Source organism: Marmota monax, unplaced genomic scaffold (genome assembly GCF_021218885.2).
Source record: "Marmota monax isolate L192 unplaced genomic scaffold, Marmota_monax_Labrador192_F-V1.1 WCK01_AAM20220418_F8-fsc00016, whole genome shotgun sequence".
Lineage (NCBI taxonomy): Eukaryota > Metazoa > Chordata > Mammalia > Rodentia > Sciuridae > Marmota > Marmota monax.
This window is the reverse complement of record NW_026695209.1, coordinates 2,402,078-2,474,166: the sequence shown is the minus strand read 5'-3', so window position 1 is coordinate 2,474,166 and position 72,089 is coordinate 2,402,078. Positions and strand designations below refer to the sequence as shown.

At 37.8% G+C, this 72,089-nt stretch overlaps 1 protein-coding gene across 1 annotated transcript; it reads right to left on the bottom strand.

Moving 5' to 3' along the window:
* Positions 1-17,894: 17,894 nt before the first annotated feature.
* Positions 17,895-65,669, bottom strand: Adamts5 (ADAM metallopeptidase with thrombospondin type 1 motif 5). The gene is made up of 9 exons (XM_046430489.2): positions 65,291-65,669; positions 63,111-64,949; positions 52,108-52,240; positions 41,725-41,892; positions 33,463-33,746; positions 31,941-32,124; positions 31,393-31,568; positions 29,404-29,579; positions 17,895-24,681 (listed from the first exon to the last, which is right to left on the bottom strand). Exons 2-9 carry the CDS (start codon positions 64,212-64,214, stop codon positions 24,114-24,116), a joined length of 2,793 nt encoding a protein of 930 aa, XP_046286445.1. The 5' UTR covers positions 64,215-64,949; positions 65,291-65,669; the 3' UTR covers positions 17,895-24,113.
* Positions 65,670-72,089: the final 6,420 nt, after the last annotated feature.

Below are 72,089 nucleotides of genomic sequence, written 5' to 3'. Positions count from 1 at the left end.
AGATGTTTAGCACAAACATGGCTGGTTTACTTCAGGGAAGCCCATTAACCAAAGGTGGAAAGAATTAAAAAAAAAAATCTGTTTGCTGGAAAATTTGCTAACAAACTTTTGGTTACTCAGAGGCTTGCTCACAACATGGGATTTGAGAGTGGGGGCCTCTATGGGCGGACAGAAGACAAAATGTAATAAACACAACAGACTCTCCCTGGCATCCAGTTGATTGGAGTACATTAGGAAAGCAGGTTACAGGAACTATGAGAAGCTTTGTACTTTGTAAAGTGGACAGTTCAGATGCCAATTGGAAAGACGGAAATGAATAGTGATGCCCCAAATGGAGGTTTCTGCCTCGCGCCTACGTGTACACACATCTTATTCTTCATTCACAAAGAGATCTTAGTATGCAAACAGGATGTGTTCCATACTCCTCCAGATCTAAGAATGTCATTGCATAAAGAATTAATGTAAACACAGGCCCTTTTTTAAAGTGAAAAAAGGATAAGCTAAAATGAAACAAATGACATTTGACTTATCTACTTTTTTAAAAGCAGAAAAAAATATACGAATGAATATTATTATTATTATTATTATTATTATTATTATTTTAATTTAGAACATGTTTTGGAATGTTTCATTTTTTTTTCCAGGAGTATTTAGTTTCTTCCGTTTGTTGACTTCACCATGAATTTTAAAAATTCTTGGTGTGTTCTTGGTTTATTTGACTTTTGATTTTAAAAAGCAGGGGATGAATTTCAGTCTCTAATTTGGAAGAATATCTTTGGAGTGAGGCTGTCCTAACTTCCTGAAGGAAGTGGCAATTTAATCAGCCCTTGGAGAAAGGACAGGATTGTGACAACACAAAGACAAGGGAGAGTCCCCTCACAGAGGGAAGGGGATCTTCCCAAGTTAAGGATGTGGATGAGAGCCAAGTCCAGCTGGATGAGAGGGTGACCTTGTGGCACAGGACACAGGCAAGATCAGGGAGAGCAGAGAAGATAGGCTTGGACTCAGCCTAGAGTGCCAGGACTGAGTTTTAAATCAATAATTGGAACTTGGTTAGATAGGGACTGCTTGAGTGGAACTCCAGCCAGAGAATGATCAAGATAGGCAAGAGCAATGATGAAACTTTGCCCTCTGTTCATGTAGTGTAGGCATGCTGCATTCCTCATCAGCAGATAATGAGACTAATGCTCAGAGATGTTGAAATTTTTTTATCTATAGATTGAGCACTTGGGTCCTGGTTTATTGAATTAATGAAGTATTAGCTTAGAGAGCAAAAGGATGCAAGAGATGCTTCAAGATGGAAGATCTGTCCTAAGCATAGAGATTGGGTGCAGGGACACTAGATGGGGCTTCTGGTTTCACCCAGAGGCACTTATAGACCATGTCTACTGTGGAAGAACATAGGGCACACACCAGAAATTGAGTTTTATTAGTATTTAATTATAAAAGTATATAGGATTCCTGAATTAGCACACTAGGCAAACTTAATACTTTACTTCCTCTTAACTTCCCATTAAAATAGTTATAATGATGCAATAACATGGTATGTTAAACATGAGAGGAGAGCTAATTGCATCTCTGGTGTGACCTTTGAAAAGCATATTCTTGGACTCTAAACTAGGATTCAAGTTCTGAACTCAGAAAACAAAGAAACCATTAATGCAAGGAAGCAGACTCTCCATGATAGTTCTGAATATTATTTTTAAGGAGTTGATCTCCTCTGAACATAGGCATCTACTCCTGAGACATATCTACTTCTGTACATTTACTAAAATCAGAACTATTTAAATCAATAGTCTTTTACTTTCTTGACGTTCTTTCAGAGATTACAAGTCTCAACATGAAAAAGATCAGAAAATAAAGGAAGCTAGAAACTAGTAGAGATGGGAAAATGCTTTTAGTAGCATACTGAAGATCCAAAGAACTTTGAAGTCATTTAATTCTAGCATTTGCATAACACCCTGCTGTTATTGTGGAAAAGACCTAAGCTTAGTTCACCAGGGGCCCTCCAGATAAATTTCTGCCATGTTCTGCAAGAAGAGAAAGGGAATATACAATTCTTTGTGTGTGTTTTAGAGCTAATTCCCTGCCCCTAATTCAAATGGCTCTTGAAGGGGGCAAGTCACACTCTTTGTTGCAAAAATCATATCCAGTTAGAAGTTTTCTCATTCAAAGATGAACAACTAAGAACCAAACCAACAACATATGTAATCTACGGAAAAAACACATAGAATAAAAAATGAAGGCCTTTGCTAAAAAAACAACAACAACAACAACAAAAAAAAAAACAACAAAAAAAAAAACATGCAGAAATACTTTGCTTACTTGGCTACATGTTGAAGTCTCCTGAGATTTAAAACAACAACAACAACAACAAAATAACCCCAGAGCTTTAGATTTAATTGGTCTAGAGTTAAGACCTTGGCATTATTTTCTTTCAATGGATTTGTTTTAAATCAGTTTTAAGTTCAAAATTGAAAAGTAAAAGCAAAATAGAGAGGAAGGTACAATGATTTCTCGGGCCTAACACATGCACTACCTCCCCAGTCATCAACATCCCCTCCAGAGTGGTATCTTTGTTAAAACTGAAGTGTCTTCACTGATGCATCATCACCTGAGATCTATGGATTACATTAGGGTTCAGTCTTGATTGCTGGAACTATGGCAAGAGTATGAGTAATGACAAGTGTTGCGGTTTAGATATGACATGTGACCCCAAAATTCCTGTTAATGCAAAGATATTCAGAGGTAAAATGATTATATTTTTGAGAGTTATAACCTAATTAGTCCATCCTAGTTTGAATGAATGAACTGGGTGGTAACTGAAAGCAGATGGGGCATGGCTAGAGTAGGTGGGCCACTGGGGGCATCCCCTGGATGAATGTGTCTGCCCCGTGGCCTCTTTTCCCCTCTCTCTCTCTCTCTCTCTCTCTCTCTCTCTCTCTTTGCGTGTCTCTCTGCTTCCTAACCCCCAGAGGTAACTTGCTTTCCTCTCCTGGATCATTCCCCTTTGATGTGCTACATTCACCTTGGACTCATATCAATGAAGTCCACCATCTATGGACTAAGACTTCTGAAGCTGTGATCCCCAAATAAACCTTTCTTCCTTAAAGTTGTTCTTCTCAGGTCATAGCAATGCAAAAACTTACTAAAACAATACATCTGTATAATGTATGGATAAGAACATACATGTATCATGACATTCTTCCACCATTATATTTCATACAGAGTATTTTTATTGCACTGAAAAATCCTCTGCGCTTCACCTATTCATTCTTCCCTATTCACATATTCTGGCCAACACAGATCTTTTACTGTCTCCATAGTTTTGGCATTCCCAGAATATCATGTAGTTGTTGGAATTACATAGTATGTAGCTTTTTCATATTGGTTTCTTTCACTCAGTAATGTACATTTAATTTTCCTCTATGGCTTTTGTAGACTCTATATCCCTGAGTACTGCATGATGCTCTATTATCTGGATGTGCCAGACTTTTTCTATTCATTGACATTTAGGTTGCTTCCAGGTTTTAACATTTATGAAGAAAGCCACTCTGAAGGTCCTTGTGTGGATACAGAATTTCAAAGCTTTTGAGTAAACACCAAGAAGTGTGATTGCTAGGTCTTATGAGAAGGTATGATTCATTTTTTAAGAATCTGCCAAACTGACTCCAAAGTAACTGTACTTTTTTGCATATCCATTGCAAATGAGAGAGTTTTCTTGTTGTTCCAATATATATGTTTAAAGTTCCCCGGGTGACTAATACAATGAAGATTGAGAACTACTAATTCCAAGTGAAAATAGCGCTCAGCAACTTTCTTCTCACTTAGTCTAAATTTCCTTCTCTGGTAGATACAATGAACCATTGTTTGTCTTCTACTTTCTTTGAAATACTTTTACTTTTCTATAATGTTTCTATTACATAATCTTTCAAGGAAACACAAATCTATTTTAAATGTCAAAGAGCACAGAAATAAAATGAAATTACCTGTAATCTCAGATTACTTCTTTGTCTTCTTTATTTTAGAATGTATTGCTGATGGGGTGCTGCAGCATATGCATGTAATCCTATAAACATGGGAGGCTAAGGGATGAGGATTGCAAGTTTGAGGCCATTGCTCAGAAAATTAGGAGACCCTAAGGGACTTAGTGTGACCCTGTTTCAAAATTTTAAAAAAATAATAAAATAAAATAAATAAAGACAGCTGGCAATCTAGCACAGTGGCAAAATGTTCCTGGGTTCAGTGTTCAGTACCACAAAAACAAACAAATAAATAAATAAATGTATTTTCATCTAAGATAGTTGAGATCATACTGTACAGAAGAGTACTGATGAAGCCAAGGACCTTGAACTGATGCCCATACATGGGAAAGTTCATTGGGTAGTGTTCTGGCCACAGACCCCAAACCTCTACCTGATGAAGGAAAAAAGAAGTAAAAAAGTGCTTGTGAACTATGTTCTCCTAAACTCTGTGACTTTCATGTGCTTGCTTCATCTTTAAAATGAAGACAGTGGATGATATGATTTCTTAGCCTCTATGTTTCTTGAATCGTCACAGTATGTTATTAACATTTAGTAGCACAGTTCCATTAGCACTGGTGGCAACAAATAAAAAAAAAAGAAAGAAAACATGTTCTATTAACCTCTCATCAGCTCCTTTAGATTTGATGGGTAATCCAGTACTGACTTTAAGATAAGGTGGGTGAAGAACTTGTCCCCAGCATCCAGTTTACGAGCAGAAGGGGAGACTTCATAAAGCTCAGCTATCAAGAAAAATAATGTCTTAGTATATTTTTAAAAAATCAAAATTAATGCAAAAATGCATAATAAATAACACAGTCTGAATAAAAATAGATTTCATTTAAAACACTACATTTGCTTGGTATTATGAATTGATGATCATGAATTTTTTTCCCAAGGTAATATTGCAATGTAGTCTTGTGTTATCAGTCACTCGTGCAATAAATAAGAGTTTGAAACCTGAGTTTTACCTTCAAAGAGTTTATAACATGGGGTGGAGAAGTAGTTGAGGAAGAGAAAGAAGCAGACTTATGCAACTAATATTAAGACAAGGCAAAAGTAGAAGTACATAATGCTGTAGGCACCCATAGTGGCTATTCAGAAGTTGGAGCAACTGATGTTGACTAGGAATGAGGAATGTGTATGCTAGTGTGTATGTAGCAGCAACACGGGAGGACAGTCTTCATGGACAACATGAATTTTAATTGCATAGTTTTGCTAGGGATAATTGAAAGGCAACTTCAATTGATAATTGGATAATGCTTCAAAGACACAGAGACTTGGCACATAGAGGAAATCCAGGAAAGAAGGTGGCCTTTGTGGCAGAGCCATAAATATATAATCAGGTATAATTGGTGGACATGTGGCCGGACAAGTTAGTTGGAATCTGAATGCTGTCAGTATTCATCATTGTCTGGATTTCAGAGTCAGGCACAATCTGGGACAAAAAAACAAACAAACAAACAACAACAACAAAAAATGGAGCTGCAAATATTCTTTAAGGTTTGGAATTTCCACAAAGGAGAACCCACTGTGCTTCTAAATATAATGGTGTTTTGGAAGTTTGTAGCTCTGATCTAGTAAACTCACCCAAGAAGATTTGGTTGAACAGTCAGGAAAACATGCTGCCTCCAGACCTTAGCTTTGAACTGGCAAAAGGGATTATTCACTCCTCATGTGATTCATAGTCACAGTGAATCAGAACCCAGGTTGGACAGTGGTACAGATGGCCCCCCTTGCTTTCATGGGTCAGTCACTGCTTCAGGTTTTCAACATTGAGCCAAGATTGATTCTTATGATGGAGAATCATTTTTTTGTGAGAGAAAAACAAAGCACATCAAAGTGCAATAATTTTTTTTTTCAAATTGTACACTTGCTTTTAGAGACATAGTGTCTTTGGCGTTGACTTGAAAGCTGTGGTGTTGAGTCTTTTAGGAGGTGGAAGGTAATGGCTTCAGACAGAAGAAATAAACTAGAACCTCAGGAATCCTTTTGGCTTGGCATGATGGAATCTAGTGGCAAGAACACTGTATATATCTAAAAATAAATAATAACTTCAAGAAAATGTAAGCAGAGTTCACAGTGTGCCCTTTCCTGGTCTTACCTGCTGTAGCTGTCATGCTTGTGGCTTCTTTCTTACCCTCTGTCTCTCCTTTTGCTGGCTCTGTCTCTCTCTCTCTCTCTCTCTCTCTCTCTCTCTCTCTCTCTCTCTCCCTCTCTCAGTCCATCTCTCTGTCACTCATTTCTCTTAATATCTAAGATCTGTTTATTGTTATTTCTTTTGGGGGATTGACCAAAAAATAAGAAAATGTGTTGGAAAAAAGAAAAGGAAAAAAAGCAGCTTCCCTCATTTTTCCACTCTCAGGTCAATTAGAATAGCATTAGGAGTATTCTAAGTGGCCAAGTTTAGGAGTGTATATTTTAGCATAAATCTTCACATAAAAGCAACTTCTCCTCCTCCTCCTCCTCCTCCTCCTTCTTCTTCACAACTCTTATTGTTTAACAAAACTTTAAGAATCCTTAAACAAAAGCTTTTTATTTGAAAGAACCAATATCTAACAGTGAGTGAAACTGCATTGGAAACTGAATTGGGATTATTGTTTGTGGTGGCGAGTTTTTGGACTTCCTTGAATTCCCCAGAAACTGGAACATACTCATGCACAGCAATTACTATTTAAAACTACATGCTATTTGCACCTAAAGTAAGATTTTGAAGGAACAAAACTTTCATTTTTCTCAATTCTTTTCATTTAGCTCTATGGAAAATATTCTACCTAGCTCATTCAGAAAATGTGCAAGCCTGGCTTTGGGGACAACACTAATTTTCTAAAATGGATGGGCCAGAGCCGGTTTCCGTAGATTTCTCGCAATCAATTGCATGTGGTTGGAAATTGGACTTACAGTGATTTATGGCAATGGCCTGTCATCAGTCTATGCCATGCTCACCTGCATAATTCATCAAGTATCCCAATAATGCCCAGGGTCCATAATCTGCCTGAGTTTATTTGGTTCTCAGGAAATACACACCAAAAAAGAAAAATAGAAAAAAAAAAAAGGAAAGGGAAAACAAAGTGCTGTGTTCCAAGAATCAGCTCCCAACCAATTCTGCTGCTCCATCTTCTATGGCAGCAAGAAGAGTCATAGGGGGCTGGGGATGTGGCTCAAGTGGTAGCATGCGTGAGGCACTGGGTTCGATTCTCAGCAATATACAAATAAAATAAAGATATTGTGTCCACCTAAAACTAAAAAATAAATATTAAAAAAAGAAGAGTCCATAGGCATGTTGACTTACATCTACTTAGAAGGTAAGAGGTACTCCCCTGAGAATGTTTACCATACAGGCAGACCAGGACAGGAGTGATGTATTCGGGAAAAGCTTCTCATCCTCAGTATTATTGATGCTCTGGATGGGATAATTCTTAATTGTGGAAGGCTGTTCTGTATATTGCAGCTTCTCTGGATTTTGCCCACTAGGTATAGTACCATTGCTCCCACTATTGTGACAATCAAAACTATCTCTATACTGTATTAAATATCACCCAAGGGGGCAAAATTTCTCGAATGAGATAAACTATACCTAGGTGGTATGATTTGAATATGGTTTGTGTCCCCAAGGCTCCATTGTGTTTCAATATTGGGTCCCCATTTGTTGATAGGGTTGTTTGTTATCTTATTGTTTAATTTTTTGAGTTCTTTGTATATTCTGGATATTAGGGCTCTATCTGAAGTGTGAGGAGTAAAAATTTGTTCCCAGGATGTAGGTTCCCTATTTACCTCTCTTATTGTTTCTCTTGCTGAGAAAAACTTTTTAGTTTAAGTAAGTCCCATTTGTTTATTCTTGTATTTAACTCTTGGGCTATGGGCGTCCTATTAAGGAATTTGGAGCCCGACCCCACAATGTGTAGATCGGAGCCAACTTTTTCTTCTATCAGGTGCAGAGTCTCTGATTTGATATCTAGCTCCTTGATCCATTTTGAATTAACTTTTGTGCATGGCGAGAGAAAGGGGTTCAGCTTCATTTTGTTGCATATGGATTTCCAGTTTTCCCAGCACCATTTGTTGAAGATGCTATCCTTTTCAACAAATGGGCCAAGGACCTGAACAGACACTTCTCAGAGGAGGACATACAATCAATCAATAAGTACATGAAAAAATGCTCACCATCTCTAGCAGTCAGAGAAATGCAAATCAAAACCACCCTAAGATACCATCTCACTCCAGTAAGATTGGCAGCCATTATGAAGTCAAGCAACAATAAGTGCTGGCGAGGATGTGGGGAAAAGGGTACACTTGTACATTGCTGGTGGAACTGCAAACTGGTGCGGCCAATATGGAAAGCAGTATGGAGGTTCCTAGGAAAGCTGGGAATGGAACCACCATTTGACCCAGCTATCGCCCTTCTCGGTCTATTCCCTGAGGACCTTAAAAGAGCATACTATAGGGATACTGCCACATCAATGATCATGGCAGCACAATTCACAATAGCTAGACTTTGGAATCAACCTAGATGCCCTTCAATAGATGAATGGATTAAAAAACTGTGGCATTTATACACAATGGAGTATTACGCAGCACTAAAAAATGACAAAATCATGGAATTTGCAGGGAAATGGATGGCATTAGAGCAGATTATGCTAAGTGAAGCTAGCCAATCCTTAAAAAACAAATGCCAAATGTCTTCTTTGATATAAAGAGAGCAACTAAGATCAGAACAGGGAAGAAGAGCATGAGGAAAAGATTAACATTAAACAGAGACGAGTGGGGGGAGAGAAAGGGAGAGAGAAGGGAAACTATGGAAATGGAAGGAGACCCTCATTATTACACAAAATTACATATAAGAGTTTGTGAGGGGAAAGGGGAAAAAAACAAGGGAGAGAATTAAACAATAGCAGATGGGGTAGAGAGGGAAGATGAGAGGGAAGGGGAGGGGGGATAGTAGGGGATAGGAAAGGTAGCAGAATACAACAGTCATTAATATGGTATTATGTAAAAATGTGGATGTGTAACCGATGTGATTCTGCAACTTGTATTTGGGGTAAAAAATGGGAGTTCATAACCCACTTGAATCAAATGTATGGAAGATGATATGTCATGAGCTTTGTAATGTTTTGAACAACCAATAAAAAAAAAGAAATTTAAAATAATAACAACAAAAAAAAATATTGGTTCCCCAGCATGATGCTGTTGCGGATTGGTAGAACCTTTGGTAGATGGGACCTGGTGGGAGGTCCTTCTACAATTGGGCATGGAGTGTTCCTTGTATGAACCCTCAATACATTTTTGGTGACTGCTTTGGTAGTTCTCCACAGATGGTGGTTCTAGAAGCCAGAGTTTGACTTTGCCCAGTTCTCTGTTCCTGGCTGAAGATGTGTCAGTGTGGTTACTTGTTCAGGCAAGTGGAATGGAAGTTACTGATAGCAATGTCTGCATCATATCTTGTTGCTCCTGTAGTTGCCATCTGTCATTTGCCATGAGAGTCTCAACAGAATTTAAATGACATTGATGCCATGCCTCTAAACCTGCAGTACTATATATACCTTTTATCTATATAAAGTTAGATGCCACAGGTATATTTATAGTGATGAAAACTTGTATACATAAGGGATAATTAAAACTATAAATTTTAATAGGTCAACATCATGTACTAGTGTATGAAGTATAGAGCAGTCTACAAGATGAAAGAAAATATTGTTAATCATACTTAAAAGTAATGTATATAAATACAAAGGATACACTGATACATTGGGGAAACTTTTTATTAGGGAGAGGTATAGTTGAAATTGAACCTCTACTGTTACACTACTTCTGAAGCATGTGTGATTGGAAGAACTTTCAGAACATGAGAATGGTAGAAGTGTTCTTCTCCATTGTTTCTTACTTTGACCAACTCACTGGTTTTTCATTCTATCCTTTCTTTTTGGTTATCCAAACAAAAAAAAAACAAACAATTGGCTTTCCTTCCTCTTTTGTTATGGTTTGGAGATAAAGTATCTCCCAAAGACTTACATGTTGCAGGTTTGGTCCCTAATGAAACAGGGTTCAGAGGTGATTGGGTGATGAGGACAATAGAGTCATCCATGGATTAATCCACTGGTGGATTCTTTTTTTTATATATATGTAAGTTTTTTTTATTGGTTGTTCAAAACATTACAAAGCTCTTGACATATCATATGTCATACATTTGATTCAAGTGGGTTATGAACTCCCATTTTTACCCCAAATACAGATTGCAGAATCACATCGGTTACACATCCACGTTTCCATTGGTGGATTCATAGCTGAATGATCTATTGGGAGGTGGTGGAAACATTAGGAGGCAGAGTCTAGTTGGAGGAAGTGGATAGGTCATCGGGAACTTGTGCTTGAGGGGTTAATCATACCATGTCCCTGCCCACCATCTCCGTCTGTTTCTTTCTTTCTCACTCTTTCTTTCTTTCTCTTCACTTGCTAGCTGCTATGAGGTGAGTCCATACCCTCCCTACCACCACACTCTACCTCACATAGGCCTAAACATGGAGCCAATAAACTATGGACTGAAACCTCTGAAACCATGAGCCAGAATAAATATTTTCTCCTTTAGGCTGTTTTTCTCAGGTATTTTGTCACAGAAATAGAGCTAAGACATTATGTGTTTGCAACTATTCGAAAACACAATCTGTATCATTTTAATATTCTAACTTTTTCCCCCCATACAAAATAGAACATAGTTTTCTTTATCTTTCCAGTCTCTTTTCCCTAGTGTGCCTTCCTTCTGTTTACATTATTACTAAATTTTTTATATCCAGGATTGAGAAATTCAATTCTCATGAGAAGATGAAGCAAAAATACATGTGTCAGAAAGATGCAGAACATCCACTAGTTATCTAAATCTCAAAAAAATATATATATTTTTAATAACAAGGAATCCAAAGGCAGTTGATAGTTGGCATTTAACAGCTTAAAGGCCTAGTCTTGCTGGGCACCTGCCCTACTATGGTTAGTATGAATCAGGGAAGGCAAGTGGAATGAATGAGAAAATTGGAGTCTGTTATATATTTTGTGAAGCAGAACAGGAAGAACATCAATCCATAATTGTATAAATGTGCTTTAAAAGCTAAATTGCTTCTACGGCAACCATATTACATAGTTGATGCTGCATTTTACTAATATCATAGAAGAAATTACCTTGTAATGTAATTTTCTTAGCACTTATATGAACATTATCCCACTGTTGATGCTGGAACTGTGTCTTATATGCTATTGCATCCCAATATTATCAGAGACCATATTACAAGGTACTCAGGAAACATTTTTTTAAAAGATTACCAATGTCTGCAAAATATGTTCTAATCTTACCAGCAACTTTTTCATTTATAAGGAGATATTTACTAGTAAAAAATTTTTTTACAATATATCTCTTTATTCTGTTACATTGAATTTCCCTATTTATCTTTTAGAGGTTTATGAATTCTTTAGAAATTGTGTGCAATATTTTGTGTATATGTTCATTTTTCATTAAGTAAAAAAAAAACATAGTTTTAATTTAATCAGGTTCTTTTTTTTCTTTATAATTGAACTCAGGGGCACTCAATCACTAAACCACATCCTCAGCCTTATTTTATTTCTATTTAGAGACAGAGTCTCACTGAGTTGCTTATTGACTTGCTTTTGCTGAGGCTGGCTTTGAACTCAGGATCCTCCTGTCTCAGCCTCCTGAGCCACTGTCATTATAGGCATGAGCCATGGTGCCCAACTTTAATCGGGTTAAAGAAGTATTCAGTCTCTCAAATTTTAAGTTCCTCTTCAATAAGAATTTTTCAGAAAAATGTAAGTGAAAGATCAGAGGTAAAGAGCCTTGAGAGAAGACTTATTTTCAGTAAAATAACATATCTCTCTAGGGCCAATTGTGCTGTAATTTCTGCTTCTTCTGACGAACCCAAAGTGTTCTACTTGAATCAAAGTGTGAAATATGATATATCAAGAACTATGTAATGTTTTGAACAACCAACAATAAAAAATTAAAAAAAAAAAAGAAAGGGCAAGGCAACAACAACAAAAAAATGTATTTACCATGACAGTTCTGATTCTGTTACTGAGGTCAGTGCCAAAATTCCTGAAAGGATTTGGGAGTCTATCTCTAGTAGATGACAGGAATAGCAACAATGGGCTCTAGAAACATTCTACCAAAGTTTAGTTTCATTTTCTCAATATGAAATGGATGCAATAGAGAAGCTGTCCTTTCAAAGGTCTTCTGTTCAGCTGTAAATGCTTTTGAAAATCAGCCCGATAGTTCACATCATTCATAATCTCTGACCCCAGTAGGACCAAGAGCAGAGAAACTGACAGTATTTAGGAGTAAAGTTTGTCAGTTTAGAGGAGTTGGAACTTGATTTTTTTTCATCAAATTGTTCCAGATTAAAGTGCTATAGACATTTCCTAAATCATGTATTTCCTGTTTTCATCCTTCTAATTAAAGAGGTTTCAATTGCTCTTGAAATGATCTAGCAGATGTCTGAAGATTTCTGTGTACCACTCTGTACATCTGGCTTAGCATATCTAGGGGAATGATGATGTGTTGCTTAACACATTTAACTTTGTGTTGAATAACATCAAATGATAACAGCTTCATTTGCAATCTTAAATCTGGAACCTCAGACATTCCTGGTCTACAGATTTACAAAATCCTTTAGCAATGTTAATTCCTCTCCCACCCCCATACCCCCAGAAAGACATGCAGATTGGTAAAACAAAAGAAAAAATATCAAAATTAAAACAACAACAACAACAAGGAAAAAACAAAAAACCTTCCCATCCAACCAGGAAGATTCCCTACTCTGGGCTGGTGCACCAAGTTAATTACAAGCCTGTATGATTTACTGTCTTCAGCTAGCTTGTTTTGTACTCAAATGAATACAAAGTGTAATGCTTTCCATTTAATTGTTGACTATTATGCTTTTGCAATTCTAAACATGGTTGTTTCTGAAATGAAAGTCTCTTCTTCTTTTGTGTGTGTAAAATGATATGTTAGCAAAGAAAAATGAAGAAGTTGGTAACCAAAGAACAAAGGGTGGCATATTTTATAATTTTTCAACTTCTGGAAGAATCAAGGAGGGATCTTTGAGAGCTGTTGATTCACATAATGGAAAATTTTTACTTAGTGTGATTAAGAGATGGAACTTGAAAGAATGGGATAGAAAAAGCCTGGTAGATTACTCTTGATTCTCTGGAAATACCTGCTCTTGGAAATATAACATGCTGTGTAAGAAGACTGAGAACCCTGCTGGAGAGGACCCTACTTGGAAAGATTACATAAAGACAGAGGGACCCAGCTGGGACTGACCTCCTGGCTGTCCCTGCATCAACACCAGGTGTGTGATAGAGCCTGGCTTGGACATTACAGTCATGTGATGTGTGCAGCAGTCGTATCACTGGGTGGAGCTCTGACTCATGAAATCACTAAATTTGGGGATGGTTGGCTAACAGCACTTTATGAACAAAAATCTTCATTAACTTTTAAATTATGTGACCAACCTTTCAGCAACATTTTTGCTTATCCTCACTGTGGCTACAAAGTCTCGCTCCACACCAAGATTTTAGATAAACCTGTCTTTGAGTCAGAGGGTATATCTGGACCCCTGGAGTGAGTGACTCTATACAAACATTAGATTGGATGGTGGGTGGTCTTACTCCAAGATTTTGTGCCAAATCTAGTAGCTGTGATACTTTGTTTTTCTTATGCTCCTCCCTTGTAGTTTAGCCCCAATATCTGCTCAGGTTACTAACGTGGCAGCCTTCCTTTTGTTCCACTCTAACTTGTGATCTTTACCTGTTTTCATCTATGTAATCACTTTCTATTAGTACCAAAACCAAAGTCAAGCATTCAGCACCTGTTGACAGCACTCCTTCATTATCTCAGGGTTCTGGAGGCTCAGAGTGTCTCAGCCAAGTCTCTGCTCTGGGTTTTACAAGGCTGGCATTAAGATATTTGTAAGGCTGTGTTCTTCTGATCCCTCCAAACGTGAATCTGATTCCATGTTTGGCTTAGTCAGTTTTCTGCTGCTATATTAGAATACTACAGAATAGGATATTTATAAAGAAAAGAAATTAATTTCTCACAATTCTGGAAGATTTGGAAGTCCAAGGTTGAGAAGTTAGCATCTGATGAGGGCCTTCTTGCTGCATCATAACATGGCAGAAGATGCAATGGTGAGAGAGAACCCCGGGGGTTGAAGTCATATTTTTATAAGGAACCAATCTAGAGATAACTAATGTCCTCCCAGAGCAATGGCATTGATCCATGCATGAGGTCAGAGCCCTCATGACCTAATCCCCTCTTAAATGTATCACCTCTCAACACTGTTGCACTGGGTATTGAGTCTGTAATACATGAATTTTGGAGTACACATCCAGTTTCTTGCAGTTGTGAAACTCAAGTCCCTGTTTCCTGCTGGCTGTGGGTCACAGTGGTTCTCAGCTTCTAGATGCACCTAGATTCCATAACGTGTGGCTCCTTTACTCCATCTTCTAAGTCAGCAATGGAACCATGGAATCCTTCTCAGGCTTGGAATTCTCTGACTTCCTCCTTTTTCTTTTCTCTTTTGCTTTTTAGACTTTGTGAGATTACACTGGGCCTTCCCAGTTAACTTGAGATAATCTTCCAATTGTTAAGTAGTAACAATTGAGTGGCACAATACTTTCACAGCAATACTTAGGTTAGTGTTTGATTTAATAATAAAGGGATGGAAATTGTGGATATCTGTAGAAGTCTGCTTTCTAGAAAAGCATCAAAACTGGAACAGAGTCAATCCTGGAGTCAAATCCTGGAGTCAAATAGCTGAGTGTTTGCAACTATTCTGAATCCCTTGATTCCTTAGCCTCGTCCTGACTTGACTTTTTTTTTTTTTTTTTTAACAGTGTTGCCTGTTAAAAATATTTCCATTGTCACATTTGCCTACCTGTTGGGAGAGCATTGACTATTCCTTGAAGCCTTTAATGCTGACTACCTGCTTAGAGTGCCATCAATTCATTCACTCACTCACTCATGTATTCAAAAATACTTCTTAAGCACTTACATGCATTGCATTCCTGGGAGCTGGTGCTATAGCAGTGAAAAATAAAGATTAAGTGCTCAAAATATGAACACTTGCAGATCTGAGTATATTACAGTGTTGATGTGTAGATCTGAGTACATTACAGTGTTGATAAATTTGTATAAATGGATATATAATGAAGTTTCAAGTGATGATAAATTCCATGAAGAAAAATGGAGGAATGTATCTATTCGTGGTTGGAGTTGAGAGATTGCATTTAAGCAGAGGCTTAATGGAATGGGGTGGAGCTAGTACATATCTGGAGAAGAGTGTTCTAGGCATAGGTTTCTAGACATGGCTCATTTTTAATGCAGTGAAGAATAACAGGGAGGCAAAGCAGCTGGAGCAGTGAAGCAAGGGGTAGGAAACAGGAGGGACCATCAGAGAGGTAGCTTGGACCGAATTATGTGGAGCTCTTCAGATCCTGGAAAGGACCTTGTTCTTTATATTGAGAAAAGCAGAAAGGTCCTGGAGTGTTTTTAGCAGAGGAGTTAAATGATCTGATTTACAGATTTTCATGACCAGTCCTGCTGTTGATGAAACAGGAAGCCCCACCAGGAGGTATTTGCAGTTGTTCAGGGTAGAAAGTACTGGTAGCATGACTCGGGTGATAGCAGTGGAGAGGCCAATATCTGGTTGGTTTTAGCATAACCTTAAAGGAAGGAGCATCTGTTGCTTGTTCTCATAGATGAATGTCCTATCTGATCAACTCAGAGCTGGTCATACCTTCAGAAACTTCTATAGGGTTCTCCCTACAAAAGCTCTGCGTCTTTTGTATCTTATGCCTGATCCTGTCCAATTCTGTGTTTCCTGGAAACTGCCTAAAAACATTCTAGGGATATCTAAGGGGCAATAGAAAACATCTTTGAGTAGGCAGAAGGATAATAAAGAAACTTGAGCTGAAGAAGCGATCCAGGCAAATTCTTCACAATGTCTATTAGGTACCAGATATGTTTGGAAGATGAAAAGGTTAATGACTCTAGACACTTTTATAGATGAAACAACTCTTTTTAACCTAAAATGAGTTCAGTTACTGTTTTTAGATTGAGTGTCCTTAAAAATAATTAAGAAATACACTTTTTAGCTTTCCAAGATTTAGATGCAGTCATAAATAATAACAGCAGCAACAGAAGGTCTGTGATTCCAGTTGAAGACAAATCATGAGTTAGGAGGAAACAGGGAGACATTTTTGGTATCTAGAAGAAAGAGACATCTTCTTATGGGTCATTTCCTAGATAGGCATTAAGTGGGGTCCTGAGTTAGCTTGCTTTCCTCCATTCCTGGGAACTACCCCAGATAGTCAGTCATCCTGGAGTCCATGTTTACTCATGTGATAGACATGGACGGAACTAAGAAAGCTAGAACTCTCTACTATAACTCCTCACTTGTGTCTATATAAAAACTTGCAGAGTCAATTGGTTCCAGGACCCTTCACAGATGTCAAAATCTAAGGATGGAGAATCTGTGGATACAAGGGACAGACTATGATCACTGATTCTGTTGTATAAACATGAGTTTGATTGAGCAGAGAAAACACTCAATGATATATCTAGAAAGACAACAGAATTAAAAGCATTAAGAATAATTTGGACTTCACAAACATCTCCAGTTTCATTTTTTAACCATTTCTTTGTTCATTCTCTAATTTAAAAGCTACCCCTCACACCAATTTATACCTCTTTACACTTGCCAGTAATTTACTAGTTTTCCAAGTCAAATTCTCTCTCCTTTCTCCTTAAACAATAATCTTTTGTTCCACTTTGGCTTCTGATTTTATCCATACTGCTTGCCTTATACTCTGTCATTTTCTTGCAATTTTTATTGGAATTTTAAGACTGTTCTTGATTTACTGTTGGGGTCCAAATTTGGGCCTTTAAACAGTAAATTCAGTACATACTTCTGCACTTCCCCAATCTCTCACAGTTCTCCATTCACTCAGTAATCCCTCCCTCAGACACACAGTCCATAAAGATTTAAGATTCTCAGTGATTAAAGCTGTTAGTGATTGATAATAAATATTTAAGGTACTCTCAATTATGCCTGGCACTTGGGTGAATGCTAGATAACCACTGATGGTAATCATATCATGACAGTCATCTGTAATACTGGAATCTTAAGACCAACCTCACAAGACCACAGAGATGGTTTGTGAGATGTTTACTACAGTGTCTGACCCAATGAGATGCTTAACAAATATTAGCCATATTGTGATGACCAAGTTTATATATCATCTTTTTAAAAGTATAGGATTTTTTAATGATTTCTTTGAAATATATATGTCCTACTATGGGTAAAATTTAAAGTATCATTATTCTAAACTACAGTTTGAGATGAGAGGGAAATTCAGTGTTTGCAACATACACTAAAGTATATGATTTCAGGATTTAAAAGAAATTAATATCCTTAGGTAACTTAATGCTATAAATTTGTTAGCAAATATAGAGTTTTCTAATGAATTTCAAACTAAAAAAATATTCTATGCTTGTATTCATATCTCAACTCTTTCTGGAATAAGTTTATGTACAAAAAAATTAAAATGAAGCCACATTTGTTTGCTGTTTAATCTTAATACTAAGAAGACTTTAGAGAGTGATAGTCTGGTAAGAATAGCTTGAAGCAATAGTTCTATAGTAATTTAACTAAGAAAAAATACTGTCTATGACAAAGTGGTTGAAAGATGATAGAATTACAGATCACCTAGGACTTCCTCGAGACCTGTCTATGTGCTACCAAGGTTATGGGAAAATTAAAAATATATGGACAATAGTTTTCACCTCCAAAACATTCAGTACATACTTTAACCTAGTTTACAATTTGTATTTATTATGTCCACTGAAACCACAAGACCAATGCTTAATTTTACAGTTGTTAAGTCACACACAGGGAAGTATTTTACAAAGTAGGATATTGTTCCTCAATGAAAAATATTACAGAATAAGTCCCTGGAGGCTCAGTTCAAGCGGTTTACCTGAATAACAGAGCAATTATGTAATGCAGGGTATAAGACACAGTAATGCTTAGAGTATTGATTCCAATTTGTAGTTTACCAAAGCTGAAGAGACATTTAAAACATGATGGTCTTAGTTTTCAACAATTTTTGGTCTTCTGATTGCATTATACACCATCCCTTCTGGAATACTGAGGATACTAAGAGCTTACATTTTATATTTAATATTTAGTTATGTAAATCTTCATTATTATTGTTTACCATGAAAGTATGTTTCAAAATGAAACCTACGTAGATTTACTACTTGAATTTACTCACAGACACTAATTCAGAATTCAAAAATCTGTGCCTGTGCCACTGCTTACATCAAATGTAACATATTTATGCAATCTACTTAGTTATCTGAAGTTTCTATTCACAAAGCATGTGCATGATTTTCACTGACTGATAAATCATTGATAAAACGTAAGCAGAGTTTGTCAACTGCTAATTGTAGTGAGACGCACCAATAATGTCATGCCTGAGTGCATAATGTGCATACTATTTCAATATTTCTTAATCAAAAGTTTAGCCTTACAAGGTTACACAGAGTATAAACTTCTATTTTAAACATACCCTCAGTTTAGGTAGCAATGCTTCTAGTAGATTGAGTTGTTAAAAGGCTAAGATATGGTCACTAAATATTTAGTGTGGTCATAAAATATTGAGAAGTTTAAAAAATGTTAGGCCAAATATACATGGAAATTTGTATGGAATGTGTAAAACATGATTCATCTACTCATGAATCTGGCCTGACATTCTTCAAGTTTTGAATTTAAACATCCTCAGAGGTACAGAGGGTCTATGCTATTGACCATGGTTGGTCAAAAAATAACCATTGACTGTGCTTATTTATTTAACGTTCAGTATTAAATGATGCTCAAACTTGACAAAAAAGCTTGGAGGCCTTTCTTGGAAATTATAGACTCATGTTAGAAAAAAATAATAACTTAGAAATAGAAAGGAAACCAGGAGAATAGAAGAAGGGGAACAGGGGGATTGATTAAGAGAGGCACAAGGAGGGTTGTAGGGAATGAAACTGACCAGATTCTGTGGTGTGAATATAAGTATATGTAACAATGAATTACACTATGTATAATTATAATGCACCAATAAAAAATTTTTCAAAACGATATAGCACATTTGATAGCTGATTAGGGAAAATGTTAGCACCTCAAAAAGAGTTAAAATTCTTCATTAGATGTGCCAAAGAAAAATTTAAGAAAAACAATTCCCTGTTTAATTTATAAATGAGTTTTTCCTCACAGTGTTGTACCATGGGTTGCTAATGTGGCAGTGCCTTAGAACATGGATTTTTATTTATCTTTTCATTTGACCTACACAGCTCACAAGTAGTTAATGGAGCCACAGAATAAGGATTAGAGACAGCAAAATTATTGCTAAAGTGCTAGTATATTGGTAAGGTGCAATTAACTGAGACAGCTACTGTGTGTGCTAAAATCTTACTCTCTTACAAAACCAACAACATTTAACAACATATTCCTTTATTTTCCCCACAAAACCTGCACTAAAATCATACCAAGTCACCAGACATTTGCTTGATTAAATGCTTTGCTGATCCAAACACCATCTGTATTCCCATTTTTTGGTTGACTAGTGCGTGGTTTCATGTTTCAATATGTTCCTATATTTAATTGAATAGAAAGTATGTGTTTCATAGTGATATAATTCAATATGTTCTTTCTATAATTCATGCTAACAGAGGGCTATTAGGAACAATTTTAGTTTTATAAATTGATCTAAAACTATATGTTTCTGACAAATGAAAAAACAAATAATAGAGAAAACATACAAGTTCCTTTTTGGTGTACCTAAGTGATAAAGCACCTTGAATTTGGTTCTTTTATAGCTCTAGATGTCCACTTCTTTCCTCAGGGTTATTTCATTTATTTTGTGCTTTGAAATGTTAAAAATGTAGGGTATTTGTGTGACCTCAAGTTTAGTTATAAAGGAATCAGTACTGTCACCCATCATGCAATGAGATTTCACATTCAACCTGACTCCTAGTAAAATTCATTTATTATTAAATTCGATCTTATTTTATAAATAGTGACCTCTAAGTCATAGACTCCTGAATCTAGTTGATGTCCTCACCTACACTGTTACAGAGACCTTGTTTGCAAGGAAGGAGTTTGCAGGGAAGCATCAGAACCAGAGATTGACCCCGGATATGGTCAGTGAGTGTAAGGGTGCTTTGCCTCCTGGGATCGGATTGAAGTCACAGTCAGGGACAAGCTGGTCTTAGCAATGGTGTCTGCCTATCCCAGGTACAATCACCATGCTCTGTGACTGAATGGTAATCACAAAATGTCACTCACATTCAGTCAATGGATAGCCCCATTTGAAGAAACAGGACTACCAGCATCTAAACCACACAAATCCAATTCGTGTTCATGTATGGAATCCTACAGACACTAGATATTAACTCACTGATTTTGGGAAATATCTCTAACATCAAAAATCTAAATCATCAAAAGATGATTTCTGGTTTCATTATCATTTTTTCATGTCTCTCAGAGGTGTGCATGCGCAACTTTCAGATCATGCACCAATAACTCCTCATCCATGTTCATCAGTGATGTGAACGAGTCTGTCTTGTTGTTATAGTTTCTATGGGAAGCTCCCAGCTATGTATTGTATTCGAGTTTGGAACTTGCACCTTATTTGACTGAATAAGCATTTTTCTTGTCTGTGACTTGGAAAAAAAGAGTTTTACAGGATATGAAAGACTTATGAACAAAGCTACAGGTAATGAACACCTCTAGTCATGAAAGATTAAAATTTTCCTTACAATGAAAAGTGATAGTGTCAAAGTAAGGGTGCATAAAGAATATATACACATACACATAAGTCTATTTCATGCAGAAAGCTTTCTGTAAAAAAAAAAATACAAAAGCAACCAGTGCTGTATATCATGTAAACTCACAAAGTGTACTTTATACACAAACAAGAAGCATAAATTAAAAAGCAGGACAACAGCAAAACATTTTAAATATAGAAGAATTTGCACATACTTTTGTTAAATAAGAATAAATAATTTTATCACACAAATTCACATACCAGTTGCAAAAACAATAAATTACTTATTTTTCAGTGCTGCAACTTTTTTTAAAAAAAATTTGTGATTCATCCCTTAATTCTTACTTTATGGGATAAAACTGTTTCCACAGGAAGGCAAAGGGAGTTGAATTTGTCAAATAAATTATACCAATGTTATACTTCAAAACAAAAAGTCAAGGGTTAATTAGATCTTTTATGATCTAGAACAAATACATGTTATTTTCTTCTGGCCTCCCTTTGTATCTAATGAAACTTATGCTGAAGCATTTAGTGATATAAGTGAGATTAGATTTTTATAAACCTGAGCATTTTTCAAACAAACTATACATTTTCTTCTTCTTTTTTTTTAACATCCTGAATCCTATACTTTTTAAAAAAAAATCAAGATGCAACAAAGGAAAGGTAAGACAGTACAATATCAAACTGGACTGAATTAGATGGAGTTGAAAAGTACTTTTTCCTTTGTTCATTAGTCTGAACACTCCACATATGAATTTCAGGTTCCAGTCTGTATCACGTTTCTCAGGATTTTAGACATACATTCCTCAGTCAATCTATTAAAACTTATTTTTTTTAAAAAAAGATAAAGAAGCTCCTTATAAACATGGAATAGTGGTTTATTTGTTTTAACCCTATTAAGATTTTTTCAAAGAGAAGTGTAAAACTTCATTATTTGGGGGAAGAATGAATCATGGATAAATCCTATTAAAAATCTATGAATACAGTAAAGAAGAGTAGGAGACAGCCTTGTGTACTCTTTAATTTTTTTAATGTTGTTGGAAGTAGAATCACAAAATATAAAAATGAATCTTGTGATATTTGAGTTAGTTGATTAAAATTATTTTTTAAATTAGGAAAAATATTAAAACTATAAAGTATGTTTGAATTAATGAGATTTTAAATTTTTTTCTTACCCATTTGACTGGCTTTTGTCCCTGCCCTTGTATTTGGTGCTCACCAACAAATGTATGTATCAGTCTTATATAGACTCCATTTTTTTAAAATGATAATTTATTAAGATAAAACTACGATTTCTAAAGCAAACTCAGTCTGTGAAAATCTGAATAGTCATTTGTTTTGTAAAACATTATCTGTTTTACAAAAGGAATTTCCAAAGACAATACTTCAAAGAATGATATCCATATTCCTGATCCACTGAAACAGATGTGATAAAGCCAGATCAACTAGGTAATTCTTTTATGTTATAAAATATTATAATAAAAATAAACTCTCAGAAGTTTAATGAAACTCCAACAACAATTCCCTAAAATTCTTATATGCAAATTTTTTAACAATAGGCACATTTGGTTCTATTATTATAAAATTTTATATAAAACAATTAATTAACTTTGTGATATCTCACAAAGAAGAAAGAAATACCAGTGAAATAAATACCTTTGATTTTCTGAGTTATGAAATGGGAGAATGCAGTTTACAGTATTTATTTAAAAAAAGACTTTTATATGCATGATTGTAAAATATTTTCAATGTCTAACTGTTCAAACTTATAACCTACCTACACAGGCTATGGAACTAAAAGCAACAGACTTCCTGGAAATCATGATATTTTTGTCACTCAAACACTTACTGATACAAGCAAATACTTTCCAGTTGGGAAAAATCTTTAGTAAAGTAGAATTATATTAAAATATTAAGAAATTATTGCCTATTGTGTGGAAACAGCCTTATTCATGTTAAACACTATTTTTTTAGCATTGACCACATTAATGATAATGATCTCTTCTAGATATGACTAATTTCCAAGTGATTTTTAATATTCCTATTAAACCAGGTTGACAAGAAGTACAAAACATTGCAGGTGTTTTGGAACCCATCAAGAAAACAAACAAACAAGCAAAAACAAACACATTTTAAAGGCTTGCTGGTAAGAGGTATACCAGTGTTGAGGGTGTGGGATGTGGTTTCTGCATGTACATTACACATTGTGAGATATCAAATAAGAGCCGTAGAAAGAGAAAGAAGTTGTGAAAATCTAAATTGAAAACTGGATGACATGTGTTTTTATCCTTTAAATTCCAACACGAGGAAAATTAATTTTTAGACTCCTGAATGCTGACCACATACACACACACACACACACACACACACACTACTTCTACATCCTAATCATATATTAAATTTGGCTGGCTGCCTGAAAAAAATACAGGCATTCAATGATTTAAGTAAATGGACCCATGTGTGTATTTAAATGACTAGATACAATGAGATCCTTTTCCTTTTCAGAATTGCTCAAGAGATGCTTGCTGTTAAAATGTTTTTTGAATATGTTTTATCTCCTGTGTTCAGAAAACATACTAAATCTTGTTAAAACAGCAGCAAGTTCTTAATTTCCAGTAAAACATCCACAGCTCTTTCTGGAAACTGGAAAGAGTTGAAATAGCTGCAGACCTACTTTGGTCAAACAATATTTTATAGAAATATATATGTATGTATGTATATATATATATATATATATATTTATATATTTATATACATACATATATATATTTATATATGTATATATATTTTAATAGAACCAAGTGATATAAAGTGACATACCAAGGAAGAAGGTATTTACAAACAGTAAAAATAAGCTACTGTGCATCATGGGTGAAAATGATTACGATGTCTTTGAAGACATTCTGTAAGAGGTAGGTGACAAGGGGGAGACTGTTCTGCCATCTTCAAACGTCCCCTGATTCTAACAGTGTGTTTTCCATTCTTGTAGGTCCAGGGGATGTTCAATAACTAAAAACTTTTCCTATATTCCAAGGTTACCATTGTCACATGAAGCAGTGCATATCTTCTTTTGGTCACAGAGAGCAGATTCTGCCCATAATTCAACTCCTGGTGACAATGACATTGAAGCATGACTTTCTGTGTGTTGGGTAGACCTCATGTTCACCACAGTGATGGATCCTACAGTCATCGTTGTGCCTAAGAGCATACCACAGGCTAACATTTCTTCAGCAGACATTGTTTAAATGCAGAAGGCCTCTGAGAGAGAAGACATCCCTTGGCTAACTTCCGGTTTCCATCCTGGCACTGCACAGTCCTGGTGTGCCAGCCCGTGTCACAGGTCCTAGAGCAGGCAAGCCAGGGGCCTGTCACCCACTGTAGCTGTGGAAGGTGTGATCCCACTTTATTGCTGCCGTGGCTAGTGACAGAGTTTACTTTTTGAGTAGACTTCTTGGGAACAAAAAAACTATAGCGGACGTCTAAAGCTTTTGTTGGGTCTGTTGCAAGAATCTGCACTATTAGGATCTCCTTTGTGGCTGAGTAACCCATACCATGCAAGAAATCATCCCTCTGGCTCCAACCACTGTAGTTCATGACTGTTCCATTGATGTCGATGATTGTCTCGGAAGTGGAGATCATGTACTTTCCATTGATTAGGTACTCACCATTTTTCTTCTTCAGGGCTAAGTAGGCAGTGAATCTAGTCTGGTCTTTGGCTTTGAATTGTCGGACTTTTATGTGGGTTGCCCCTTCAGGGATCCGCACAACGTCAGTGTAGCCTTTACTGGAGAGAGGAATTTCCACAGAGGAGGGGGGCAAAGAGAAAAAAACAGGTAAACTCTCAGCAAATGGATGAACAAAAAGAAACTCACTAAACATCTTCCCAAGAAGTTTCAATATTTTTAAAAGATTAATTTAGATTGACTTTAGAAAGGCATTTTCTAATGACACATTAAAAGTGACCATCTGCATTTGTATTGAGATGTTCAAAATTAGGATGAAGTCAACAACCTACCTTGATTAAAAAATTTATACCAATTTCATTTAAAAATTAATTCAACCATTGCCATTCTTTTCCTACTCTATCATCTTTACAATGTCACTTTACATTCTTTTCTATATAAATGTGACATATGTAAACACAAGATAATAAGAAACATTTGCCCTCATTCAATCTCATAGCAAATTTTACTGTTTCTCAAACTTATTTGCATATTGGAATATCCTGAAGATCTTTTAGAAGTTCCAAAGCTTATGCCATACTCCAGGCCAATTGAATGGCCATCATGTAGAGTGGGGTACCAAGAGCAGCGCTCTCGGGGTTCCCAACACTGCTTCAATGTGGACTGGTTCAAGGGCACAGATTTCGTACTTTGCTGGTCTAAGGTCAGAACAAAAGCTCTGTTTCCATTTCTACTACGACTATTAAGTTATTTAATGTTAAGAGATAGGACACTAAATAGAAGTTAAAATTCTAGTGAGTAATGAAAACTCACTACCAGCATGAAAATAAAAGAAAAAAAAATTAACACCTTATCAAAACTCCCTGAAATTAGTATTCATGGAGATATTATGACAAACCAAATAAAATGTTACAGTGGGTGATAAATAAGATAGGTCCCTAGGCCATCTGCTTAGGAGAAGGGAAAAAAGTCACAGATATCTCTAATACTCATAAATCTGTGCAAATGCTAGGAAACAAATGCTAATTAAGCACCAAGGGACTACACCAGTAGTCCCACCACTTACTTTAAATAATTTTCCACTTATTTAAATAGAAACTCCTGGTGCAGTTAAATAGAAATTCCTTGTGCAGTTTGACTGAGTTGTATGAAATTGAGTTGTCTATTTCGTACTCACGGTTAGAAGCTATGGGGTCACTACCCAAACACTAAAAATCCAAGTCTTTCCCCTGCTCCAGAATTTCATCTGGATGGAAGGGGAAGCTCATCCTAAGGAAGTGCCCTGTTTATTGGGCATCTGTTCCACAGTAATTGCCAAGTAGGTATCAGAGTTTCTGACAGTGTTGAAGAAAGAAGATGCAGGCTGAGGATATTGCTTATTCCAGCTTGATTCATCATTTCAATTTTCAAATATATTATGCATAATCCTTTCTTCCAGACCTTTTTTGTTTTTGTAGTGTCTAATACCAATCAACGATATGCAAACCCATGGTGGCTTCAAACAACAGCAGGGAGAATGTTGGGGAGTGTCATCTTTCATTCGAAGCTAAGAAAAAGGGATATTTTCAAGTATTTAAACAAGTTCACTCTAATTCACTAGTGGCAGTGTTTGGCTTAGAAGTCATGTCTCTTGAATCCCAATTTGAGTTCTTTTCACCATGTCCCCTTGCCTGAAGTCCTTATCCATATTTTATAACAGTTAACTGAAATTAAGTTCTTGTTATAATGATACTAAGCCAGATATAAGAAAAAGAAAAACTGAATGGTAAGAAAATTAGCAGGAGAGCTTTTTGTTTTTATCTTGCTCCTCAGAGCCTGTCTTATTTTGCTGAGAATCAGTGAGGTCAGCACCATAACAGGTTTTCAAGCTGAGTTTTACAAGGCACTGGTAAGGATGAGGATTAGTGCCCCGACTTCATAGGCACTAATTAAAAGATGGGTTCCATTATCTTGTGATTAATATTTCAGTGTCTCTACATCCTGTTGGGTATCATTTAAATTCTGGAGAGCAACCAGGTTCCCTGACTACCAAATGAGGTTGTTTTCACTTAACTATTATAAAGTCTGACTGGCAGAGCAAGAGAAGTTGGTTTTGTGCAGGGCTATCTGCACAGTACCAAGAGCAGTGCCTGCCTGTCATGAAGGAGTAAATTCATTCACATACTTAGCATGCAGTCATGGAAATGACATTTTAGGGGGCAGTCATACCCCCTCACCCTTCCCCTAAATAAAACTTATATTTTCTGCAAAGAAACTCAGCAAGGTCAGAAGACAGAGTAATGGCGGGATTGGGGAATGGTCTTCCTGCTCGTTAGCGTAGCCATTATCTGGGAAGGTGATATTTGACAGAGGCCTACAGAGACCACAGCTTATTAATTGGGGAAAGTGTGCCAGGCAGAGGAAATGGCCCATACATGAAAGTTGTTTGCTTGAAAGGAATCAGGAGCAGAGCGAGAGGACCAGTGTCAATGAGGCACCACCCAGCAGGCTAGGGGACAATGCAGTCTTGGACACTAAGTGACATGGGGCCGTCAGAGAGTACTGACCAAGGAACCCCAGGATCTGATTAGGTAACAAAACAGTCACTCTTCTCTCGGGAGGAAGAAGAGGCTGTGAGGGGCCAGGGCCAGAGTGATCAGTGAGAAGACTGCTGGTCAGCCATGCAAGACATGGGAGGGCTGGGGATACAGCTCACTTGGAAGAGAGCTTTCCTGGCATGCATAGACCCTGGTTTCAATCCCCAGCATCACAAACAAACAAACAAACAAAAAACAAAACAAAAAAAACTTGGTGACTGGGGAGGAAGTCATGGTAAAGGGCAACACATCTGGATAAATGGTGGGAAGCAAGTCAAAAGGATTCACGGGTAGATCAATACGGGGTGTGAGAGAGAATGAGAAGTGATAGCCGACTTGAAATTGTAGGCTTAAGTAACTGAATCACCATTTACTGAGCTAAGGGAGGAGGGGTCATGTTTGTGAACAGGTGTGAACTTGAAGTATTTTAGTTTGTATTGCCTCATTTAACCCTCACCTATGCTTTCATTAATTGCAAGATGATTGCTCTTATTTCCATTCTACTTTTGAGAAATATCATGATAAAAAAATTTAAGTGACTGTTCAAAGATTACATGGCTAGTGAATTACTGTTTTGAACTAGAGCTTAATTGCAAATATTTTAGCTCCAAGATTAATGTTACTCCTAGGTAATTTATTTGGAATATTCAAACAGATTATTTGTATCACATAATGTAGTCTTGGTCAAACCAGTTTACAAGTGGTTGTACTGCACATCATCTGTCTTTATCATGAATTTCTTCATCTTTTCATGTGACATCTAATGTGAAGATATTAGTTGTCAATATAAAGAACTTAAAATGTTATATTTAGCATTTTAAATCTTTTTTAAATTTTAATTTCTTTCTTTCTTTCTTCTTTTAGTTGTAGGTGGACATAATATCTTTATTTATTTTTATGTAGTGCTGAGGATCTAACCCAGTGCCTCATACATTCGAGGCAGGCACTCTACCATTGAGCTACAGCTCTCGCCCTATATTTAGCATTTTAAAAGGGAGTTTAAGCTTTATGTAGAAGAATACACAGGATATATGTCTATGATAAATATTATTAAAATTAACTTTATTCCCCATCTAGTTTATAAATCTTTCTTTCCTCCTTCCCTTACCTTCCTTCTTTTCTTCCTCGTTGCATTCCTGCCTTCCTTTATTATTATTTTTAAAATTACAAAATGGCCTGTACTTAAGTTATAGCCTCTGCTCAGCTTAACACCCATTAGCCACATAGAAGTCTGTACATATTAAACTTTCATAGCGCCAGTCTCCTCATTTGTTAAACAAATGGCTAAATTCATCATCTATAACATGTCTTTGAGATGTATAAAAATGCAGGATATAATTGGAGGTGCAGGATTTATCAACACAGATGGCTCAACACAGTTGGGTAATTAATTATTATTTCATTATCAAGTAAGATTGGTGGTACACATTTTAACCCAGAATAAATTTTTAGCCATACATTTTTTTTATCTTGTCAAAGATAATTTCCAGTGTTTACATTGACATGATGCTTAATCTTTTAATTAAACTCTTATAGTTAGTTTGGTTTGTGCTTCACTCTCTAAAGATAACACAGCACCTACATCAAGAATATAGGTCCACTCAGCTAATACCACTCAGCAAAAAGTGGTTTTGCAAAGAAGAAAAATAATCCTGTATTCCATTAGAGTTAGCCATCCTATCTGTTAGCATAACATTTGATGCCAGAAATAGGTAATTTATACACTTACATATTTAAAGTGCAATTAAAGATGCAGGAGACATTGTTTTATGAATTTTCTTTAGAATAGATATAAACCAGAATATTCATTATAAACCAGGATTGGTATCCACACCGCTTCCATTAACTTACAGTTTGCAAGAAGACATGCTTTCTCAACAAAAACTCGGGCTAGCAAAAACTGCTTTGTTAAAAAAAAATTAGTTAAAATAGAAACCAGGCATCCTTTCATCAACTATGTTTTAGGGTAACAGATCTGCACAATATCACGGTAGCTGGGTGCTGTCCTCTTGACCCCTACAGCTGTGGCCATCCATCTTTCTCCAGAGGCACGGGGAGTTTCTCCTGAGTTATCAGGGCTTTATTCATCTCCTCTCCTTCCCTTCTCACATTCCTAATGTGTTCCTACAGCCATGTCAGACTTCCCCTAAAAACAGCTTATGAGGTAATGTGAGTCCCCTGTATCAATTTTGCAAGTGTCTAAAGCTTTGTTCAACTCACGTAAGGGCAAGCATTCTATCGTATTACCTTTTCTTATTGAAGGTCCCAATAACCTTTGTACAACTGGAGTTGTCTCCTCCGCACACCCCGCACTTGTCATACTGCAGTTTTGAGCCAATGATGCCGTCACAGCCCGTGCGCACACACTTCCCGCGCACGCAGACGGAATTGCTGTAGGGCCTGCACTCAGTCCCATCGGTCACCTGAAAAGACAGACACAGCAAGAGTGGGAACATGGGTGCATTGCTATTTGATTCCTTTGGTAAACTAGCAAGTTCTCATTTACGTTTGATTGGAATAAGTCATATATTGAAAAATAAACCAGCAATCAAAAATCAAACAACCACTTAGTTTTCAGGGATTTATGACTGAAACATCCTTGCTATATTAGCAGTAAGAAGATCTGACACCTTTTCTCAACTTAATGTGCTAGGCCATCCTAGGTACTTATCTCTATTTTGGTATGAATAACATGTTCCTACAGTATCATCTGGTTTTTATATTGATTGAAACTTTTTTTTTTCATCTATTGTGTGGAACTATCATGCCTGTAGAGAACTGAATATAAGCAGCCTTAAGGACACAGAGATTCTTCTTTATTGCATAACTATTCTTAGGGTAGCACATTTGAAAATCTAAACTTATTCAAACCCATGTGATTGGCTGAAAAGCATTCCCCATTGTGCACTGAAGTAAAGATAAATACGTTAATGTGGAAAATAAAATATGAGGAAGTCACAAAAATACTACTGAAAGAGAATGAATATATTTTGAATAAAGGAGTTAGTATAAACTGCCATTAAAAAGCTAGTTAAAAAACCATATGCATATAAACTGTGGCTTATGTATGTGAGTATATATAATACCAGAAACATCTATATATGCTCATATATAAACTTGCATTTATTGTTTGTATATAGACAAAACTCTTTTCATATTTATGTCTGAATGTGAGTGAAGGTGTGCATGAATATAAATTGAAGTAGAATATACTTATATAGATCAATGGTTCTCTATATAGTGCTATTTCAAGGTTATGTTTTTGTTTTTATTTCTCTGTGCTAATTATTTATTGGTACTTGGGTTTGAATGGAGGGGTGCTTTACTACTGAGCAACATTCCCTGCCCTTTTTATTTTTTATTTTGAGACAGGGTCTTGCTAAATTGCTTAGGGACTTGTTAAATTGCTGAGGCTGGTCTCAAACTTGGAGTCCTCCTGCCTCAGCCTGCCAAGTAACTGGGATTACAGGTGTGTGTCACCCCACCTAACTCTATATTATTTTTTAAATGAAATGTATTATTTCATATTAAATGAAATATATTTTTCAAAGAAGCCACATAAATTGAACATTAGCTTAGTTTTCAATAATGTACATTTCTGAAGGCCAGTTTCAGAAGTATTATTAAATGTAGCAACTCTTTGCAAAATAGATAAACAATATTTAATAGTTGCTGCATAATAGTAAAAAAAGAGAAAAGCCTGAAGTATATTTCCTAAGCAGATATGTTCATCTTGGAAAAATAAGAGATGTCCACAAACTTAACTTATATATAACTTGAAGGACACTTGATTCACATTAAGGATCCAAGACTTAGTCAAAACCTTGGGTCAGAGACAATGATGTTGATGCCTATCTTCCTGACTCAGCAGAAGAATTTTTAAGCAAATGACAGAAAAATAGAAAAGTCGCTTGCTTTATATTCTCTTTTGCAAATGTGCCTAAGAAATACTAGTTGTTTTCATGGCTACTTTGAAGTTAAGGTCATACTTAGCTTGCCCTGACAGTGATTGATAATTTCCAAAAATTGCTTTTAAAACATTTACTTATTCTGTTGAAAAATAGTTTTTATTCATTATATAAAGTTTGAAAATATAAAAATTATAGAGGTGAAAATAAAAATCTCCAAAATTCAAACCACCCCCAAAATAATGACTATTTACATTACAGCCTTCATTCTACCAAACAATTTGCACCAAGTACACCTCCTGCATCTGCACAGCCAGTGTGTAGTTACCTTTGGAGAAAAGACCACGTAGTAGCCAGTGCCCTTGGCTCTGCAGGTCAGTTTGCACACGTCTGCTGGCAGGACGCCTGCATATTTGGGAACCCATTCTACAAATGTTTTGACTCCTTTTGCATCAGACTGGTAGCCGTTTTTGGCCTCACATTGCTCATGACGAAAAGATTTACCTAGGAAACAAAACATGTTACTTTAACACTTGACCTGTTCTGAGTCTTACATATTAATCTTGTGCATTTAAATAATTAATTTTAAGGAGATGATGCTAACTTTATCACAGAGCTTCTTTATGCATCCACTCTGAAAGATTTTATATCATTGTCTTCCACTTCTGTCTGTAGGATCATTATCTTCCAGTTCCCTGAATACACTAACTTGTTTATACAAATAATTTAAAATCACTCACATATTTGTTATTGATTTGCATACTAGTGGAACTGTGCAGCCTAAAATAAATGTTATTTCCCTAGTTTCTCCTGTTTATTTCTGTTAGAGTTCAAACACTTGTGGCACAGGGTAGTTACTGAGGCAGAGTAACATACCATTAGGTGGGCAGGGCAACACACTGCAGGAGCGGTAGATGGCTCTTTTCCCTGTGCAGTAGCGGCCACTGTTTCTGGGTGCAGGATTGTTGCAGTGGCGATAGGCAAACTGTACTCCTCCCCCACATGAGCGAGAACACTGGCCCCAGGGTCCCCAGGACCCCCAGTTGCCATGGCTTGATGTCTGAAATAAAAAAGAGAAGCTTTTCTTTCTTTTCTTTTTTTTTTTTTAAACTCAGGAGGAAAACATTCAAAAGGTACTTTAGAAATCACTTGCATACAATGAGACAGTGGAAACCTCATGACAGTTACATTTTCATCAAATTGAACATGATCGTGCTTTGGAATTGCAACACATTTCCAATTCTAAGCAATTCATCTTTCCCAGCCTTTACAGCCAGTGCCAGAGGATCTAATGCATCCTACTAAATACTAAGATACCACAAAGAGCGTCTTCTGTTTTCTATGAGACATTTTAAATTATGCTTTCTGATATTGTACAACTCTGTTGGTAACCACTGGACCATGTTCTCTTTCTGTACATGCTGATCTCTGGTCTTTGATAAAGTGCACAATGTTGATAGCTTTGCAGGAGGCCCGGCATTGTTCAATTGTGATTGCAAGTCCTTGTCTTTCTCCCTCTTTAGCTCTGAAGCTCTAGGGTTCCTCTGATGATATCATGCATTCTGTCTGTGACAGACTCTGATCTGTCATGTACCCATAGGGAAGGAAGAGCTCTGTAATGACAACCTAGGTCCAGTCCCCTGGAAACATTGTGGGATGAAGCTGAAAGATTCAGAAAGGAAAAATATTTCACATTATTTTGTCCAGGGAATGTGCGCAGAACTACCTCTGGCTGCCTGTGTTGGGGTATCTGACAGTGTTAAAGACTAGGAACCCATTCTACAAATGTTTTCTATGTGACAGCCTGTAGAAACACAGTTGATAAATACAAAGCAGCATTCTTCTGGGACTTGGCAAAATCTTCCAAGTGAGAGTGAACACTCAGCATGATCTGGCCTTGAAGATTAAGGAGGCAGTCTGTGACCTGAAGCTGGGACTGTGCATTTAGTGCAAACCTATTTCCCCAGAGCAGCCAGAGGTTACCGCAATCCCTAAAGTTAGATGAACTTGCTATCAACGGAAGAAAAATGACCGTTTGGAGCTTGCCAAATACGTATAAGGACCATGGCATTGACTCTGCTACTATTTACTTACTAAATTTAAATAAATGTATCTGGAATCTTAGCAAGAAGAGTTTAAAAGTGAGCTTCCAAAAGATGAGTTCTGGGGCCCTGCTTGGGGTCTCAATTTGACAGATACTTGGTCATTTATTTACATGTGAATGGCTAAAATTCCTAAAGAAATACCTATTGTCAGATATTCTCCAGTGTTTGATTAATGAGGCAAAAAATGAAACTTATATAGATCAGAAAGGAAGAATCTTTTAACCAAGAAGCCTTCTATGACAGTACCCATACACATCTCATGCGAGGTCTCAGGGATTTGGGTGGCCACTTACTGAATAGTATTTTTTCTTGGTTTTGTCCACACACTTGCCCTGCAGGCAGATTCTCCCCTTCCCACAGGGTGTCCCTTCCACAGCCGGCAGCTTCTTGGTCAGACACACCATCTGGCCCTGGCGCACCACGGCACACCACAGGCGGGCACAGACATCCATGCCAGGACACACTGAGTACTCGGGGCCGAATGTCAGGTTGCACTGCTGGGTGGCATCGTAGGTCTGTCCTGGGAGTTCCTCAGGGCCCTGGATTTGCTTGCGTGGTATGTCTAGCAAACAGTTACCTAAAAGAACGACGGAAATTGACCTCCGTAATAAGTTTAGGTTTCACATCGCTAAAAGGGGAGATCTAACAATTAAAGGCTCCAGATAAGGCCAAAGCACTGTGCACCCACAATCTCCATGGAAAAGGGACTCTGCAAGCCGCAAGGGTGGGACTCAGCAGTGCCCTCTATCACCCTTCGTGGGTGATGCATGTAATGGAATGCCTGTAATGGAGGTGGGGCTGGCAGCATATAAGTACACGAAATTATTTGAAATAGTTTGAAAATATCCGTTGTGCTGAAACACCAAAAGAAGAGAAAATTAGGATGGACCTCGAGGAAATCTGATAGCATACTTAATAGCAACAATAAATCCTCCACAACTCGGAGAAACAGAATTCATCCTTGGCATTCTATTTACATCCCATATCTATTTCTCACTTACCTTATCCCTATGTGTTTATCCCATGTCTCCTTTCCACTAGTTCCATTATAGTCAAGTTCGTGCCTCATTTATTGTAGCACTCACTGAACAAGCATTTGCTTAGTACCTAGAATGTTCTAGAAAGCATACTTACAATCAAGAATATGGAAAAAAAATGACCCACATCTACCCCTTAAGTTCTCCCAATAAAATGAAAGAGACTAAAAAAGTAGTGTTCCTTTCAGACTGATGAAATTTGAATGAAATTCTTTCAAGATTCATAGAATAAAGGAGTGATGAGAGAAGAAAAGAAACAATTTTTGACAATTTAGGACTAGACCAGCCTTCTGACTCTTCTTTTTCTTTCTTTGGTATCTACTCTTTTGAGAACAGGTATCTGTTGGGTGTTTGGAGTATATCTGTCGAAACCACACTAGTGTCTTACTGCAAATATTAGGGATCAGGGTGGCCACAGGCAAACAGGGGTGAGGTGAGAGTCTACAGAAGGTGGGACACAGATGAAGCAGATCCACAGGTGAAACAGGGCTTTCTCCCCCCAAAATGCTTCCCTGAGAATCCCTGCCCAGTGAGCTTTACTCTGTTTATCTTCTTTTGTCATACATGCATGCATACTGCCCATCTATTTCTATATTCTTTTTTTTACTTAATTTTAGATTTATACACTGATGATAAAGGCAATAAAAACAATAACGAACATTTGTTCCACACACTGTTCTCAGTTATCTACATGTAATAACTTATTTAATCCTCACAAGAACACTATGAGGCAGTTTCATTAATTTTGCTTACTTTATAGACAAGAGAACTGAGGATCATAAGAGGCAGATAATTTACCCAAGGCCACAAAACTTAAATTAGGGTCTTATGCCTAGAATCTGCCCTTCTCATTGCATGCCACTTTGTCTTCTGCAAGCATGTGGAGAGCTGTCTAATGTTGCTACTGAAGGGCAGCTAAGCTAACGGGACAAACACCTGGTCTACCCTCTAAGGCTGGTGAAACACTAACAAGGTGAGTGCTGTTGGCCAAGGCAGTTAACCTCTCCCTAATTCACTATGAAAAAATGTGTCTCTCCTCACTGTAACAGTCTAAAGGTAAAATTGGCAAACACAGATACAAAGGTAGACCAGAAAAATAGGAAACAAAGATAGATAGTTCTCTGTCCAACGTATCTGTCAACCTTTTAGATGTATTATTCTTTTGATTCAACAAATTCAAATCCTTATTTTTTATTGAGAAGTAACCCCTCTTAAGTGTTCTGCAAATGTTTTTACAGCGACACTCAGGTTTCTTCAAAGTGAATACCTTAGAATTTGTCCATCTGTGATGGAGGCATTATATGAAAATGAATAAAGAGCGAAGTTCCCATTTAACTTCTGAGCCAGGGTGTTTGAAGAGGTAAAGCTTCTGAAGGGAACCCAGAAAAAGCATTAAAAGTAAAAGGCCTGCCAAAGAGAATGTGTGGGAAAAACATCAAGTTGAAAGGAAAACATCCACATCAAGTCAATAGGAAAGAATGACAGGAAAACCTCACTAAGCTCTGTTTACAGGACCAAGATGAGGCACTTCAGAACTCCGCGGAGAGCGTTATCTTCATTGCTAGATGGAAAAAGCACGCTGTGGAAACCAGAATGGCTTAGCAGACTGCTGATGTTAGAAGACTGTCAACAAATCTGAATCAGCAAGAACGCTTTCCAATTCCTCAAAAGTGCTGTCTTAAGAAACTTTTAAAAATTTTTACTCAAAAGCACAGATCTTGGGACTGAGTAACTAAATATTATCTGGGAAGTCTTTACCAGGTGTGAATGCATGTGGCACGGGTCTACTTTACTTATCTGGAGGCAAAATGAGTCGCAAACTCACTATGGTTGCAAAGTCACTGACACTGACTCTACCTCATCAGCTGATAATGAGTGAAGAGATGGATAGAGGGAAAACTATTTGAAATCAGCCAACAACAAGGAGACTTCAAGATGTGGGTTCTCTTCATGACACTTAATTCAGAAATTATAAAATTTGAAAACCAAGAACACATTTGCTTTGCTATTAAGAAATAGGTATATCGTTTTCCTTAGAGGTTGTGTGGAGATAACCTTTGAAAATAAAAAAAAAATTCTTTTTATCAAGTGATCGACATAGCTAACTTATTACCACCATGTTCTCTGTCTTAGAATATGTTACTGTACCATTTCTGCATACTCTGAGTTATACAGTCTATAGATGTCCTTTTTAAAAGTTGATGTATGTCCTTCTGCAATCAAATAGTATGGACATCTCTACTAAATGGCAGACCCATTCCAGGGAACAACAACAAAGTCATTATACAGCCTGATTCTTAATCTCATGGTATAAAATGTTTAAAATTTAATTAATACTGGATTAGATACACATTTTTCACTTTTCAAAATGCATAGTTGAGGGGAAAAGGAAACTGATCAATTTTTCAGTATCATTTCATTGACTTCTATAGGCACCCTATCTACTGACTTCCTCTTAATCTTTTATTCTCAGTCATTTTTTCATATCTATTTCATAAATTTATCCTAGTCTGAAATTCTATCTGGGCTTTGCTACCAACAGTTACTGTTTTTGTTGTTGTTGTTGTTGATGTTGTTGTTGTTGTTTGTCCACAAACTGCCAAGTTGCTTCTTTGTTCCTGCCTCCCTCTCTTCTTTCATTCTTTTCTTAGCTTTAACATATTGTGTATGTAAAATGGATAGTTTATAAAACAAAGTTGATAGAAATATGTGCCTATTTCATAAATTTTTACTGTCCATGGTGAATTAAATGTTTAAAATAAGGCAAAAGATAAAAAAGTGAAATAAGGTGATTTGAGATAGACAACAGAAAGAATGTGGTTGTTTCCATCTGGCCACTGATGGGGTGGAAGATAGTCCTTCCCTCCAGGTGATCTCTGGTTTTACATACCTAACCTCTAGCACTATTCATTTTTCATATAAATGTTGCATGGGAATTATCAGATGAACGTTGCTGTTCTTTATATTTTCACTTTCCTTCTGTAATTCTAGCACTTCAGTTATTTCAATCTTTCCATCCTTTCAATACTCAGGCATAAAATTAAGAATTGACCCCCAAATAGCCATAGCATAGAAGAAATCATTGTCCCCACTGAAGCATCCAAAGAGGCCCAACAGGACTTCATATGCTGTCTCATTGCTTCCTACTTCATCTCTGTGTCTTTGTGCTTTTTCTTTCAGGTCTTAGCTGAAATGTGTGACATTAAAAGAGAAATGGGTGCATTTGCCTGCTATTCCATGAGTCATTTGGGAGATAGAGGCAGATAACGGAACAAGGGCATTGAGAAAAGAACAAAGGGCACTGACCTAAAGTAACTCTAAAGTCTGTTTGAGAAGCTGTTAGAGGCATAAGGTGCACACTCAGCAGATGGAATGGCAAGGAAATAAGATTGAAAACTCCTCAATCTAAAGGGGGAAGCAAAGCTTTTGAAAAATATAGGTCACCATTGCCTTAGATGTCTTATTTGCATTTCCTTTTAAAGAACATTTATTGTGAAAATCAAGGTACAACCATAGTGACTTTGAATTTTACTAAGACTACCTTAAAAACTGAATGTTGAGCTCTTATGCTAAATTATATAATCAGATAAGCTGTAAAATTGGCAAAGGATTCAGAGACCTGGTTTTCCAAAACCATTTTTTTCTATCTAAAGTTCAATGTTCAGTGAGGGACTATAAACTTTGCTCTTAAAATAAGCTACATGTTAATATTTTAAGGATGTCTGCAGATTCTTCTTAGCAGCCTGTGTTGCGGGTGATCTTGAGCTGTCCCTACCTGGGTGGTGGCCTTTCTCATCATCTGGCACTGTGGACTCGGAGATACAGCAAACACAGCTATCTTTTTTGGCCTCAAGGTTATTAAGCATTGGAGAGAGGAAATTCAATAACCTGCTTTCACTGCACAATTTCTCTGGCAGTGCTTACCTTTATTTTAGAAGAGCACACTCCCGGCCAGCTTGCCTAGAACTAATGGGTATAAACACTCAGGACTTCTGCAAGTCTCTTGGCCAGGCATAGAGGAGTACCAGGGGACATGGCTACTCCTTTCTGAATCACCAATCTCCAGAGACAGCTACTTTTGAGTGTGCACATTGGCTTCTCAACCATAAATTAATTGCTGCATATTTCTTGTTGGATCTAAATCAGGAAACACTCAGTGCTAATGAATTTAGGTTTGGCAGTGGTTGAGTGCTACAAATGTCCAGCCACTTATAGCTAATAATTGTAAAATAAATCAAGTGCTTCGAATTTAGTTTCTCATGTCTCCAGCTCTTTTGGAGGTGGGAAGGGAAGGATAAGATATTATATAGGATGGTTGTTCCAGATAAAGTAATCTTTAGATACCAAGATACCATCAAAAATTATGCACATTTTGGGTCTGGAGATGTGGCTCAGTGATAAAGTTTTAACCTCACATATATGAGGTCCTTGGTTCAATCCTCAGCAACACACATACACACAGACACAATTACACACATTTTGTATAATTGAGAATTACCTACTTAAAAAAATAACAATTGCTTTTCAGTCTTTATACTAGTTTTACCATTTAGCCTTCCTCAATAACTGAAAAATCATTCTTTTTCTGAATTTATTACATCATGCCAAAATATAGAGGTAACTTTAGGGATAATTCTAATGTGGTAGCACTTTTGACCTTTTGGAAAATGGTGTCAGACCACTGGACATTTTATGGTTTTGGGCTATATTTTACAGTTTTTGTTTCTTTTTTATTGTTAAACAGTGCTACTTCTTGCCCTCAGTTTACCTATCTGAACTCTTCCCCATCCCCCACAACTATTTTATTGCTTAACATTGTTAATGTCCTAGAAAATTAGAGCAGAAAAACAGTAAAAGTGTAAAATATGAATAACAGGCATCTGACTGGAAGCCTGCATAGCTTCCTAGGATAAAGTGAAAGGTTTTGTGACAAGGATCCTAAAGTCTTTTGATCTTTAGACAAAATATACGTTCATTTTTCTTCCTTCCTTGAGCTTTGACATTCTCCTTGGTTTGCTCCTAAGTGCCTTAGTTCAAATGTCAGAACCTCAATCATCTAGAAATTGAGTTTCTTAATTCCTGTGGCTGCTTTTGCACTTCAAATGATTTAAATCAGTTTAGAGGGTCCCAATTAAAAAGTTAATTAAACTAATCTGAATTCACAATTAAATAACAGTACTATAGTGTACGAGCTTCAATTATGTGTATGCTATTTTTAGAAGAAATGAGACATAATTTAGGTTAGCCACTGTTCCACACTACTCTCTTTTATTTTTCATTGTTCTGAAATTACTTTAATCGTTATATGTGATTCATAAAATAGAATTCTTTGTTTTGGCTAGAATAAAACACTGCCTAACCAAAACAATGTATTCAAAAATAAGAGAATCTAAGTTTGATGAAAAAAGTCAATACATAAACTGAGAATTTTCTGCTCAAAGAATTCTAATAACTGAATATGTTTATTTAATATACATCTGGAAAATTCAGAAATTTTAATCAGTACAATTGAAGAAGATCTATGTCTACTAAAATTATGTTCTCATTCTCTATCAAGAGTCCTTTTGAACAGAAGCAGAGATTAAAAAAATGTAAATTTGTTGTACAACTGTTAAAATTCAGAGTATGAACTTCTTTAAATACAGAAATAATGTTAAAAGTTGAAGACAGTGCTGAAAGCCTATTTACTGCACAGAAAATAAGATCATGATTTTCAAAATATGAAATACACGAATCATTCCAAAATTATGGCACTACGGAACAAAATTCTGCACAGCATTGTAATTAGTTGACCTAATACTTGTTCAGGAAAAAAAAAATTGGTCCCATTTTAGCCATAAGTATTTGCTGCCTTAGCAACTAAATCCATTCATTTAATGAGTCAAGGTTTAGCTCAACCTTTTGGAATGTACAAAGTGTGATTCTGAAATTAGATATTAATGTTATTTCATTCTCAGGAAAAAAATAAAACAGCAAAAGTAATATTAGGGGTGAAGTGTTAAGGTTCCACTGAAGACAGACTTTATCATATTGACTTGATCCATGTAGATAAAAGATTAGGTAAACATTTATTTTAGGACTTTATCAGCATCTAACCAGCATTGTTAATGAGTAAAACATAAATGTTCATTTTATTATTAGTCTAAAGGAAAAGCCTAATATATTGTTTTCTAGTCTAGTCTGAAGTTTGTAAGTTATCAGGCTGACCTTTCACTAACAAACAACATTTATTTTGTATTGAGAGGAATTTTACACCAAGCTGGACTCAGGTTAGTTTTAGGGATAGATAATGTAAACAGCAGCAAGTAGCAAAAGGCTTCAGAGTTTATCAGTGATGTAACAGGAAGGAATAAATGAGCAAATTCTGGCTACATAATATCAAAGAACTGTGTGGCTTAAGTTCTTTCTGTCTGAAATGAATTTAATTATCCTCATTTTGACACTGTGTGGCCAAAGTTCAAGATGCCTAACACTCTTAAGAAATTACAAATATAATAAGTTATAAACTTTGTGGATCTGGGAAAGGCCATCATCACAGATGCTGAACCATACACCATAAGGTAACTTTATGAAAAATTATTATGATATTTGATTTAAGCACCAATTTTAGAAAGAGATGGATTTTAAAAGGGCAAAAATGAAGAATATGTCCTTTTTAGTAGATGATGTGAAGTGAAATATATGATATCTGAAGATCTCTCCTTGATGCTCATGTGTCCACCCTCCTGATTTCCTATTAATTTTAAGTAATAAAGGATGTGAGAAAATTTGCAACAGCTTGTTTCAGAGATTATTTCGGGGCTAGGATTTATTATTTCTAAAAATTATAACTTCCTCTATTTCTATATAATTTACAGCTCTAATCCTAGTCTTAAAGATTTAATAAAGTGTACTATGTTCTTGAACTGTCTCTAAAGGATAAAGTCAAAGACTTTCTTTTGAAGTTTTAAAGTGCTTTCCCATCATTTAGATTCCTTTTTCTGTTTCTGTTCTGCAGTTTTTATTCTACTTTCAGGGGAATCTGCTGTCAGAATGAAATCAAATTCTTCCAGTCAATGAAAATCTAGAGCGCTTCCTTTGCGGGTTTTATGTTGCCATAAAGAGAATCCGGTAGAACTGTCACCTACACCTAAACCACACCCCTGTAATAGGCATGTAACAAATAATTCTGAGAGTCGTATTAATAGCAGGCAAACCAAGATGTCTGCCAAAGTTTTCACAGGAAGCCAGTGGTGAGAGAGGGAATAAAAGCCAGGCTTTCAGGGCACCCGCTAGGCATTCTGTGTGGTCTCCCACACGGTTTCTCTTTTGAACTTTACAATTCAAAAGCAAAAATACCATAGCTATAAAGCCACCAGGGATGCTGGCATTACACACCAACAGACAATCAATTTCCTTGCTCCTATTTTGACACTGTCTAAACAACCAAAATGAACATTATGGGAAAGCAATAAAGTAAAGTGCCTAAGAATCCCAGCTTTCTTCCGTTGAGCCTCTGTTGTCCTGAAGGATACATACCATGGCCGTCATCCAGGAATTCTGTGATGGTGGCTGAGGTACATTTGGACCAGGGCTTGGATGCATCAATGCTGGTTAGGATGGAAGACATTAAGCGCTTATCTTCTGTGGAACCAAAGTTCTCTTCACAGAATTTGGAATCGTCATGGGAGAGGCCAAGTAGATGTCCTAAGGGAGAGAACAGAGAAGGCACAAATGTGGGAAAGAATAAAGGAAGTGCCAATGATGAGTGGTTTTGCATTTCTATTTCTCCCTGACAATTATGCTGACACTTGATTTTTTTTGTTCCCCAATTATAAATTAGTTCATTTTAATTTCTTTCTCACCCAAAGACTGTACTCTAGAGAAATAAAAGCTGCATATAGTTAGTGGAACCATTACTTGGGGTGAACATTTGGAAGAAAACTGAAAAATTTGAGAATGGATATTCCCATAATTCATCTGGCTCACATATGCTCAAAGACACATAGAAACAAAGCCTTATTTAGAATCTAGAATTTGCGAGGCAACTGTGGGATTATGTCATAGCCCTCACCACATATTATTTTGATTGTCTAATTTTCTGCCTTCTCTGATCAACCCTAAGCCCCATGAGATCAAAGTGCATCTGTCCCCAATTCTCTGTTGAAACCTTTGCATTTAACTTAATGCCATGCAAGTTGCAGACCCTTGAGAGATGGTTCTTGAATGTCAGAGATTTATTTTCTTGGTCATGTACATAAGTATTTATGTGAGTTGTACCAGAGAGGCAAAGACAGAGAGGGAAAATGAGTAGCTTTTAGGTTCCATGAAAATGTAAGCTTACTTCATACCTTCATTTCTTTTTGTTATTTAGGGAGCTGTGACTGATTACTAGTCTCACAAATAAATGGCTTATTTTGAAAGTATATTCATCTCCATTTAAGAAATGTTTGAAAGATCAAGATGCCCTTGATGGAGTGTTCGAGACTGCAAAGCAAATAGATACTGGGGTGTGATTGATCAGCCAGGTGGTACTTGTGCTTAAATCTCCCAACCAGGCTCTCTGTAATCCCAGCCCACACTATCTCCATTCTGTTAGTCAGATACCATTACACACAGTACATCACCACATTCCTATAATCTGAGTAAATTACTTTTTATTACCTAATACCAATTTTCAAGCAGTCTAAGGATAAATTGACATTCCCCAATATATCTAAAAGGCTACTTAAAAAAGAAAACCTCAGGTAAGCAGTTCTAGCAGTTTGCAGAAACTCTAAAAAGTAGGCAACAAATTACCCTATCAGTGTTTTTAGCAAAGCTTTGTAGAATCATATAAAACCCACTGAAAAGCATGTAGAATATAATAGAGCAAATTGATTCCTTCATTTTCCTTTGGTTCCTGAGTGCCAAGTACAGAAACTTGGGCCATTCTATCAGGAGTCCAGCATGCACGGTCAAACTCAACAGAGAGGAAATCTTTCATGCTGCATTCCGACTACTTTTGGCCAACTTGTTAAATCACTGACACCTCATAATAAAATTGTTCACTGAGCAGCTGACTGCTGTTGTGGCTGAAATTAAGTGACTAGGGCTCGGTGACCTTCCAAGTCGCCACATATTTATGCTATTTATTTGGTAATTGACTTCAACAGTATTTATGAGGCTAGCAAGGTCTCTCTGGAAAACCCTCCCACTGTTATGCTCAGTTTGTTTGGACAAAAGCATGAATGTGCATCAGACATTATAAAGTATGTCCTGGATAACGTGCAAAGGCAGATTAGGAGGGACCATCTAATTTTTGAGTAGTGTGTTAAGATTTTTTAGGATCACAGACCACAGAAAAACAGAATCTTCCTTAAAATTACTGGAAGTCATTTTGTCAAACAAACACTCATTGAGAATCCATTGCACAGATCCTGAACTTTTTCAAGGTAGAAGCTTTATCAGCTTGCACTGTGGGAGTTGTGTGGAAAAATTTTATATTTAACTTTTTGATCTGGTACATAAGAGAAAAAAGGAAAAGTGGCCCAAAGTAACCTCTGTAATACAATATATATTTGAATCCAGATTTTCTATTTTGAAAAATGTGATTTTTGCATTCTATTTCATAATATCCATATGCATTAAATGGAGTAACAGCCTTTTCCTTCAAATTGATATAAATAGCACTTTCCATATGCAGTTTTATTACTGCATCAAGGGATTTTCACTTCATTTGGAGGCTAGATTTTAGATTTCTGATTTAAAATACAGGCCGTATGGCCAACATCAAATTCACTTTGAGGGGCTGGGAAAGTACCTTGGTTTTTTCTTTCATGTAGAGGGGCAAGGCATATAAACGTAAAACATTTTAACTATTTCAGCAAGGCATCTTACTTTTAAGATGGCATAATTTAATGGATCATTTGACATGCTATGTGGCATCATATTGTGATATTTTCTCTTTGCTACCCAAATTTACTAGTTAATCCATAGAATCTTTTTATTTATTAATTTTAAGGCATCATAGTTATACATAAGAATGGAGTTCATTCTGACATATTCATGAATGCATATAACATAGTTTTCTCCATTTCAATTACCAGTAACTCAATTGCCACTAAAGTTACATCTAAGAAATTGTACCAGAGAAGATTGCCATGCTGATCATGAACAAATCTTAGCTCCACACTCCTCTAAAGCTGAAAAGAGATGTGAATTTTCTAAGATCCCCAGAGTCAGGCAGAAATGGACTGCGTGGGGGTTAACTGAAAGAGCAAATGAGCCTTCTGCTCTCCATGGGGTAAGCCCATGAGCTGGCTGGGAGAGGCAGACTCTCTCTAGAGCAGGGAGAGTCACAGGCAATGGGAAGAACATGTGAGCACCCCTGAAACAGGCAGTGAGTTCCAGAGTGGCTGGAACCAGGTCACAGTGAGAGACCCATGTGACTTCCCCTCAGGAGCTGGATGGAAATTGAAAAGGAAGATCAATGTGAGGAATGCTTGGATGCTCTTCAGGAAAGATGTGACACACATACTAAAGGATGTGAACAGCAAATGGAGTAGAATTTTAAAAATATGAGTCAGTTTTGCTAAGATGTCTAATGTCAGTCTTAAATTTTCCAATATCCTTGAACCCTGAAATGACAAGATCCATATACTAGCATGAAGATACTTTAAAAGGAAGCTTACATGAGAGTTCACACTATGACCCTGATGCTTACTAATACAGGAAATCTGGACTCTAGGAAATTAAAATATAACATCACAGCTGACAACTGTGTATTTCAAACAGTCGCAAAGGTGAATCAAAATTTAGACTTATCATACAGGATGGACTTAAGTGTCTCAGACATCTGCCTTTTCAGGGAGAAATTTGCTCATAAATCATTTATGGGATTGTTCATAATGAATGGTGTGGACTGGAGATGAAGGATTTCTGAAATAGGCAGGCCCCAGCAGCATCACCCACAGATGGGACTTAAGACATTCATGCCGCAGAGGCTGAAACAGCTCCTGGAGCATCTGAAGAAGTGTTGGAGAAAGCGTTTAAAACACTAAAGGAGTTTGTTGTTTTCATTACGTTGTATTTCACAGTGAGCTTTTAGAGAAATACACAGCAGCAAGGTTGGTGGAAGGGACATAGGAATGGAATCAAGAAACTCAGAGAAAGGCAATTCATGCCCTTGAAGAGATGAAGTTATTTCCTTCTCCAGAGTCACAAAGTAGGAACAGAAGAGTGGGGAGAACTGGGAGCTAAAAAAGATCTTTGAGAAAGCTCTTTCAGTAAAACAAGGAGTGAAAACTAGTGAGAGAAAAGGTGGAGGGAGATTTAGAGGCAGCCATTCACTGTTGCGGCTTCAGCTAAATATCACAAAGTATTGTTTTGGGGAAGAAACAGTATTTGTATTTAGAGCCATTTGTAATTAGCAGACATGCAAAACATCGAAAAGAAGTTTGCTTGGGCAATTCTGTTTACAATGCTATCTTTTGTAGAGAATCCTTAATTCTTGATGTAATTGGAAACTTCTCACCTGATATTCTGAGGTAATGAAAGGCTAAACAGTCTAATATAGTATATTCACTTGATAATGGTCTCAAAATAAATTGGGGAGGGAGTGACAGATTGAAGCCAGAGTGAAATTTCCAGAATAATACAACTATCTAATCCATGAGTATTTTCTGAGAGACTCAAGAGATGTTTTGGGAAAAATGTGAGGTGTTCCCACACTTCAAAATAAATTTTGATGTTTGAAGTCACCAGCAAAAGTCAAGGTATAATTTGTTAGGAAATATCCATCTCTTCTTAATACATACAAAAGCCGTGCTAATAAGTACCCACCCCACAAAATAAGATCAAGAAAGAGGTTTTTTTTTTTTTTTTCCTGAATTATACTAATGAAATAAGTTTAATGGTGCATTATGTCAAAGCAAAGCCCCTAGTATCAATTCTCAGTTATATTGTTCTTGTAGAAATAGCAAACAATTGGTCATTTGAGTATTCTTCCAGTGTGACAATCTTCTTTTTAAATTGGTACATAGGTTATGTATTTTGTTAAATAAATTTCATTTTTGAATTCCCAAGAGAGATTTAAAGAACATCGAGTCTCTTTAAATTTATCAATGAATTCACTGTTGGAAAATCAGTGATAACAAGTGGAGGAGTCAGGACACATTAAGGGAAACTGGTAGGCAGGCTTCCTATTCAACTTAGGTATTGCTGTACAGTTATGGCTGACTTACACTATTAACCTCAGGAAGGAAACTGCTTGTTTTTCTGAACTTTGGTCTGCGAATTAAACTAAATTTCAAACTCCTGTCTCCTGATCCTAAACTGACCAATGGTCAAGGGGACACAGAACCACATCCTAAAAAAAGTTACCAGAAGCTCTGTAATGTGTTTACTTGGGAAAGAAGTGCTCAGATGAAGCATCTGTTTCTTAATGAGGTCATGTTTTTATTTTACCTAATTTTCCAGCTGGGATTATGGAGGTACAAGAAGGTTTGGCCAGGGATTAAAATGTGAGTCAACAGTTCAAACAGGATCAGAATCTAGAACTGAAGAAAGCATCCATGAGCTCTAACAATTGGATGATCACTGTTTAAACACAGATCCTTATATAGAAGAGATAAAATTCTCAAATGACCATTTGAAAAATTAAATATAAATGGTAAATATGATATCAGTTACACAATTTGGTTGGAAGAAAATAATTCCTTTCATTTTATACCTAACTGTGTCAATGTCCTTTTGAACTAAATTTGAGATTATTTCCTTTAAACTAAATACTGTCTAAGAAAAATCCATTTTAGGATAGTATAAAAATTTGGAGCTCTGGAGCCAGGGGAGTTGAGTTTGAATCTTATCCTAGCAGTAATAGTTGCTTTTTGAAATATTCTAAGAAGTTAAGGCAATTTATGTATTACTGCCAGTGCCAATAACCTACTAATCAATAGTTATTTTCCAGAAGCCTGGTATTGGTAGATTATGCACCTCCAAAACTCAGCTGCTTTCTTGTCTTTTTTTTTTTTTTTAAGAATTAGCAGAGGGGCTGAGGATGTGGCTCAATGGCTCAAGCAGTAGCGCGCTTACCTGGCATGCACGGGGCACTGGGTTGCTAATAGATCCTCATTGATCATTGTGCTCTCACTATGGGTATACTAGTCTTTGATGATTTTAATATCATTAAACACCTTGATTTGGGAGGGGAAGAGAAAAATTCCTAGTTACTAGAGGAGAAACAAATTACACAGTAAGTGCAATTTTCCTTTTTCTGCCAACTGCAACTTGATTTCCACACATGCAGCAGAAAATCAAGAGGCATCCCCTAGAGAAACACGAATTGGGATTTGATGTTTTAAAAACTTAACAAGCACTAAATCACTCAATACTGTTAGACACATAGCAAAGACCTATTCCTACCTTTCATCTGAGGCCAAAAAAGACAGTGTGGCACTGCTCCAAACTGGATAGAAAAAAATGTTCCGTTCACATTGATTAAAGCGATGGGTTTGGGGATAAATAACAAGTTAAATCCCAGCTTCCTTCTCACCTCACATCTCACAGCCAGTTTGGACATCTGATGCTGTGCACTTAGCTTTGGTCTATGGTGTGTCAAGGGCTGCCACAGCTTTTCAAAACATGGCCTTGTTTAATCTAATCATCGATGGGAGTAGTCACAGGCTGATCAGCACAACCAGAGAACACCCTCTAACCGCAGCAAAACACAGGCAACCCTGCTGTTGTGTCTCGGCTATTTCCCAAGTCTTCACTGAATATTTGGCCTTGACTTTTTAAAATTGCCTGGCTTTAGCTTAGGAAGCACATTGGAGTCTTTCATAGTGCAGAGATTCACTTAACACATTTTATAATTAACTACTATAAAGCAAACCTTTGGCATGTTTGCAAATTATGGATTTCATTAATCTAAATAAAATCAGATTGTTCTCCCTAGTGTATTAGAAGCTGGCTTGACATCAATAAAATTATTGTTTTTAACAACCATGTGTGCAGCAGGTGAAATCTTTATTATAACAAGTCTATAATAAAAGTTTGACAAGTTAAAAATATAAACTCAAAATGTAAACTTACATCAACTTGAAAACTTTCTGCAGTTCACATTTGGATTGTAAAATGGCTGTAAACACATTCCTACCTCCACCCAAGGCGCATGGATGGCGACTGTGTTTTTGATGGTTGGAAGTAACTTTTTGAAATATTCTAAGAAGTTAAGGCAATTTATGTATTACTGCCAGTGCCAATAACCTACTAATCAATAGTTATTTTCCAGAAGCCTGGTATTGGTAGATTATGCACCTCCAAAACTCAGCTGCTTTCTTGTCTTTTTTTTTTTTTTAAGAATTAGCAGAGGGGCTGAGGATGAGGCTCAATGGCTCAAGCAGTAGCGCGCTCACCTGGCATGCACGGGGCACTGGGTTCGATCCTCAGCACCACATAAAAATAAAATAAAGATGTTGTGTCCACTGAAAACTAAAAAATAAATATTAAAAAATTATCTCTCTCTCTCTTAAAAAAAAGAATTAGCAGGAAAAAATAATCCAATTAATATGTAGTACATGAAAGAGTATCTTTTCAGAATTGTTTATTCCATCCACGGCATTCTAACTTTAAGCAATTTACAAAAATTTCATTTTTTTCCTCTATCTTATGAGTCTCAAGGTAGATTTTTTTTCCTTGTAGAGAGGGTAGAATAAAAAAGGAAATTTAGATTCACTTATTCATTCAAAAAATAAATCTGATCTTAAATTTGAAACCACTATGTAGAAAAAGAGGAAGCAGTTGGACTCTCCCATGAGAACTTATAAGCCAGTTAATGGAAGTGTTATTCTTAATCAGACATATCCTTTTACTGCTTATAGAAAAAACAAAGTAGAAAAATTATAGGAAGAGCCTGAAAATCTTCTTCCATCTTGTGTTTTGAGCTCTGTAACACATTTATACTATCTGTTTGCATGAAGCAAACTGCACAGTTTGGAATGAGGCTTAAGTATATTCAAAACACTGGGACACTGATGTTTCCAAATGTCATTTTTGTCACTATACATAGCCCATCTACACAGCTTCTAAATCTGGAAAGCAACAAACATGTAATAAAAGGAAAGAAGGGAAATCCCATGGAAAGAATACAGCAGAATTTGAATCCAGGGCACAGTGAGCTTAAGCTGTGCTGAAGACTTGAAGCAAAGATCCAAAAATAAAAGCACTGGAAACAGATCAGTGAGCTGTATTGTTTAAGATTTATTTAGGGATAAGACTCTTAATAATACACAGAAGATCAGGTATATTTTGTGTATTTTCTAAAAATTTTCTGGCTGATACTTTATAACATATGTTCGTAATACTTAGGCAAAAAGCAAAATTAAATAATAAAGCAATTAGAAAATAAAGCAAATGAAAGCCAGATTTCTTTATGAAAAGGAAATTAAATCCATATTTCTAGACCTTATATGTCTCAAATTAGGCCATTCATAATCCAAAAAGGGAAATTAAGCAGGCACTATTTGATTGGAGAATGATTTATAGAGAATTTTAAAGAGGTAAACAGAGGTGATCCAACCAAGAAGTTAAAGGGGACCAAAGGATGTTATCATACAATAAAGACTGAGGTTTGATTTTGCATATGAAAGTCTACATTTCTCTGACATTGTTCTATAACTATGTCCAATAATCCTGTGTCATTAAGTTCTCATTGCATATGTGTATATAGTTTTAATATAACATTTGTTCTTATCATATCTGACTTTCTTTCTACCACTCAGACTGTGCGCATGCTGGCATAACCAAGGCACTGGCTGAGGAATTCAGGAAGACTGGAGAAGGTGACACTGCCAGGCTCCTCATTCCAGCCTAACTGGCTTGGGAGTCAAAGCAGTCCTGAAGAAGCTGCGTTGACAGCCAGGGCATTTCTCCTACAGGAGACCTCCCAGATGCTGCCATCTTGGGAAAGCAGATCACTACAGAGAGCAGAAGAGAGAAGAAACAGTCCTTCCTTAAGGAATGCCTGATCTCTCCAGTGAAGTGCTGGATCTGGAGCTCAGGGTCCTGTGGGTGGATGACACCAAAACCCAGCTTGGCTACCCATTCCCTGTCATTTCTCTACCCTGCTGAGACACATCAGGCTCTTGAGGGATTTAGATGCTTTCATATGGGACTTCTCTCACTTTATATAGTGGTGATTAACAATGGTGTACTTTTAAATTCTCCTCCATTTAATTACAATCCTTTGGAAGACTTGAATGAATTCTTCTTCATTCCCATTACAGAATCTGAGTGTTGCCTTGAGCAGCTCCCTTGCTACATTCTCCTGCTTACTCATGTACATACACCGATAATGGAATAAATACTGATTAATGGTCTATATCAGAGTGTGTTGTTATTAGCTAGTTTCATAGGCATAAGTGAGAGACAAGTGAAGACAAGCCCCTTACCCTGAAGATCAAATGGCTTATGTTTTAAAAACACCATCAGGCCTATGAGCTCCTCCAGTGCAACATGCCCAAATCACTTGCATAATACGGAGAACATTCAGACAGCACTTGGCACTCCAATTCAGATCTGGCTCTTGAGGCCAAGGATGCTCAAGGAGTGTGGACTCATCCATGACGTTGTTGTATAGTTATTTATATCAAAGCTTTATGTTTGTGTTTTATTGTTGTAGTTGAGATCATAAGAGTGTCAGGAGTGCTAGGAACATTACTGTCATGGTTATTCCATAAGAGGTGAAACATAACTACTTAATTCTATTTAAGTGCTATAATATTGGGACTTATGAGATTATACCTTTACTTAGAGGTTACTTTGACTCCTCAAAGAAATATAACAGCTAGATATTCTCTGCCTGCCAAGATTGTGAAATAGAAGTTTTAATTTCCATTTAAAAATTTATGGTTTTAGCTTTAAAGAAACTAAATCTCTTAAAAAAACACAGAAAAAATTAAAGCTACAATAATGATCAAACCATATTTTGTCCCACCAAAACAACGATGCTAAAAGGTGATATATACATTAAGAAAATAAATGAATTTTTTAACTAAAAGGCACAAGAGAAGTACATGTGGATATGAATACCCATGAAATAATTCCATGAAATGGACATTATTATCTCATATTATTTCACATATAAAAATTAAAGCTTTGAGAGAGTTAAAATAATTGGACCCATGTGATCCAGGTAGAAGGTACTTTAGCAAGAAGTGAACCCAGAGTGTCTAATTCAAACACCTAGTCCAAAGTATTAAGCCAATTTCACAAACATATAGTAGTGTAGGTCAATGATTAGAAAGCACGTATTCCTTATGGCACATACATATTTTAACAGTTAAACTGAGTCCTAAATTTAGAGTTGTAGGGTTTGGATGTTTCTTAAAACAAACGAATTGGGGAAGTGACATCTTAAAGCAAACCCTGTTGAGTTTGGCTTCCCTTGTCTATGCTATTAAGAAGGACACAGGAATATCTTCTACAAGCTACTGATTACCTTTGATGGGAGTCTGCTATTCTCACTCAACAATAGAGCCAAACATGTTAAATCTCTGTGCAAACTGATTAGCCCTGGATGAGTCAGTTCTATACTGAACGACTTCCAAAAGGGACATCTCCGCATTCCATAGGCGACTGTGACAAATTTCGTCTAGGAGTCACTTAGCAAAGCTTAAAAGGACAGGAAGAAGATAGTAGCAGTAGCAAGTTTCTCTTTAACGTTTAAGTGACACTGTCAGAGGAAACATACACCGTGTTGCTGACTTTGTCTTCCTTCTCACATACTAGTTAACCCTAGAAGTGCAAATATAAACAAATTTAATCCCCAACGGGTACATCTGAACCAGAAGAAATCTGGAATTAATTGCCAAATATTTCGGTTCCTGTTGCAGCTGCTACAAGTGTTTGACTTGGCGAGGGAGGAGAAAAGGCATTGCATACCAATTTCGTGAGCCACGGTGAAAGCTGCGTGGAGGCCATCGTCTTCAATCACAGCGCAGCTGCGCTCCGGGGAACATATGGTCCCCACGTCTGCCATTCCCAGGGTGTCACATGAATGATGCCCACATAAATCCTGCCCAGGAGAAAGAAATCATTACAATCAATTTACATCCAGAAAGAGCCACTATGTCCAGCCACTTGCTCACCCCAAATGGCAAGACTAGGATATGTTTATGGTATCACCTGCTCAGCTCTTGGAAAGGTTCCAAAGACAAACCCCCGGCAGAGACTCTTCTGAGCTACTTTAGGACCAGAAGCACAGAAGGACAAAGGCACTCAAATACATTAAAAACATGTCTTAGGATTGTACCTTGTCCATTACAATCGCAGCTGTAGTTTAAAAAGTCATAATGCACATATGATATGTCAACAATGGCTTTTCCATACGGTTGTGCATAGGAAAGCCCTAATATTCTGACCCCCAAACATGCTAAATTTATCAGAAGACTGTCCTAATAATTTTCTTTCTGTCACAGGGGAAAACTACATCCACACATTCACGACAAGATAAATTTTTCAGTAACTTGAAAGGGAAATTCCAAACTGAGTTGTAATTCCAAGGGTTTCTTCTTCAGAAAAATATGCACTCTCACTTACAGCATTTAAGTGTTTCTCAACCTGACCAATTATCAGAAAATATGTACAATGCAGGTGTATTATTTACACGTATGGGATGGATATGGGTTCGTGGATTTTTTTTTTTTTTTTTTTTTTTGGTGAGACACTGAATAGCTTTTAAGAGATTCAAAAGGGGAAATGATATCACACTTCACTAATAGTTTGGCTGAAAGGAACCTCAAGAAGATACTGAAAAGTATGAAGATCTGGGGATTGAACCCAAGGGCAATTTACCAGTGAGCTACATCTCCAGCCCTTTTTATTTTTTATTTTAAGACAGGGTCTTGTTAAATTCTTTCCTTTTTTAAAATTTTAAGTCAGGGTCTTGCTTAATTGTTTAGGGTCTTTCTAAGTTATTGAGGCTGACTATGAACTTGTGATCCTCCTTAGTCTCCTGAGCCACTGTGATTATAGCAATGTGTCACTGTGCCTGGCTCAGCCATAATTTTTGTGTAAAAGATTTGTAAAAATAAGCTTTTTCTTTAAATGTTACTCAAAAAATTAACAGACATTAAATTGCCTATTATTACCTATTATTTTCAATAAAATTTGAAGAATAGTGTGTACATTTATATCCCCTAAAATAAGATAGTATTTCTAGTGAGCCATATGTTAATAACTGCAAGGAAAGTATTTTTTAAAATGTTAATTAATATGCAAAGTTGAGTAAAAAGTACTATTTCAATATATCGGTCATTTTTGCTTTCCCCTAATTGCCATAACTAGGAACTCAGTAGATTTTTGGTTAATTGAGTTTATTGGTGACATAGGGTCAGACTCAACGTGACTTTCACACACCTTTCCTATGCTGCCTGTTAGTAGGACCTCCCTACCCATGAGCAACACAGATGGCTGTTATTATCATGCAACCAGTGCCACCTACCCAGGCCAACACAATCTTCTAATTCTTCCCAATTTGGCTGCCTAAAAATCCAACCAAAGTGAAGATACATCCTATTTTATCCCCTTTAGTGTGTTTTCAAGTCATTATTGTATCTGTACATTGTGAGTTCACAGCTGTGATGGATTACACTGTGGCCACTATATTAGCTTAGCAGCAGACATTGGAAATCTCAGCCAAGTGGCTTTGGTGAATCAAGGCACCAAACCCACAACACCCTCCAGAGTTTCCTGTGTATCCTCATATGTCATCCCATGGGATCCCAAATTACAGCTGCTGAGAACAAATTAGTAGTTTTTAAAATTGAAATTGGAATATGCTTTTGCATAATAATCAGTCTTTGAGATAATAATATAGCAAAATAGATTTTTTTAAAAATCCTCACCTCCCCAATCATTTTAGTAGTTCTAGGACCAAATCTCAGGTCATCATTTAAGAGAGCTACTAGATACTTGTAGGTTATTTCTGCATGACTGTAAATTTTTGTATGAAGATTTATGCTTTTCTTCATAATTTAGGCTTCATAATCATCAAATAATAAAATGCAAGAATTAAATTTTCCCTTCTTACTCCTTCTTCACAAATAAGGTTGGGTGAAGAGCCACAACTAAAGGAAATGGCCTTCCTGTTCTGAATGGCATTTCAACTAGAATCTTAATATCTCTCTGTTTACTGCTAATCAATTGCTCATTAAGGGCCATCAGCTCTCTTTGTCATCTCTGAATTGCAATAAATGCATCTGGCCTTTTGCCATGGAAATGTGTGTATGTGACAAAATTATGAACAGAAGCACTTGTTATTTTTTCAACCACCCTGATTAAATCCCTTGACTACATAGTCACACTATTATATTTCCATAGCTATAATTACAAACTGGCAACCTTTCCATTTCACTCACATGATTTCAAGCCTTAGCAATATATTTGTTGTTTTACACTCAAGATTTACAATGAACATCTGAGTTTCCTTGTGAACCAATGTTCAACTACATGTATGAAAACTAATCTGTGTATTAAATTATTAAGAACTCAGCATATCACACATGTTTGTTTCTATTTTCTGGTGGTTGCTTATAACTTTACAGATGCAAACCTTATTTCTTGTTTATACAATTTATTTTTTAAGTTCAGAGTAGGAGTACAGGTACTATTGCAGTAATAGCATATATCTGTGTTTATATATCTTTTTATATAATCTAGATTTGGAGTCAGAGGTCGTTGTAGAAATGTGGATTATCATGGAAGAGGTAAATGAATTAAATGTACTGACAAACACTTTTTTTGCTTTATTCATTGTGGATCTGAAGGTAAAGAATATCTTTGTTGTATTAAAGACGGCTCTTCTTATATAGGATCAATATATTATCACCACTGTTTGGAAAAAAGCGCAATAATGGAAGATTTAGCAAAATGGAAGCATTGCAAAAGCATGCAGAGATTTAACTGTGGTCTTGTGGTATGGCATTGGCAGGGTTACAAGACTGAGACATGTGTCTAACTCAAAAATATATCTGAAATGGTCTCAAAGACCAATAGATATTTGACAGGGAGATCACAGACATTATGACCATTCACCAGGTATGCCTTTTAGAAGATTTGGCATGTGGCAAATCTTGTGATTTATTATGGAATTTAGAAGTACTAATAAAGCCCAAGACCAGTTTGTGGGGATGGGAGGGAGGCAGGGAACAAATAATGCTGCCTTGAGGAGACCAATTCCCAAAGAATAGTATGGCTTGGAAAATCCCAGTGCTCAGTGCCAGGTGGGAAAAATGAACCAAACAAGTGTGAATATCCAAAGTGGAACAAATCACAGGAGCTGAAGTATTTCATGCCTTGATTGAGAGATGGGTCTCCCATGCTCCATGCAACTGCTGCAATAAGAAGCTAAAGAAATAAAAATTCTGATAAGGATAGACACCACCACAATTGCAGGGGCAGCAGTCCAAGTTAAGGAAGAACACCTTATACAGGAATTAAAAGCAACTTGCTTCTGTAAATATTACCTCCTGGTAAGGGCAGGGGTGGTGCTCAAGGGAAGAGCAGGAAACAGGGTTGATCTACACTTGAGTTGTTTACACCTCTCTCCACACAGCTCTTACTGAGTCGTGAATAGTGATACAAGAATTAATAGGATGGTATATATTTTAATCATAAGTATTACACATACACATGCACACCAGTGTGTATTTGTTCTGATTTTTTTAAAAAAATTTACCTTTGATTAACATGTGCTACTTGTAAATGTGAATGGGTTCAGTGTGATATTTCCACACGTGTATATGGTACGCACAGATCAAATCCAACTTCTCTTTATTTCTGTGCCCTCAACATGGATCTTATTCTTGAGGTATCATTTACTTTTTTGGCTACTTGTATAGCAATCCCTAATCACAAGGGTTTTATTTTGTCCTTCCACACAGACTATATTAATTGGGACTTTTAGACCCATCATTACCATGACTCATGTTATATTATCTCCACTCATACCTCTGGATACAACTGGGTGATATCCAATATTCAGAGCTCAGCTGGATAAGAAGTTAAGGAATCCAGGTACATTTATTCATAAAACAACTACTGCATGCCTATAATCTTCCACCTACTGTATTAAGTGCTGATACTACAATGAACAAATAAAATAAGATCTAGTCCTGACCCTTAAGAAACCTCATAGTCCAGTGAGCACAACAGATATGTCAAGCGGGGAGCAGGCTGTGCTAAGACGAATAGACTGTTGCAGGAGTACAGGAGAAGAATTGATGAATTCTCCTAGAGAGAATCAGTAAAGGTTCCAAAGGACTGGAGACACCTTTGCTGGTTTTGCAGTCTGGGAAGAAAGGTACTGTGATAAGGAAGGATCTATGGAAACATCATGGGTGGTAAAAAGCAGGCTCTGTTTGGGGAAGGATGAAAAGTTTGTTATGACTGGATTTCAGTATTTGGGGGGTGGACTAGAAGGGTAATCTAGAAAGGCTGTCTGGATCCAGAGTTCCTAGACAGGACATGTTCTCTGATAAATATGGAGAAATAAAGGGAAAAGAAAGAAGCACATTGGAGATTGAAGGGCTGAGATGCTTGGAAGAGTCATTCTGAAGAATGGAAGCAAAGCTGTTAGAGATGGTGCATGGAAAGCTGATACTTTTTTCATTCTAACTCTATCAGTAAGAAGTATGGGGAGAGTGAAGGGAAGGGAGGGGAAATGGGAATAGGAAAGACAACAGAATGAATCAAACATAACTTTCCTATGTTTATATATGAATACATGACCAGTATAATTCCGTATCATGTTCAACCACAAGAATGGGATCAAAATACACCCCACTTTAATGTGTATTTTAAAACAACAAATAAGAAAAAAGAAGTATTGTGTAAATAGTCTACAGACTTTGAGACAAAGTCCCTTTATCATTAATATAAGGAGACTGGATAAGGTGTTCTCTAGGGCTTGATCCAACTACACGTTCCAACTTATAGAGGAAGAAATTATAGATCAGAAGCAGCAAGTGGCCAAAGTCTTGTTGGATCACTGGGAAGGTCAAATTCACACCTGTAACCAAACATTTTATTTCCTGGTCTTAGCTTACCAAGGCATTGCCATATCAGTGCATGTTATTCTTGATGTTAAACTTATCTTTTACATTTACATTGGCAATTTTTAATTTTTTAATTTAAATAAATAAATAAATAAATGGAATTTAATAAATAAAAACAGCAGGGTCTTCATCTCTATGGTATGTCTGGTAAAGCTCAGTCATTTTGGAGGGCAACTTAATATTCAAATTTCATTGCAAAGGATATTTTAGAAAACAGACGTGATGGATGAGAAACCTGATAGTGTCATTAACTTACCTCTGTCTCTCTCTCCTGCCACATCTACTGGCAGTCACTGCAGCTGCCCTCTATTTCTTATTCTTCCCATTATTCCTTCCTGCTCGGACTATCACCTGAGACTTTTAACTGGCCCTGAGTCTCAGTAACTTTTCCAATTCTACACTGTGATGGGTTTCCTTCTTAGAGCACAAATCTAATGAGAGTCCTCCACTCTTGGACACTGACCTTGGCTTGGCATTCAAACCCCTGCACAATGAAACCCAACCCTCCTGTTTGTCTCCAGTGACCCTTCATGCTCAGTCCTGTCCACTATTTCCTGCATATCTCATGAATATTTTGATCCACAAACCTTAGACCAAAATATTCTGGCTGCTAGAAAAGAGTCATTTATCCACATCTAACTCCTTAACATTTCTTAACTGAACCTGTGCCCCTCAATTCCTAATGTCATTATTTTTATTTAGACCATCATGAGCTCCTTCAGTTTAGATGACTGAGACAGCCTAGCTTCCAGTGGATTCAGTCCTGCTACTTAGGCTAGAGGGCTCATTCTAGAACACATCTCATATCATTGCTGTTTTCCCACTAGTATTCTTTTCATTGGTTCTCATTGCATTTAGTTTATAATATATACTGCTTGCCATGGTGCTATGGACTGAATTGTGTCCTCCCTAAATTCCTAAATTGAATTCCTAAACCCTAACACCACTGTATCAGAAGATGGGACCCATAAAAAGGTAAATTGGGTTAAATGAGGTCATAAGGGTAGGTCTCTGATCAGATAGGATTGGTGTCATTAAGTGACACCAGAGCTCAGTCTTTCTCAAACTCTCCTGTGCACCCAGAGCACTCAAAGAGGAAACATCTTCTGAGCACATGCCAGGAAAAGAGGCCTCACCCAAAATCAAACTGGCTAGAACTTTGGTCTTAAACTTTCTAGTTTCTGAAACTGAGAGAAAATATATTTCTGTTGTTCAAGCCACTCATCCTATGGTATCTTGTTATGGTAGCCCAAGCAAACTGAAATTACACAATATACAATTTCTTCTGTATCTGTAATCTGGTTCTTATTGTCTTCTCCAAGTTGTCCTTTCCACCCTCACATCCCGTATCCCATCACAGATAACTCCCTGAATTTTGCAGAATTATCACAATTCTTCTAAGCCATGGAACATGAAGGTCCACTGTGTTCTCAATGCCTAACTCCTCCTTATGAGCCTGGCTAATGCCTACCTTTTCTTCAAACCTGAACTGAAATGTGGTCGGCAACATTTCCCGATGCTCTACAACCATATCTATCATAAAAGTTATCATGCTCCACCAAAATTATCCACTTCACTGTTTCCTGAAATAGATTCTAAAGAAAGTGGCCACTTTTTAAATCTCAGAATACCTGCCTAGAAAGAACATATTGAATGTTTGAATAAATTAGTGATAATATTTTTAGTTTAGAGAGCACTATCTTCTTTCTGTGTCATTTGTCAGCTGTTGCTCTAAGATTATCTGTTTCTCTGTACATGAGTGTCCTTATCTGTCAAACCAAAAGAATGACACAGTGGTTGTAGATTGCTGAAAGATTAATGATCATGTGTCTTACACCCCTGGGTAGTACCTATAAAGGGATTGATTACAGGTGGTTGAATCTAAGTCAAGTTTATCCATCTTTTGAAAACCAATTCAATTCTACATGTACAATAAGACCTGCATAAAAATCCACAGGCAGAATTCACAGTGCTCTCACTTTTTCTCTCATAGACTTTGCATTTAGCTTAGTACTGCATTTATCAGTTTTCCTAACACTGGATTGATTTATGCACATGCCTGCATCCTCTCAGCTAGTGATAAGCCCAGGAGGCAGGGACCAGGTGTTTTCTATCCTGCATCTACCACACTGCCTAGTGAGTGTGTTACACGTGGAAGGTACACACAGGCACATGCCAAAGTAAGAAACACAGAAAGGCAATATCTCCTGTGTGTTGTGAGATCTTGTCTCTAATAGACTTTAGACTTTTCACAATATTTGTCATATATTAATAATACTAATTAAAGCTGCTTAATCTGCTACTAGTCTGCCCATTTCAGGGTTATTTAGCCTTTTATTAGTTAAGATTGACTATAAGCTATGATTTATTGATAAGGACTCCTTTATTTTCTTTAAATGGACTTGAATTCAAATAAGACACTGAGTCAGATGGTCTAGTCAGCAGGACGAAAAGAGAAAAAACATCCCTCTCACTCTTTCAAGATTCTGGTCTCTCTTTAGCACCCCCTATTGTCAGAACCTGAGAAGCGGTAAAGGAGAAACATGTCTAAATTCCAGTTCCAGCATCCTAAGCTAAAGCAGAATAGGAGAAGAGAGTTTTGAGCCAGGGACAATAGCGTATTAAAGTGCACACTGATAATTAATGACAGTGAATGAACTTTTTATATGGCACGTCTCTTAGCTGGTTTAGTTTCAATTCCATATTTTCAATCATGGCAGGGTATAGCTTTCACTGGTGGTACGCAATTGTCAGTGGGATTTTAAAAACCCGCCAATTTTGTCATCAATTGGAGAGACTTTTGTTTCTAGAAAAGAGTGGATTGTCTACAAAATGGGTTTAAGACTTTGTCTTTAAATATTTAAATAAATTACTTTAAAATAAAAGAGGAAGTTAGGAACAAGAAAAGATTCTTGCAAAAATAAAGACTGGGGAGGTTGGATTTCAACTGTTCCACTGGAGAAGTAATGTGAAATCCAGCATAAGTGCCATTCCACAATGAAAATGGCTTCTGCGCCAGAAAATTGGCTGGTGCTAAGTTTCTCTAATTATAGCAGTATTGAAATGCTGGAGTATAGATATGATAGCAAATGCATTAGTTTGATAGATAAATTATGGACACTATTCTGCTGACTTCCAGATACAACGTTCAAGGTGGCCTCGGCTAGTAAATACAGTGGAAAACATATCCTCACACATTTGCTTCATGCCTGAAAAACAAGTAATTTAGAAGAAGACATCTGGAGACAAAATTTGAGCTGGACTCAGAGCCCATCAAAACACGGATTTGATGGCTTGGCGTCTGGCTGCTAAGCAACACACTTCTTACATTCAAAACAGAGTTGTAAAAGTAGAAGCCTGCAGCCAACTCTGTGTATTTCTCATTGAAATAGATATAGGGGAGAAAGATTTTCTTAAGGCCTTAAGATATCTGATTTCCATGAGATAGATTAACCAAGATCATCTCTCTTCCAGCCTTTTCTGTTTTTTACTCTCTGAAGAATGAGGCAAAAATCAACTCTATATTTGGAATATTCGCAAGTGAATACTGCATAGAGGTCTTGAAATACTTGTCTCAGCCACCTAATAACACTCTTTTAAAATTAGTTGCATATATTCATAATACCTAGTTGTAACTTGACTTTTCAAACTACTGGTTTTTGTGAATTCCAATGGGTAGACTAGAAGGCCAACTGGAAACTCAGTGAGATTTTCTTTCCTTAAAGTATGCTTCTGCTTGGCAAAGAGGCCAGGGAGGACCCATGTCAAATACTTCTCATGTGTGAAGCAGTTTGAAAACAGTATGTTATTACAGTACTTATTAAAATTAAGATAGCTAGTCAATTTATTTCTTCCTTGCTTTCATCCATTTAAAAGGTTTGGATGCGTTTCACAGAATTAACTATCCAAGCAAAAAAAAAAAAAAAAAACAAATCCAGAAAAAGCAAGATAAACATCATATACAATCACTGCCTAGTTTGGTTTTTTTTTCCCCTGGGAAACATTAAGAAAATTATGGGTCAGAGGGCAAGGAGTGATGGGCCTTCTATCAATTTTGACTTATATTAGAATTCTAGAATATACATTAGTAGTAAAGATGAATTATTAAAATGATCTACTCTTCAGAGCAGTATGCCTACAAAAGATTTTTTTTTCCTATTTCTTTAGGGAGCCTCCTTCCATAAACTAGCCAAGCTTCCTGCTTGGCAGTCTCTTGTGATGTAGCAAAGCAAGGAAACCCAGACATGGAAAGTTACTTATGAAAAAAAAAAAAAAAAAAAAAAGGTTGGGAGGGGGGACTTGGAAACTAAATAAGAAAGGGATAGTTTTACAGGAGAACTTCATAGGGGCGGCTACAAAATGAATGTTCTACCGTTTCAAAGACCTATGTTGTGCACAGGAATTAAAGGATGGATTCCAGAATATCACTTAATGAGGAGAAAGATTTTCCATTGTGCACCACACGGGTGCTCTGCCTGTTTCTCTCTAAAGTGCTGCCCTTCAATGTCTTTGTTTACATGTGGTTTACATTATGTCCACCCATGAACCACATGTACCACTCCAAATTTATCAACACTTTTCCTTCATACCATGGGTGCCTTAGTGAAAATAGAAGAATTGGGTAGTGAAGGCATGATTCTGAAGCCTCCTGCATCATTTAATTTCTTATCCTTTGTTTATTCCATTTCGTGATTTTAGATAATACTTCAAAGTTTGTAATTCTTCATTTATTCTGGGTGAGTCTCAAACACTTCAAGAATGAACTTTAAAGGTCAATTCTTACCAGTTATTTGAGAATCCAGAAAGCTGCCAGTCAAAACAGAACTGTGAAAACTGAGGCTCAAAACTATGAGCAGCCCAGACCCCAATCTAATCCAGACTTTCTGTTAATGCCATAGCAAGGTGGTGGTCTAATAACCATGTAAACAGATATTGTGTTCCTCCTAGAGCCTCTGGGCTTATAAAGATCCATTTCTTTCCTGTAAAGTCATCCTTAAAATGGGGGAAATCCTGGGAAAATACTCTTTCCCCAGGCCTTGACTCTTTGCCTAGATCTTTTGCACTGGAGCTTCAGAAACATTCTTCCAAAACCCAAACCTGCAAATTGGATGTGACCCTTCCTTGGCCGCTGAGTTGGCAAGGACTGTGCTTGTGATTTACTGGTCTACTAAGCAAAGAACTTGTTAAGCAACCTCACAAGTTTGTCCTGTCAGCTGATTGGGCTTCTGTGTCCTTTTGGCCCTCCCACATTTTTTCCTTCCCAGGAACTAAGACAGTAAGGATTCCATTAGGAAGCCAGATTGGAAAGGGGGTCCTTAGGAAAATCTTTCCTTCACTTGTGTTGCACAAGGAGCTCAACTAGTAAGGGACATTTGCAAAGGAATAGTATCAGATGAACTATCTGGATGAACTAACAAGCCCTTTCCATTAGGTTAGACAAAGTTATTTGTTTGCTTTCACTGGAAAGCAAAAGATTGATGATTCCAAAAGAAATTTTGCTTTCCCCCCTTTCCCATTTAACTATGTACAGTTTCTGAAGTATTCTAGTTCTCTTTACCGTGTTTGTGGCCCTGTATTAATATATCTCAGACTGGATGACACAGAGCATTATTGATTGCCTAAGCAGGTCTAGTCACTAAGGCAAGAATTGCTGCGGATGCTAATCTGAACACAGGAGCATAGCTCGCAGCCTGGGTTTTCTGCAAGATGCGGTTAAGCAAGTCCATAGTGTCAGATGGTTTGTAGGAGAAACAAAGCCATCAGCAAGACTGTCCCTTCCACCTACCTCCTTATCTCAGCGCCAGGTGCACCCACCCCAGCTGGACCTACCTCCCTGGTGAACAGGATGGCCGCATCATAGTGCTCCTCGTGGTCATCTTCCAGCTGGTTGTGCTGGTGCTGCCATTTGCAAAAGTTCTTGAGTGTGGTGGCTGCGTTCTTGCTCACTTCCAAGCTCTTGTCCTTGTCTCCCAGCACCACCACCTTCACCACCACCAGGCGGATGTGGTTCTCGATGCTGGCATGGCTGTACAGTCTGTTGGCAATTGAGGCCAGGGTCAGCAGGTAATGCTGCAGGCCCCGGCCATACATCCGCGCCATAGACGCATCCGCCACCAGGAGCAGCTCCACCTGGCGGGCCCGGGAGATGGAGCGGCGCCTACGCCGCCACCAGGTCTGAGGTCCTGGGTCCTCCACAGGCAAGAGAGCGGACTGGTCCCTGAGCTTCGAGGCCAGCGCAGTATGTCGGTCTGGACTACTATGAAGCTGGAGGCGCTGGTGGACGCCCGGCCGGGACGAGGGGGTCTCACAGCTGGCGCGTGGCGGCAGGGCTTCGAAGCTGAAACCTTCACGGGTATAGACGTGCAGGACCCGTGCTGACCCATCCCCGTACATGCGCCCGGTTTCTCCCTCAGGCCATGGTCCCCGCAGTAGAGGCTTTAAGGTGTAGCGCGCGTGCTTGACCGCGAAGAAGCCGTCAAGACCCCCACACAGGTCAAAAACAGCCAGGGAGCGAGGACTGCCGTCCACGGTGCCCCTGTAAAAGCAGTGGCTCCGGTGGCGCCGAGGTGCGCTTAGCCCGCCTCCTGCGGGCACGAAGCCAGAAGTGCCCACCGAACCATCCCTCTCCAAGTCCAGGAGAAATCTTCGGCCGCCCGCGTAAACGAGGTAGCCAACCTTTCCGCCGCCGGAGTAGAGTTGGTCGATGTTCTGCACAAGCCCGCTGCTCCTGCGCTGCAGCGCCAGGGGGTATGGATGGCCCAGAGGCTCGAACCGCTCCTGCGCCTCCTCCCCCTGCCGCTCGCGGGGCTGGGCTGCCGCTGCAGCAACCGGAGACTGCTGGGCTTTATCCTGGGCAGGTGCCTCAGCCCGGCTGGCCGCAGCCAGGGACAGACGGAACGCGCACAGCAGCAGGGACGCCCACCCGAGCCGCATAGTGCGCTGCCCGCGGGGAGGGGCTGCGCGACAGGGACTTTATGGGTATTTGTTATTCGACAGGGAAGTTACCGGGGCGGGGGGATGGGGACACACACACACACTTGCTTTCAAGGTTGAGTCAAGTGTCGGAGGCAGTGCGACCAGAAGCAGCGCCAGCCTGTCCGAGCCGCGGTGCCAGCGTGCTAACTTTTCTTTGTTGGTTTGGAAAATGTTTGGATTTGTGCTCCGGAAAGAGGGGAGTAAAGAAAAAGAAAGGGGAAAAAAAAATGAAATAAAATTAAAAAGCTAGGTAGTGGAGATTCAGCCAATACGGGGAAGGGAGGAAAACCCAAATGTAGCCAAGGTCGTTGCGCCAAGAAAAGTAAAAAAAGGTATCGCGCATCAGGCGGGCAACTGGTGCGCACCCCCTCCCGCCCCCTGGCTGCTCCGGACCGGCTGGCTGCGGAGTTTCCAAGCTTCGGGGCCACTTCCTTTCTTATTTTGAGGGTTTCCTCGGCTCTGCTGAAACCGGGAGGAAGGGAAGAAAGAGACGGAAAAAAGCCATAAAAATCAAAACAAAAATGTGGGGGGCAGACTGAGGAGAGCCGGTGAAGCAGCGCGTCCGAGTCCCTTTGGCTGCGGTGTCTTCCTGCCCGCCGTCATCCCCAGTCGGCCGTAGAGAGCGCGGAGAGCAGCGCGAGCGCTGTGAAGATGCGAGGAGGTGGAACAATGAATTTATAGCGGCATGCCATCCTGCAATGGCAATTTCAACAATTCGTCACTGCACGCTGCCTCTTAAAGGGAGAGCTTCCCCCACCACTCCCACCCTTCCCCGTCTGCGCCTAATCAGATGGGGGAGGGAGAGAGCTAGGGCGGGGGAGGGTGATCGAGGAAAGGGAGACAAGAAGGAGGAAGGGACCGGGACCTGAAGGAGAGGAAGGAGGGACAAAGGAGGGAGCAAGGGCGGGCGGGGTGGGGGGTGGGGGTATTTGGGAAGAAAAACATAAAATTTACTTGGTCTCATTTAAAGTCACAGCGACTCCGGGTCGGTCTGGTATTTCACAACCAAGAGGGGTTGGTTAGCCTCGGCTTACCTCATCTTCTGGAGGGATGTTTTGGGGTGATTTTAAAGTTATTGAGACATTTCAAGTCTCTCCCTGCCTCTTTCTCGCTTGCCTTTCTTGCTTTGGGTAGGAAGTTTCTGCCGCAAGTTTTTCCCCTTTGCAGGCCAGTGCGCTCCGGCTTTGCAGACGGTACCACACCATCCACCAGCCAGGGCTCTCAGCTTCCCAAGCGATCCCTCGCCCCCGCGCTCCTTCGCTTCCTTCCAGCTGTCCGGGGGTACTGGGTTTCCTGCCTCCTCCTTCCCTAGCCTATTCGAGCTCCGACGCTAGCTCGGTTCGGTCGCGGGGTGACTAACTTCTCCCAGCCACCCAGCAGCGCGTCAGGGTTGCCGAGAGCAGTCGCGGGCGCTTCCTGGCGGGTCACTGAGCTTGGAGCGCGACGGTGCCCCAGGGCAGGGCCGCCTGCGGCATGGGAACTCCGCGGCTTTGTGTGCAAAGGATGGGCTCCCCGCTTTCTCCAGCGGGCCTCTAGTCAGTGCCCACAATCTGTCACTTAATCCCAGCCACTGGAACGCCCTTGCTTTAGAAAGGCAAGGAGGGAAATAGTTAGCTACTGAAATGAATTCTCCTCAATTCCGCCCCCCCCCCCAGAAGATTTGTAAATTTTGTATTCTCACCTTCTCTTTTTATTCCTGCTTAAAAGATAATTAAAATGATAAATGTCCATATGTTCAATCACAGAAAATAAACACTCATTGTCACAGGCCTTAAACTACTAGTCTTTTCGGAAATTCCTTTTAGGAGAAAAAAAGAATACTTTGTAGAGAAAGAGGATTGGTGCTTATTAGTAAAAGCGGGTGGCATTTACACACCATTGGTCTTTTCCTCTGTCCTCTTTGTTTCCTCTAATTATCAATTCTAAAAAGGTAGAAGGAAAGTCCTAGGGATTTCCGACATAATGACTAGATGATCTACTGTAGCAGCAGGAACACCTCCCCTACCAATGTTCTTCAGGCGAATCCATGACCACATCAGTAAAAAATGAATCTGATATAATTAGCACTTTTCCATTTTTTAAAACTCTGATGATGACAAGGGTAGCTGAGATGCCTCAGTGGCCCCCAAGCTGATGATTGCTTCTTAGGGAGGGAACCATGAAAGTCCAGGACTGGCTGGAGGTCCTCAAAGTACCAATAAACCTCTGGAGGACTTCTGGAAATGTCCAGTAATGATGGTCCCTCTGACTGGAACACCATCTGTCATCATCTGGGAGGCAAGTAAAATGTGTTCTGACATCTGATCCTCACTCATAAATTAAGTGACCTTCCAAGTCCCAGGAATATTCAATAGCTGCTGATGGATTCTGAAATTCATCAGAACCTGCAAGGAAGTTGCTCTTGTCGAAGGCCTGTGAATTTCCAACCCCCTCAGTCTCTCAGTGGTCAGTTGTCCAAGGCCCATACTACCAGGCTGATGAGTCAGAATATAAAGGAAGAGAATCTAGGTTCCAGCAATCTCCAATTTTCCACCAATTGCCTTCAGCACTAAGCTCACAATTTTTACTCCAGTGATCAGTACATGTGCCTACAAATAGCAAACTTAATTTTCTTAACCAGTTTTAGTGAAATAATCCAGCATTTGTCATTAAACACCATTTATAAAGCAATCTCCATTCAGTAAATGCAACCATTTCATCATTGTTAATCTCAGTGGATCATTTTGATAGGTATTTCAAGATGACAGTGGTTCAAATGTATTAATTATAATTCTTTTCATCCACAAAATATTTCTTATTTAGAATGTAAGGAAATTCCAACTGAATTTTCTTCTTATTAAAGCTTGTCTCTTTTGAAGGTGCTGAGCTTCTCACACAAATTTTATGCCTTTATTTTTTTTAAATAACATTTATATTCAGATAGATTATCCAGTCATTTATGAGTACACTGAAGAACACTTAGAAACAAAATTCCAAATATCAATATCAAGTGCTGAATATTTATTAGAACCACATATCACAAGGAAAGAAACTAACAGAGCTTTTGAATAGAATGAATAAATTCCTACTCATACAGAACAATTCTTCTTGGAAGTAAGTTTTTTTCCCCCCTGTATAAGTGACTTTATAGTTTCCTGCATGCCTGATAAAATTTCTAACACTTTAGAAAGTTCATTTGGTCATATGTGAAAAAATTACTTTAGTGGATTAGAATGAACAGCTATGTTCTAGAAAAATAATGTTAGTTCAAGGAAGTAATCTGCACCTGATGAAAGTAGTTGAAGTGTTTAATCATAGAAAGACAATATACTGGCCATCATGTTTAGGTGGGCTGATTTCTACTTCATTATCTTATTATCCTAAATAACAGCTTTATTAGTGCATATTTAAGGAGAAATCTTCACTGTATTTATAGATATGATCACAAATTCAACTGATACATAACTTTTACATTTCCTAAAAGGAAAAAAAAAAAAAAGCTTTCTATTCCATCATGATGCTAAGTTGGAAATCATCATAGAGATCCTCTAAGGCAACTTTCATTTACCAGGAAGAAACTGAGACCTAGAGGTCAAAGTGACTAACCTGTAGCCAAATTTTAGGAAAATTAAATCCTCTAACTCTAGTTTGTTGCTTAATCTATCCCATCTCTTAAAAACCAAGGGATAGGGGGCTTTGTGAGGTTTTCCAGGGTCTTGTGAAGATGAATAAGCCAAAATGAATGTTTGTAAGGCACTCACAGTTTAGAGATGGAGCCAAATGAATCAACAAATTCTTGGAATCCAAACAGGAAAACACAAATATAGAGGGGATAAGATGCAACAACAACAATAACCACCACCACCACCCTACCTGCAGGTGCTCTGAGCTCTGTATTTCCAGTATCGCTCCATAGGATTTCTATGTTCTTGAATGTAGTATTTTCTCAAATTTCCATTTGCTAAAGTGTCATTTCCTCATCCCCACCTCAAACTATGGTTTTAATGGTAAGAGTGAGGAAATATCTGACAGTAAAATATTCCCTGCCAGCCAAACACCTGCACCTTACCTCCCATGCAGAAGAATCACAGTTCCCAACTCTGTTTTCCTTTCTTACATCAAGACTCCTACCCATGCCTTGCTGCACTGAGAGTCCTCTTGGTGTTCTCTCCCTGGTAGCATGAAGTGGAAAGACTCCACTATTGATCCTGGCCACTTATGCATGCTTTGAAGACTCTAGGTGAACCTTTTCCCATTGTGTCTCTTTGTTTTGCAAATTCTAGTTCTCAGAAGACTTTGCTTCAAAACCAAAGGTTACATTTTGGTGCAGGGGAAGGAGTATATTTACTATTTAGTCCCAAGTTTTTAGAGGGTGAAACTGCTCCTCTACAATTCTTCCCTCCTTTTCCCAAACCTTCCTTTACTCCACAGTGGCAGAACATTCATCTTAATGCACCAGTGCACACACACAATCTCATGCACATTAGCACACACAACACATATTAGCATGCATAGTCATGCCCAAGCACCCACCCTAACTTAGGGTCCCCTCTAGGCTGCATTGATGTGTGAATATGAAGTTTTGATCAAAGCTTAGACACCAGAAAAAGGGATTAGACCAATTGTTCCCCCTCCCTTGCAAAGAAAACTTTCTTGAGATCTGAGATGTCAAGCCCCCCCCCCAAAGAAGTTTCCAGCATGCCTGATAAAATTCAAAATCATTTTCTCTGCTATCTGAATAGGACAAATTATGGCCATCTATCTATTGTGATGGATAATATATGCTTTGGAATCAGTTTTATTTAACATCATAAAAATAAATTCTTATAAAAGCTAGATCTTTATATTTCCTATACACAGAAACTTTATACTGTAAAAAATGTCTTCAAATGAATAATGTGCCTATGTATTATTTAAAACATACAGGTGTTATCTGTAAAGTAAAACCGACAAGTCATTTTTTATGCTGACCAGCTGTGAAATGTTGTTTTAGCTTTTCTCACACAATTATGCACATATTACTTGCTTTTATGAGTTACCCAAATTCTTTTTTTCCTATATTTTCCAGAAATTATCTTGAAATCAAACCTTACTGGAAACACATGGAAAATCGGGAATTCCCACACAAGAGTAATTTGAAACATTTGAGGTTTCTTATTTTTCCTTCATGATGGCAAATTTCAAGCACAGATTTCAAAGAACTTAATGAGTAGTAGTTGTAGTTGTGATTGTAATTGTAGTAAAATTTGTTGTTCCTGAGTTCTACAATCACACCTTTTTTAGGCTAAGTTTATGTCTTAATATCACTTTGTTCAAGCTCCAGAAATATCACAGTCTTCGTTGAAATTACTCAATATCTCCATTTTAATGCACTTGCTTTATTCTGATATGGAGCTAATGTGTGTAACAAAGCTGAATATAAGGAAATGGAGATACCAGCTGCCTGATCATTGTGTTTTCCCCCTCCCCACGATGTGGAGGGTTATGCAAGGTGCTTAGATGGCAGGTAGAGCCTCATTTACTCATAACTGTCAATGGATATCACATACCCCTCTAACACACCTTTCCTAGTAGGGTACTGGAGGTGGAAAAGCAGTTATCAAGGTTACAATTCAGGCAAAGACATTGCAGTTTTGATTCACATTCTTTTACCTAAGAGATGCCATTTCTTCCACATCCTGGCTTCCCAACTGCTTATCATTTTGGTAACAGAAAGTGATGCCCTGATTTACTGACTGAAGGAAAGTTTGATCTGAGTCCTAGGAAGGGACTCCCTTATAGGGGTCCACTACCAATCCCGCCCCCATCCACCACCCAGTTGGCAGGATCTGTACCTGCTGGTAACATTCCTTTCACTCCATCTGAAGCCCCACAGAGACCCAAGTCTGTCAATGCTGACCTTTGAAAATGGGAGCAGATGAGCTTGAGGCATCAAATGAGAAGAGGAAACAGGCTTTATTGATTTACAGTTCAGGAAACTCATCTTTGCTCATGGATTCCTGTGTAGCTCTTCCCAGAGCCAGCTTTTGCTCCTTTCCTTCCCATCTCAGAACCCAACATCAGTTCATCAAAATCCTTTTCTGTCTATGTTGGTGACAAATGGGGTCATCGCATTCTTTCTAGATGGAGGTGAGTAGGAAAGGATACGACTGTGGTGCTGTGTTGTGTGAGACTGTGGCCCATGTTCAAAACTATCCTCTAAGGACAGTCCCTACCAGATTTGACCACGAAAGTCACCGGACCTTTAATGGCCCATGTCAGTATGGGTCCAAACATTTCAGTGACTGTTGAACCTAAAAGAATTCTTCTGACTTGTGACTTTATGGAATTAAGTGCCAATAGTGACTTGTGAATTACTAAAGACATATTTACAATTAACTATACAATTTCTAACCTGTTTTTTTTTTCTGCAGTTCAGACTCACACTTGTCTGACAGCAAGCATTAGTTAAATAGGTAATTATTTTATCCATTAGTTTACTCAATGACTTTCTTTTAGAAAATTAAATAAGGAAAATGTTGTATGTTGAACCTAAGTGTGATGGAGGTATTGACAGAAGAAAACTTCCAGTATGATATAAAGAAAGCCTCTCATTTGTACTCCACTACTAAATCTGTAAAATATTCAGGGAATCCATAAATAACCTAAAAAATATGATTAAAGGACAAGCTAACTCATTAGAGTCTCTGCTAAAAGCTTCCAGCCCAGTCAGTTCACCCTCTGGAAAATGCAAATTATGTCTGGAGACTATGATTTTTTCCCCTAAATCTAGTTTTAGCTTTAGATTGTTGATAGAATTGTCCTACCGGACAACAAACTTTTTTTGCATAAAAATAACTCAATATCTCAGAATCTGTTTTGGCCTCCCCATCCTTCTTTCCATATTTTTTCCATTTCTCCCTGGATCCCCTCTCCCTCTCTGTGTCTGTCTTCTTCACCAGAATGCGTGCTCTATCAAAACAGGAACTCTGAAGGTCTTCTTTCCACTCTATCTCCAGTTTTCAGCTTAGTATCTGGTAAATGAGAGGCATGAATTGACATGTTAAGTAAGCAAAACACAGATAAACTATTTTTTAAAAATTATGTATGTGGGTGTTTACTGATATTTACTTATCACCTTTCTTTATCATTGTTCTTCTAATATAAAAATATATTTGTTCAGGGAAATTCAGTACGCGTGTTTGAACAAAGCTATTTTTTTCCCCATAGATCTGGACACTGGACATCAAACTTGGCAACTAAGAGTGCTCCTTACACCTGGCCAGAACAGCTGGTTCTGCAAAGAACTCTGCCCATTGCAGTCTTACTTGGAACATTTGCTCAAACCATTAGCTAAATGCACTCCCCCCCCCACCCCCCGCCCCGTGATCAGGGAATCTAAGGACTACAATTTAAAAGGAAAGCTGAATGCTGTAACAAACACTCTTAAATTCTCAATGGCGTCACACGGAGTGCATTCTTTGCTCATGTCATAGTCCATTATGGGTTGATGGCTGGTACAGTGCTGCTCTGTGCAGTTATTTGGGAACCAACCTTATTCTATCCTGCAATCCTGTCCCATTCTTAACCTGTTGCCGCTAATACTGACATAAGAAAGAGAAAGGAAGTTAAGGCACATCCTCCCTTATTTGCTTTTTTCTTGGAAGCAGCATACTTGGAAGCAGCATAGGAAATATAGTCCATATGGCAGAAAAAGCCATATGGCCCCACCCAGATATAAGACTGTGGCAGGAAGCTGGGGAATATAGAGCAGCTGGGAGTCAAGAAGAAAGATCAGAAAGCATCTACTTTAGTCTCTGCTGATTTCACTTTTATCCTAGAGATGTCACCAAAGAGAAAGAGACTCAGAAAGAA

What these genes read in the sequence shown, in the direction of transcription:
- Adamts5 (XM_046430489.2), bottom strand. Translation starts at nt 64,214, where the DNA reads ATGCGGCTCGGGTGGGCGTCCCTGCTGCTGTGCGCGTTCCGTCTGTCC. An exon ending in ATTCCTGGATGACGGCCATG is followed by an intron (nt 33,747 to 41,724) that starts GTATGTATCCTT and finishes TCGTTCTTTTAG; the next exon opens with GTAACTGTTTGCTAGACATA. An exon ending in GTTGCCCTGCCCACCTAATG is followed by an intron (nt 31,569 to 31,940) that starts GTATGTTACTCT and finishes TTTGTTTCCTAG; the next exon opens with GTAAATCTTTTCGTCATGAG.